This window comes from Heterodontus francisci, chromosome 33 (genome assembly GCF_036365525.1).
Source record: "Heterodontus francisci isolate sHetFra1 chromosome 33, sHetFra1.hap1, whole genome shotgun sequence".
NCBI lineage: Eukaryota > Metazoa > Chordata > Chondrichthyes > Heterodontiformes > Heterodontidae > Heterodontus > Heterodontus francisci.
Window position 1 is genome coordinate 40,213,147 of NC_090403.1, and position 64,223 is coordinate 40,277,369.

Below are 64,223 nucleotides of genomic sequence, written 5' to 3' on the forward strand. Positions count from 1 at the left end.
GAATTGTCCTCAATAAAGGACTTAGGTACATACCAAGGTACATACCAAGGTACATACACTGCCAGGATATACGAATATACATATGAAAATACAAATTAGGAGCAGGAATAGGCCACTCAGCCCCTCGAGCCTGCTCTACTGAAGTGATTTATGACTTTAACCACTTCATTCAGTATACCCAGTCTTCTCTTCAGTTTGGAGAGAAAGTACAATCTGATGTTTTAACCAAAGGGAAATGGCTACAAACTGCGCACGCTTAGCAATCATTGAAGGAAAAGTGGCTGGTGGAGAATTTGTTTTATTTATAGCACTGGCAAGATTAGATTTGTGTGCGAGAGACTTTGAGTAGGAGATGCAATTAGCATAGGTTATAATAGATTGAAATACGGCTGATTACAGCATTACATTCCTCAGTATTGTGTAATTAGGTTACATTGATACAATGGCACCTAAAGATAATAAAAGGAGACCAGTAGAAGGAGTAGATGAAAGGGAGTCAAGTTTCTTCATAGCTGTTACCACCTGCTGGGGTTGGGGGTGGGAGAGAGAGAGAAAAAGAGGTCACACTGATTTGTGTTTCCATCAGATAGTAAGGAGATTATTATCTCCAATGATAAAGGTTTATTTGAAAGACACATCTTATTTTAAGTCCTCAGCCTGTAGTTAGGTATTTGTGTGCTTAATCTATTAAAACATGGACCGTAATTTTACAGTGGGTAGTCGGGACCCATCCACTGGCCGAAAAGTCAGTGGTTATCCCACCTCCGCCGAGCCTGGAGATCCAGACTGGATTTTACGGTCCCCGGGCCCTTAATTGGTCTTGGGTGGGACTTGCACCTCACTGAGGCAGGAAGTCCCACCTAATGGAGCTGCCGGCCAATCAGCAGGACTGGTGGCCACAACTGGGACTACACCTAGCTGCAGGAGGAAGATGACAGATGCCCCTGGAAAAGAGGTAGGTTTTTAGGGCCTCGCCAGGGCCAATTGGACAGGCCCCGGCAAGGCAAGGTGGGGGGGGTTTCAGTTAGGAGGATGGGGGGCATATTGTGCATTGGAGGCAGTTGGAGCTTCGAGGGTGGCCCTCCGTGGGGCACGGGTGCCCTTTCAGGAGGCCACCCCCCCCAGCCCGCAAGAAGGCCACCTAGTTTTATCAGGTGGGTTTTCTGAGGCCTCAGCCGTCCATCAGCCAAATGTAAAATTCCCATTGCGGTGGGCGGAGGCCCTTGAGTGGCAGATAATTGACCACTTACGGGCCTTGATTGGCCTGGGGCGGGCAGGCCGTTTCTCGTCACCACTGCTCCAAGTAAATGGGCAGCAGAGGCGGTAACGGTTTGGGAAGGCCCCCCCAAAGCCATTATACGGCCACCCCCCACCCCACCCCCTGCAACCAGCCTGCTCTATTGGGGGTGTAAAATTCCGGTCATGTTTTGATATAGTGACTATATCTGCACATCAGTTCTGAAAATACCCAAAAGATCACCACTTGGTTTCTAAGCATTCCTGGTTTGCAACATTATTTCCTAACGATTGACAGTCTACTTCATATGGTGAGATTCACTTAGAAATGGAATAGATTTGAGTTTCCAGTTATTATTAATGAAATAAAGGGCAAAGCCCAATGTTGTTAGTGGGTTATTCTGCTTGTTCTTGGATTTTAGTAAGCATCAGTGTTGTGTAATTTAGTTCATAAGTGCCAATAAAGCTATAAAGGATCACTAATACTGAAGAAGCAGAAATAATAATGTGCATTGTATTGGATGTTACATATTGAACACTCCTGTCCGCACGTTGCATGACCATAGAATGACCCTTTGCAATAAGGGCTGAGTTTATCAGGTTTTTAATAGAGATTATGTGTGGCGAAAATTACTAGTGAGGTACTCTGACTACCCATTGATGCCATACCACAGACTGATTCCTAAGGAGATCAGTCAGTCTGGTTAACATCCTTTTATCCCCTAGCAAAAGTGTGACATTAGAGCTGGGGTTGTAGCTTGAATTCCTGCACATATTCCTGCTGTAGATTAGCACTTGTTCTTCTAATACTGTTTATTTAATGGGAGTGATCAGATAAAGGGGAACATTTTGGCCGCCAACGTGATTACATTGTGTTTGAATTCAAAGGAGATTATACGATAATATTTTATGAATGATATGTCTGAAATAAACAAGATATTCAAATAGCATGTTGAATTCGCACACCGTGTACTGGTCCCAAACCCTTCAACCTCCTACTGGCTTGATGGTTTCTTTCCTGAGGGCATTCCTATATTTCCTGGATATTGCACTTTTGTTTTATTGGTCATGTTGGTATAGCACCAGCTTTAATTGTGCATAATGCCAAGGGTGTGGCTGGATATACTGACCATTCACTGACTTATAGCAGGAGGGACAGTAACAGAGACTTCAGGATGTGTGAAATGAGATTGACCAAACTTATACCAACAAAATATATTGATCTCCTTGAAAACAAAGAATGCAACCATTTTCAGTCAGAAGAAAACTAAGTGGCACTACAGAAGGCTACCTTTTTTCCCCCCAAAAAATGGCTGTTGTTAATTTGCAGCCAGCTCATAGAAAAAGCAACACTAAAAACTCTCTAAGTGATGTGAACATAGTACTGGCAGTGTTTTTTCACATTTCAAACCAACTTAAAAGAAAAACATGGCACGGCCTCCTCATTACAATAGTTTTCTGTTTATTCCCTTTGGGTCAGAAGGTTGTGGGTTCAAGCTGCACTAGAGACTGGAGCAGTAGCTAGCATATATTTGCACCAAGCCTACCTACTTTCACCATTGTTAACATCGCCCAACTTCACCCTTGCTTCAGCTCATCTGCTGTTGAAACCTTCATCCATACCTTTTTGTTACCTCTAGATCTGATTATTCCAATGCTTTTTTGGCCAGCCTCCCATCTCTATAAACTTGAGCTCATCCAAAACTTGGCTGCATATATCCTAACTCACACCAAGTCCCATTTACCGATCACCACTGTACACGCTGACCTATACTGGCACCCAGTCCAGCCACACCTCAATATAAATATAGTCATCCTTGTTTTCAATTCCCTCCGTGGCCTCAACCACTTACTCCCAATCTCTGTAGCTGCCACTCTCTGTGATCTCTGTACTCCTCCAATTCTGATCCCTTGCACTTCCCCTATTTTAATTGCTCCACCATTGGCGGCTGTGCTTTCAGCTGCCTCGGCCCCAAGCTTGAATTCTGTCTCTAAACCTGTCCACCTCTGTACCTCTCTCTCCTCCTTCAAGCCACTCCTTAAATCTAGCTGTTTGATCATCTGCCCTAATCTGGTCTGCTCCTTATGTGGCTCGGTGTCAAATTTTGTTTGATAATGGCCCTGCGAAGTGCCTTGGGATGTTTTACTATGTTAAAGGCACTATATAAATGCAAGTTGTTGACACTTCGGTGCAGTACTACAGGAGCACTGTACTATCGGAGGTGCTGTTTTTCAGGTAAGATGTTACACCTCTCCAAGTTAGATACAGAAATTCCATTGCACTTTTTGAAGACAAGCAGTGGAGTTCTCCAGATGTCCTGACCCTTAATTATTCCTCAACTAATATCATTTTTAAAAAAATCATCTGAGTAGTATAATGTACATAAGCTGTTGCTTGGTAGATTAGGTATATAGACCTTAAGTACCATCACAGTCTGAGCCTCATGTTGCTCAGTGTTCATGTAGATACCTTAGAGACAAGACCCCTGTAAATAAACTCCTGTTACTTTGACCCAAAGTCTACTATCCTCATTTAATACCAACAGCACACAGATCAGTATAGTACAATCTGGTCATGTCATTATCGCTATTTGTAGGATCACACAGTTGGCTGCCACCTTTCTCGACCTTAAAACAGTGATTACATTTCAAAAAAAAAAGTACATCACTGGCTGTAAAGTGCTTTACGATATCCTGAGGTGATGAAATTCATTACATAAATATATGTACGTTTTTGTTTCTTTAAGATGTGCCAGCTCAGCACGACGAATAACGAAAGCTGGAATTTTTCCATTCTGATTAGTGCAACACACAGTTCTATTTATCCATTGAAGAAAAATCCAAATGTGATAATTGGATTATTAGGGATTGACTATAAACATAGTTCTTACTGGAATAGATACAGCCTGAACCACAGAGGGCATGAGGGCAACATAGACAACCTTATTACACTTGATTTGGATGGATTATAGTGGTAATTTTATGAGATTGCATTTGGGGTAGGAAGCCGTGTTTGCTTATGTAAGGAAAGGATTAATTAGACTGCCCTGAAGTCTCATGTTAGAATGCAATTGATTTCTCTCTATATTGTGGTATTATTAACCTTTAGCCTTTGCTAGTTAAGCATGGAAATATAAGTCAATTTAAATTATCCACGAGCTAAAGGGTCAGGGCTGACCCTGCAGCAACTGTATGGAACAAGAGTGAAACTATTGATAAGATAACAAAGCATGGGAGTTGTACTTGTTAACCCAATGAAGAAAGAGTTTGTTAAGTAAGGAAAACTACAGTGATTGATAAGTCAATTAAATTCTCCTTACGTCGAGTTGTATTTTAACTTGTATACAATTATGTAACATGGAATTGTGTGGATTATCATGTAGAGGGAATAAGGAAAGTGTCTGAAAACTGTTAGTCTGTAATGAGTATTTGGATTCGCAAAGGACTTAGCTACTGTAACATATTTGAATCCCCAAGCAGCCATGGTCAGTTGCAGTTGTGTAAGTATGTTTAGATCCTTTTGCATGTATGGTGTGCTTACCAGACATCCGCGTTCAATCAGCCTTATTGAAAACCTAACACTAGGGGCTGGATTCTATGAGCTCGCTGCCGATCTCGGCGATAAGCTAAAAAAATGGCGGCACACTCGTGCGGGCCACACGCCAAAGACCCGCAGTGGCGGCTCATTTAAATAGTCGGGGCGGCCCACCCCCCCAAACCACATGGAGGTGGCGGGCTGTCCATCCCCAGCAATGCTGTCAGCTGCCTGTGCACAGGCACTGGCGCCATTTTTGAAGGGCAGATAGCCCTGCTGGGGTATTTAAATTTTTAAAGAGCTATCCCCCCCCCCAGAATTAAATAAAGTTCCAATGCCCCTTTCCCATGCACCCAATAACAATTCATTAATTATTTTCTCTTCCCTCCCCAAAACCCTTACATTTAACATCTGAATTCCCCCTCCCAAACTGCACAAGTTTAAAGTACAACCCTTCCCACCATCCCCTACACCCATGACGTTTATTTGACCCTGTTCCCCGTCCCTCCGCACTGATAAATTTACCTCCTCCCCCCTCCCCACCAGTGTCGTGCCTTGTTTCTCCGGACGGGGTTCCGAAGACACGGAAATGCCACCACGCCGATGATCATGATGGGCCCTCAAAATCACGGGTGAGTATATTTTAATTAATTTTATTGATTTAAATATTCAAATTGTGGTCCCGTTGCTCAGCGGCAGGGGTGGGGTCTGCCACGGAGCCTCACCACCGCCGGGAGAATCGGGCCGGGCCCTGCTGTCATCGAAGGTCCATGGCGGACCTCATCCAGAGCCATCTTCAGGCACCTCCACCCCCCCCCACCCCAGAGCATGACATCAAGGGGTGCTTAAAATTCAGCCCTCAGAGAGCAAATTTGTGGAATTACCCCTCAAATTTCAATTCTTGATTGGTCAGTGGCACCCATCTTCTTCAATTTCGCTCAACCTCTTACCAGATTAGAATATTTTGGCAAACATCCAAGAACTGATTTTATGAATGTGTACTTCTAATGGAGAGTCTCACTCCCCAGGGCTGCCTATTGGGAAATCACTGGCATGAGATGGGAAATCTTGGGCAGTATGCCTGTGATTTTCCAATTTGCACTCCTGCTGGGTGAGGCTATCCACCTGGTGTCCATTCATAAAATTGGTACTTCTAAATCCTAGGATAAGGAAGAGAAATAAGGAAGCATGCAAGAGAAAGAGGCCTTGTATTTATATAGCAGATTTCACAACTGCAAGATGTCCCAAAGCACTTCACAGCAAATTAAACACATTTTGAAGTGTAGTCACAACCATCAATCGGCACACAGCAAGCTCCCACAAACAGCAATGTGATAATGACCAGATAACCTGTTTTAGTGATGTTGGATGAGGGATAAACATTGGCCAGGACACCAGGGAGGACTCCCCTGCTCTTCTTTGAAATAGTGCCAGGGGATCTATTATATCCAGCTGAAAGAGCAGACACAGCTCACACTAATAGCAAGAAAGAAATAACCAAAATGCAGAAGAATTGAAAATAATGAAACAAAGAAAAATCCAAACAAGTAACATAAAATACTAAATGTGGGGAAGATCAAAGACAAAGAAAAATGATATCTTCCTCTGCTTTATCACCATCATCATCATCTTCCACTACTGTTCACCTTCTGTTACTCTATTAATTATTTTGCCTCCTAATTTTGTTTTGATATATTACCTGGAAACATTAGGAATTGTAGATTCCCTAACCCCATATGCCCCCAAAGCAATGCGATTATAATATAACCTGATAAATGTGTAACTAGCTTACCAAGAAACATTACAGTTGGATCAAAGATTTCCATAAATCACATGAAAAAGAGTCACTTTGTAAACCCTTGTGCCACAGTCCATGAAATTATTCATCCAGTAACTTAATCCACAGCAAATATTTCATGATTTTTTTTTTAAAATTGAGAAATGTAAGTGAGGAGTCATGTTATCATTGTACAACAGCACAAAGGTTGAAAGGAGTTAGCGGAGAAGATGAGATATCTCAGGAATAAAAGCAAAATACTGCGGATGCTGGAAATCTGAAACAAAAACAAGAAATGCTGGATTCACTCAGCAGGTCTGGCAGCATCTGAGTGACCTGCTGAGTGAATCCAGCATTTCTTGTTTTTATCTCAGGAATGTGGTTAGCCAATACAAAGTTTGTATATTTAAAGTCTACACACTGTAGGAGGAAAGGGTGAGGTTGGGATGTGAACAGTTCATAGTTACGAGATACTGTACTGGGTAAGGATGAGTAAGAGGTGGTGCAATTTTCAGTACAGTGGGAACGAAGGTATATCTTACATAAAAGCAAGTGGAACTTTAAAATGTGTGTCTGTTTGTCGGCTAAACAATAAGGGGACTCTATTCAGTTAGCTGCCACTGAGATTGAATAGACAAATAATTCAGCAATTTTAAACCCTGAATCAGGAGTTTGTAATACTTGGATTAGTGATTCGAAATGATTGGATAAATAGGCCATGGTGAGTTGCATTGGAAATCTATAATTGAATCAGGAATTCTCTACAGCAGATGACTTGGTTGTGCTGGGCTGCATTGAAAATCAGAGTTGGATCAGATGCCTGTTTATCTGGAATTGCCAATTGCTTATGTTGCAGACCTCCACTGCTGTTTTTGCCAGAGAAAATTAAGTACTTCAGTGAGATTTTCAGAAATCTCTTGATTTCCACTATAAAATATGAAGTTGATGCACAAAATCTTTGCTATTAAGTATTGTTGGCTTTTTCTGTATATTATCCATTCATGCAGAATGCTCTCAACATGTGCTAAAGGCATCTGGTAAATAATTAGTAGTTAATATGTTAATGTTTTAGTCAAGCGGCTGTGTGACTAGATTGCTGATGTCTTGGAGGTAGGATTCAGTGTGAGTTGATTAATAAATTGCTGCAGTGTAGCAAGGAGGGAATGCACTTTCAGTTTGGCACTAACACAGCATGAAACCATTATACGGCAATCACTTTTAACCTGTATTTTCCCAGTGTTTTTCCACATTCATTTTCCTTTGTACATAAGACTGGATGAACCAGCAAAGGAAGTATGGGAACTATGAATCTATTTCCAGAGTTTATTTGTTTTTTGTGCGTGTGGAACATTTTCAAAATCTCAGATTATTTGAAACATTTATAATTTGCTGTTTATTTTCACACAGCTTCTTTGCTTTTTGCTGTGGTTTTCTATGGCTATTATTTTTGCAGTTCTTGTTTGCTTCTCTTTCTCTTGTGCTCCTTAATTTCTCTAATTTTCCTTCTCTTCTATTGCTTTCCTTTATTGCATCTCTCACTCCCCTTCCCTGGCCTCCTTCACCTCAGCTTAATCCAAGAGTCCTTTCTGCCTGGATACTGAGAGAAGCACCACATAGTAAAATGGTTACTGAGATTCTTGGACAAAATGCATACAGTCACTTCTGACCTTTGCTAAAGGATTGCAGGTCCTATTTGTACAGTTTCCCAGCTCATTGGAAATTCAATATGGCCTGATCTGGAAATTCCATACCTGTATCCAGTTTTCTACTGAGAATCTGTTGACATAGAACCACTATGAAAAGAGGAAGTTTTACTATTAGGACCACTTTTAAAAAAGATTCTAGTTACTGACAGGGCTTCTGATAACTATATTTTTTCTGGTATTTTCCCTGTCTATTTTGGTCGATCTTATTACTTTTAAAAAGTTCTGAATGCTGATGATAGCAATGTAGAATCTAGACCGGGCAAGTAATGAGCGCAATGCCTTGAGGAAGAATCAATAAACACTGTTAAATGATGCAATAATTAACCCAAAGCACTCAATCATTTTATCTCTGCCGATACTAATTCAATTCTTTAGAGTCAATACCTTAAACGTGACAATTTTTTTAAACAATTACGTTATTAGCAGTCACAATTATATGGAAACAAATGGACATAAAAGGCTCAAATTCCTTTGATGGTTTAGTGGGTTTACATGCACTGATCAGCATCGTACTGAGCCCCTCAGAGCAGAATGGATTCCAATTTGATCCCAGGAGCATTCTGCATAAACTCATCTCAGCCAAGGTAGTGGTTGGGCCATTAAAATTGGACCTGGTGAACTTGAACTTGGGATGGAGGAGGAATTAAAGAATAAGCCAGGGTTTCCACTCTGATCACTGTCCGTCAACCACTGAGTAAGTTCACTTGTGAGGCCATAAACAAACATGGGGCAAACCAAAATGGAACAGCCTACCAACATTCACTGTCTAAACTCATGCATAAATATTGGTCACTTGGACAAGGTATGGAAACCTCTGGTGGCCTGGCAGGGTGCCCTAGCTTGGGTCAATACTTTCTGAAAAAAAGGTGACAAAACTAGTAGAAAAATCCAGGAGTAAGATGAATTTGATTCTTTTGACTGGATTCTGCTAACTAAATTCTTGAATGAATATCAATGTATCATTACTGTTCAGAAGGAGGAAGCAGGATCAATGGGCCTGAAATTGCTATGAAGTCGCACCATAAGAATGACGCATTAGCGGCGCTCACCATTATTAATTTGTAAAAATTTCAGCAACTGAGATATGCCGTGAATTCCAAACCACTGCAAATTGACTAACCATTTGTGCCGCTGTGCCATTAGTCTTGTCAAAGGCAATAAAAGTCCATTCCCACCTCTTAGCTCTCCATTGTAGTTACTGGAGATTTGCTGGATTAATGCCACAGCCTATTAGACTGAAAAATAATGGTATGGGTGACCTGGTAATGAAGTGATTTATGGCCAACACATGATTCTCAGCCTGGTATGGTAACAAAGGGGCCATTACAGTTTTGGAGCCTCACCCTAGCAGCCTGGAAATTGTTCCAAGTCTTTTTATTCCCTAAATCTCTCATTTTTGACAGTTTACCCTTGCTAGCTTTTCCATCCAGGGAAGTGCTAGTATCTGAGGCAGTTACTTTCAGGGCCCCAACCTATTTCTACATGTAAGGAAGGTGAATGCATTGTAATGGCCTGCCCACTGGGCAGTCTCCTGATTATTATGGATGACCTGGATGAGGGACAGATGGAGCAGGACTGCTACTGAGGCACCAAGGCTCGAGATGGAACCAATCTCTCCGCACAAAGAGTATGCAGGGAACACATGCCATTTTATCAGTGCCAACGGAGGTGACGATGGCCCTTAATTTCTATGGCACTGGTCTCTTCCACTGAAACACTAGAGACCTCTGCAAGATCAGCCAAAGAGCTGTGAGGACCTGCATTTGACTGGTGACAGATACTAAGCCATCTAACTTCAGGAAGACAGGCCCATCAACTTCCACAGGATTGCTGGCTTCCCTTGGGGTTAGGAGGCTACTAATGGGACCCACATGCCTTTGAAAGCTCCATTTGAGGAACCCGTCATTTTTATCACCAGGCAGGGGTTATCACTCGCTAAATGTGCTAATTGTCAGCCATGCCCAATTGAGGATTGTGCGTGCAAACATATAAGGGTAAGCATTGCCGATGGAAGTGTGCAGCCACTAGAGGTTATTTCTCACTGCCTTTTAAAATGATTTTTTTAAACTGTCATTAACTTTTTAAAAGTTGATTTGGGTTGATTTCCGAGGTTGCAAATTGCTTGTCTCAGTGCCACACCTCAATCTGCCTGGACATCCTTTCTCAGCTTTCTATAGTTCCATGGTCTGTGAGAAAAGCCACTGGGGACCCAGTCCATGAGGTCCCTGATTTATCATTGACCTCACCATACAGTTAATGGACTAGCAATCCAGCAGTTTGCAGTGCAAACTTAGTGAGAGTTTAATAGAGTGCTCAAAAGTCGAATTAATGGTGTTCACTGCCTAATACCCCATTATAGCAATTCCAGACATTTAATACAGGTGCTATATATAGATATAAAATGACTAGTTATAGTGTGGTATATTTTACAATCATCATTGTTCTGGCCAAAAATTAACATGCTGTGTTAACAGAGTGTAGAGGGATTTAGTATGAGCGGATCAAGACTTTGTATGGGAATAGAAACTAGTTTGGAAACATTCCCCAGTGTGTCAAAGCATAATCCCTTCTGGTTATTCAAGCCCATACAGTTACAATAGAAACAAGAGTAGTAGGTTAGTAAAGATTAATAATAGCCAATTTATGGTTTTTGCATGAGAAGTTGCATCTGGTCAAACTGAAGAATAACTTGTAATTTTGCCTGGAGGAAGAAAATTATTTTCTGAGTATATGTTTCTAAATGTTGGGTTAAAAAAGGATAAAGAAAAATCTCCAAATGATTCCAATCAGAACAGATATTTTCAGATCATGCTCCTAATGCTTAGGGTTGGCACCTTTTGTCGAGTTTAAAACAGGACAGCGAGCTTTAGTTATAGAGTCAGCATCAGCACAGACACAAGGGACGAATAGGCTATTCTGTGCTGTAATTCAATGATTTAATGGCATGGGCAGGGCAGCAGTGAGATCAGGACTAGAGTTCTGATATTTGTTTTGCTGATGAATATTCACTTAAGTCCTTAAAAATCTTATTAACTAATATGTCCATATCACAAAGCATAGAAAAAGGTGGAAAATTAAATCTTCTGTATTCAAAACAGAATGTCCAGACAGGTGTCAACATTACTATGGATCAGTGCAGAGTGGGATCCCAGGCTGTTCACCACTGTGCGTCTATATTAGTGTTCTAACATATTACCTCATTCAGCTGTGCAATCTAACCTATAGGTCTCACCAACAAAAAGTGATCCCCTCTTATATGGGAGTGAGTGACAGCATGGGTTTATTGTTCCAGCATCTGCAGTATTTTGCTTTTATTTTAGCATGGGATTAATATTCCTTATATCCCTTCCTCCCAGCCATATCATGAGTTTAACCCAGGACCCCATGCTGAACTTCAAATATTAATCTACACCCTGACACCGATGTTAAATTTTAGACAGTATAATCATCCTGAATGTAGCTTCAGTTGTTAACTGGAGGGATTGACCAAGTAATACATTTCAAAAGCAACATGCCTATTTCAGTCAACAGAAAAATTAAAAAACAAAACTTTTATGTACAGGCTGTAAAGTGATTTATTTGATGTGTACTCTATTGTGTACTTGCTTTGTTAAGGGCATATTTTACCTTGGGCTTTTGTAATTAATCTTGCCTGAAACATTTAGAGGGCGGTTCATCGGATCACAAGCATACTTTGTGTTTACTGGAGAGCTAATTCTATCCTGTAATATGTTGTTCAACGTGAACGTGAATAAATTCAAGATCCCATTTAAGGCAGAGGTGAGATGAGAGAAATTCTTTTATGCAGTGAATTGCCATCATCTGGGATGCACTGCCTGAAAGAGTGGAAGCAATTGTAACTTTCAAAAGCAAATTGGAAATATACTTGAAGCGGAAAAATTTGCAGGGCTATGGGACTATAATTGGATAGTTCTTTCAAAAATCTGGCACAGGTACGATGGGCTGAACTTAACTTTGTTTTTTGTAGTTTGACTGAGGGTTTCAAGATACTGAAGCTTTAAAAAAAAAATTTAATTGGGTTTGGAAAAGAGTTGGTAAATTTTATTGAGGTCTAATAAAAATTACAGATGAAACTTACCTAAACTGTGGCTTCATGCCAACCCAAAACTGTTCTATTCAAACTTTTATTTAGATGCCAAGAGTTATTTTGGAAAAGACAAAGCTCTGAGACATACTGCTTTCTTCTTAGGCCATGCTTATAATCATAGAATAGTACAGAGAGAAGGAGGCCAATCTCTCTTTCCACTATCACTCCCCATTTGATAGTCTTTGTTGTCCAGCTCCTGGTGTGATGGAGTGGCTGGTTTTGTACTCAGGTTACCTTCAAATGTCTCTGTCCTCAACGGGCTGCCAGAATCCAAGCAAATGAGTAGGATGAAGACTCCTATCAGATATTTTCATTCCCCCATTCCACCCCTGACCTCCAATTGCTGCTTCCCTGCAACATTAATGAGATCTGACACTCACAGGAGGATCAAGCCCACTTTCTACCTCTCTTTAACACAGGCGTCAACATGTTGGTGTTCTAAAATTACAGTAAATCTCACATTGGTACTTCATAAAAGCACATAAAATAGTTAACCCTGTAGAAAAGGTAAATCTAGAATATTAGTTCAAATGGCCCGATGATTCCATTGCAACAAAAATGCTAGCAAGTCACAGCACTGGAGAGCAGCAGCCCCAAGTTCTCCATTAGGATAGCCTTAATGGATCAGATTGGGTAGAGGGGGCTGAAGTGGAGGTGCAGCAAGTACCCCCACCCTGCAAGAATTCGTAAATAGGCTTTGGATGTGCCTACATGTCATTTTGAGTTGCCAGTTTATTTTGAGCATTATTTTTGCTAATTTTCCAGGTTGATATGTGTGGAAAGGTAAATTGAGTACTAAGGAAATACAGTAACCAACTCGAGCAGTGGACTATCAGTAGGATAGCTGAGGAGGAAGTCATGGAATTATTTAAGGTACAAATAAATATTGTAAATGGGGGCAGGGAAACTGTATGTTCTTTCCATCTGGGCAATTTCTCTCAATGCATATCTACCTTGTAATCTAAAGAACACCAGCTTATTACACCAAACATTTGTTATATGTGGATGTTCAACACAAGGTTGATTGCCTTTTCAGGGTTTGTTTTCTGCACTGTTGCTGATCCCGCTAACTGTCACACAGTTTTTAAAACAGGGACGGGAGTGGTGGGGGTGGGGGGGAGGAATTTTTTATGACTCTTTATTTCATTTATCATCAGTCTATCACTAATAAATATAAATCTAAAACTGCTTTAAACTAATGGCACCATTTTTAGGGAACTAGCCAGGGGCAGGTAAGGAAGTGGGTTCCACCATGTTATTCCTTTTTTTGTAAATTAGCAGATAAAGAGATATAGTTGACCACACCATTCTCCTCCAACGCCTCTCCTCTGTTGTCCAGCTGGATGGGACTGCTCTCACCTGGTTCCATTCTTATCTATCTAATCGTAGCCAGTTATCACTTGCAATGGCTCCTTTTCCTGCTCCGGCACAGTTACCTCTGGTTTTCCCTAAGGATCTATCCTTGGCCCCCTCCCATTTTTCATCTACATGCTGCCCTCAGCAATATCATCCAAAAGCACAGGTTTACATGAATGCTGATGACTCCAAGCTCTACCTCACCACCACCTCTCTCGACTCCTCCACTATTGCTAAATTATCAGACTACTTATCCAAATCCAGTACTGGATGAACAGAAATTTCCTCCAATTAAATATTGGGAAGATTGAAGCCATTGTTTTTGGCCTCCGCTCCAAACTCCATTCCCTAGCTACCGACTCCATCCCTCTCCCTGGCAACAGTCTGAGACTAAACCAGCCTGTTTGCAACCTCTGTGTCATATTTGATGCTGAGATGAGCATCCAACCATGCATCTGTGCCATCACTAAGACTTCCTATTTCCACCTGCTTGACATCTTCTGAATTTGCCCCATCTCAGCTCATCTGCTGCTGAAAACCTCAATCATGCCTTTGTTACCTCTAGACTTGATGATTCCAACGCACTCCTGGCTGGTCTCCCACATTCTACCGTCCATAAACTTGAGGTCATCTAAAACTCTGCTGCCCATGTCTTAACTCGCACCAAGTCCCATTCACCTATTCCCCATCTTGCTCGCTGACCCACATTGGCCCCTGGTCAGGCCTATTTGGTTGGTCTGTTTGAGGACACCAACCTGTGTGCTATCCATGCCAAAAGAGTGACCATTTTGCCCAAAGACATCCAGCTGGCACGACGGATCAGAGGGGAGCGTGCTTAAAACTCTCCATTTAATGACATTTTCTCCAGACTATTTTGAAGTGACACACAAACTATTTCTAAAACATTATTGGACTGCAAACTTGGCTTCTTGTGGAGGCTGGGCCTTTATTTTGTATTTTAAAATACAAAACAGATTTAAAAATACTCATCCTTGTTTTCAAATCCCTTCATGGCCTCGCCCCTCCCCATCTCTGTAATTTCCTCCAGCCACGCAACTGTCTGAGATATCTGCACTTACTTCTTCTAACCTCTTGATCATCCTTGATTTTAATCGCTCCACCATTGGTTAGGCCCTAAGCTCTGGAATACCCTCCCTAAACCTCTCCGCCTCACCACCTTTAAGACACTTCTTAAAACCTACCTCTTTGACCAAGCTTTTGGTCATCTGACTTAATATCTCATGTGACTCGGTGTCAGGTTTTTTAAAATAATGCTTCTGTGAAACGCCTTGGGACATCTTGCTCTGCTCCTTCACTTTACTTCAAAACAGCCATTATCCTGAGCAGGAGGAGTTGGGTCAGGATTGTTGGAAGGGGTTTTAAATGTGTTACATGTAATACTGTTCACAAACAACATTGCCAATGGGTAATGTTTTCTTTGCACTGGAGCAGCATTAGAATAGAGTTACACTGGATTCAAATCAGGACATTTCAAACTGCTTGCTGTAAATGGGGACTAGTTACAACTGATCGATAATAAACAGCGACCTCTATACTAGAAAATAGTGCTTCACAAATTATTACTGTATTTGCAATGAGTTAAACTGTTTGTGTTTTCTAATTTTTGCAGGCTACTCTTCGACTCTAGTCCTAGCTTGTCTTTGAGGTGCCATTTAAACAGCCCATGACTGGAGGTGATGAAAATGCCAATACTACTGATCTTTGTAAAATCTCTAAAGAGTCATCTGGCACCATAAGCATCTTGAACGTGCTTCTTCCTATACTGATGGGTTTATAAACTTGCATGTCATAGGATTTACTATGGAACTAATGACAGAAAAGAGTAGTGTTACGGCCAGGTGAGGAGGGGGTCACAGGCTGCCCTCTTGCCCTTCTTGCTTACCACCTCAGTGAAGGTTTTACCTTTAATGTGATCATGAAAGAACTAGTCTGACCGGTTTTCTTGAGTTTAAACAAGTAAGAGGTGAGTTTATTATACTTAATCTAAACCCGATCTAAAAAAATAATAAAATTATACTACACATTCACACAAGAATCACCCACACACAAAAGATTACAGAGTTAGGAAGGTACTGGCCTCGAATGTGCACGTCAATATTCCAGCAGTGAAAACCACAAGAAAGCCTGTTTTTAAATTTTTCAATAGGGATCAATTTGGTTTCCCATTTCTAATTTGTCATTGGGTTACAATCACAGACTACATCCCCCAAATTTCTGTTATGGCCAGGTGACGAGGAGGTCACAGGCTCTCCTCTTGCCCTTCCTCTTATTTGACCTCAATAAGGTTTATTCCTTTTTTTAAACCATGGTTGTGCTTACCACCTCAGTGAGTGTTTTAACTTTTACCTTTAATGTGATCATGAAAGAACCAATTAGACAGGTTTTCTAGAGTTTAAACAAGAAAGGGGTGAGTTTATTATACTTAATCTAAACCCGATCTAAAAAAAAGCTACGCTTTCACGCACACATTCAAATGGAGAATCACACACGCAAATAGATTACAGAGCGAAAAGTAGATTCTGTGATTGGATTAGAGTCCAGGATAATAAAAATTAAATACAGAGTCTGTGAGGTTGGATGATTCGGTGGTTTTCCAGCTGAAGTTGTATTCTTGAAGTCTTTGGTTGGTCAAAGTGCACTTTGTGGCTAGCCCACTTGGCTCAGGATTTTCTTGGAGGCAGACTTGTAGGTGGCTCTCTTCCCTTGGTCTCTGTCTGTAGCAATCTATAGGCTTGGAGAGAGAGAGAGAGAGAGAGAGACGGAGAGAGGCACACAGCTTTCCTGCTGCTGCACAGTCTGAGTTACTGGCTTGGCTCTGTTCAAGGAAACTTCCAGCTTTCACAGAGCTGGACTGATGGTCACATGACTGCCTCAGGGTATTTTCTGGAACCTTCTAATGAGATTCAAGGTTCAGAATTGGTTCCCCAGGCTGATAAAATTTTCACTTTGTGCGGTTTGCTCTTTCAAAGTCAAGCTGTTAGGATTGCCTTGAAAGCCATGCTAATGAAGCAATCTTAGGTAATTCAATCACTTAGAGCGAGACATTATTCTGGGTCCATGCTCCTCAGACCTCTGTCTCGGGTTGGGGCCTTGGAATGTGAAAAGGTGTTTCAGATGCAAATTGTGGTGTCCCTCTTAGCTTTCTGTTTTAAAAAAAGTTAACTACAGGATTTTATTTCCATTAAAAGCTAAATTGTGGCGAGTCGAAGAGACTTAGTAGTTGGCAGGAAAAAAGACAGAGGCGCAAGGGGAGAGCCAACTGTGCAACAGCCCCAACAAACAAATTTCTCTGCAGCACCTGTGGAAGAGCCTGTCACTCCAGAATTGGCCTTTATAGCCACTCCAGGCGCTGCTTCACAAACCACTGACCACCTCCAGGCGCGTATCCATTGTCTCTCGAGATAAGGAGGCCCAAAAGAAAAGAAAAGAAGAAAAGTTTAATGTAAGTTTCCATCCGATGAGTTAATATTCCTCATTTGGCATATCGTGTTTTCTTTCCAGTAGAAAACTGGAAAATAAGGTTTACAGGAACCAACACTAATGCATATATTATGTGGAAAGCAGACAATACAATAGACTATAACTGTATCAATATATTGTATAGAGAACATGTACTGATGAAAGTCTCAGGTATGGTATGTATGAATGTACAGTATATATTGCTTATAGATTATACAGAATTATGTACCATGCTATAGTGTACTGTTTGATAGTGGAGAATAAATGGAAAAGGGATTTATATTGTGCTTTTCATGGTCTCAGGACTTCCCAAAGCACTTTACAGCCAATGATGGCACTGTTGTAATGTGGGAAACACAGCAAGCTCCCGCAAACAGCAATGCTCAGATAATCCGTGATGTTGATTGAGGGGTTAATATTGGCCAGGACACCGGGCATTAATCCCCTTCACTTTCTCAAAATAGTGCCATGAAATCTTTTAAGCCCACTTGAGGGGGCAGGCAAGGCCACGGTTTAACATCTCATCTGAAAGACGACACCTCCAACAGTGCGGCACTCCCTCAGTACTGCACTGGAGTGTCAGCCTTGATTTTTGTGCTGAAGCCCTGCAGTGTGCCTTGAACCCACAACGCTCTCACTCAGAGGTGAGAGTACTACCAAGTGATTCTGTGAGCCGTGGCTGACACTATATGTGATTATATACCTTCAGCTCCTATACTGTTAATTTGTACTACTACTATGTCATGACAATGCTCACATTCAGACTTATCACTGTGTAAATGTCTGAAAAACAAGTTAAACTCGCATCCAAGTCTTAATATAGAACAGAAATAGTTGGCAATGAGTTTATTGCTCTAATTCAATCATGAGAATCTGAACACTTTCACAGAATATGACAGTTTCATTCTATAGTTTATGAGGCCAGAACCACTTTGATGGAGTGAAGAAGCCAAGAAAGCATGAAATGAAGTGTTCAGCCAATCAAACCCCTTATCAGATCATGTACAATCTACCCCAGTTCAATGTAACCCATTGCCTTCCAGCTATTGTTCACGCTGTGAATCATTACTCAAAGGACCAGTGGCTCCAAAAAAAAAATGCTAACCATGAGTGAAGCACTGATTCACCAAGCTCGTGTTTTGAATCTGCTTGCTAATGTTTCTGGAAACACAAAAAATCTCATCTCTCTCAGTCGACAAAAATATAAATTATTTACAGTCTGTCCTAGTCAGGTCAGAATTATTATTTAAACACTGCCTAATGTACAAAGAAGTTCTCTTTTATTCACTATTACATACAGCTCTGATGTTGTAGTATAACCATAGGGTACATATGGTCAAAATATTGCTGACAAAATATTACGAGGAGTGGTTTCACCAACAGGAAGGTACCATGCAGCTTTTAATTTGCTTATTAGCATGTCCTTGCCTCCCCTATCAGGTCGCCAAACTGCTTTGCAACACTACCAAGGCAGAGTACCAGCAAACACAGGAAAACCTACAGCGCCACACATGACACAATGAGCCAAAGGCATTGGGTTGGTAGCAAACATTTGGTTTGATTATCACTGTTTAAAGTGGTGAGGAAGCCATGTCTGTGCATGCATAAATGTTGTCTTGACTTGTGTCATTTAGTGACAAGCTAGCACATTTGCGCAGCTCTGGTTTTGTTGGTATAAAAAGGGTATTAGTTACACAGACAGAACATTTCTCCCCCTCTGTCAATTTATTCTTCTCTTTTAAATTCATTCTTGGGATGCAAGGTCACTAGCAAAGTCAGCAGTTACTGCACACCCCTAATTGCCCTTGAGAAGTTGGTGGTGAGCCACCTTCTTGAACCGCTGCAGTCCATCTGGTGTAGATACACCCACAGTGCTGCTAGGGAGGAAGTTCCATGATTTTGACCCAGTGATAGTGAATGAACGGCAATATAGTTCCAAGTCAGGATGGCTTGGAGGAGAACCTGCAGGTGGTGGTGTTCCCATGCATCCGCTGCCCTTGTCTTCTAGGTGGTACAGGTCATGGGTTTGGAAGGTGCTGTCAAAGGAGCCTTGGCGAGTTGCTGCAGTGCATCTTGTAGATAGTACACACTGCTGCCACTGTGCGCTGGTGGTGAAGGAAGTGAATGTTTAAGCTGGTGGATGAGGTGCCGAGCAAGCGGACTGCCATGTCAAGCTTCTCGAGCGTTGTTGGAGCTGAACCCATCCAGGCAGGTGCAGAGTATTCCATCACACTCCTGACTTGTGCCTTGTAGATGATAGACAAAGTTTGGGGCATTGGAGGTGGGGGTGGTCAGGAGGTGAGTTATTTATTGCAGAATTCTCAGCCTCTAACCTGCTCTTGTAGTCACAGTATTTATATGGCTGGTCCAGTTAAGTTTCTGGTCAATGGTAACCCACAGGATGTTGATAGTGGGGATTCAGCAATTGTAAATTTAAAAAATGGTACAGAGAAGGTATTAGATAGACTGGGGTTGATAAGCCACCAGGACCACATGAGATGCATCCAAGGATACCGAGGGAAGTAAGGGTGGAAATAACAGATGCACTGGCCATAATCTTCCACTCCTTAGCTACAGCGGTGGTGCAAGAGGACTGGAGAACCACAAATGTTACACTCTTGTTCAGGCCAGTCAGTTTAACCTCGGTGTAATAAAAGCAAAATACTGCAGATGCTGGAAATCTGAAATAAAAACAGAAAGTGCTGGAAATACTCAGCAGGTCTGGCAGCCTCTGTGGAGAGAGAAGCAGAGTTAACGTTTCAGGTCTGTGACAAATTTGGATGTGCATCACCTTAGAAAATGATAAAACTTTAAGAATATGTCAGAATGCAGCTGAATTTCTGATTTATTTGGTGATGGGCTAGGTTTCCGGTAAAACATGGATTCGAAATGATCTTTTGCATGTTACAGATTGACCAACTGTCAGCAATTTAGTTGGAAATGAGCTTCTATTGGAAAAGAAACTTAGAATGTAGTTGAAAAAGGTAAAGAAAATAAAAGACTTGCATTTATATAGTGCCTTTCATGACCACCGGATGCCTCAAAACGTTTACAGTCAATGAAGTACTTTTTGAACTGTAGTCACTGTTGTAATGCAACACTGTTGTAAAGCAGCCAATTTGCACCCAGCAAACTTTCACAAACAGCAATGTGATAAAGACCAGATAATCTGTTTTTTGAGGGATAAACATTTCCCAGAACACTGGGGTTAACTCCCCTGTTCTTTTTCTAAGTAGTGCCATGGGATCTTTTATATCCGCCCAAGCAAGAAGATGGAGACTTGGTTTAATGTCATCTCCGACAGATGGCACCTCCGACAGTGCCGTCAGTACTGCACGGGAGTGTCAGCCTTGATTTTTATGCTCAATCCCTGGAATGGGACTTAAACTCAGAACCTTGTGATGCAAGAGGTGAGAGTGCTACTAACTGAGCTATAGCTGACATGGACACAGCTGATCCTTTAAATTTTCTTTTAACACAATGGCCAGAACTTTACACCACCACCCACCCCTCCCCCACCCCCAAAGAGTGGGATGGTGGCAGGGGGGGGGGGGGTGCGTAAAATGGAGTGGGAGGCTCGGGGGGGGGGCCCTTCCCGACCCGCTCCTGCCTCCGTCAATTTACATGGGGCAGCAGCAGCAAACGGCCCGCTCGCCCCAGGCCAATCAAGGCCCTTAACTGGCCAGTTAACTGGGAATTTACACTTGGCTGGTTTGAGGCCCAGGCCCGAGAAAAGTCATGTTAAAAGTAGGAAGCTTTCGGACGTCCTGGGGCGAGGACGGGGCCCACCCGATCAGGCCCTGTGCCTGATGGAGGGCCATGCCTTAGGCTCCAACCACCCTCAACGCCCAACACCCCCCTGTCCCCCATAATCAACCACTCTTGCCGCGCCGGGGCCCAACTGATCACCCCTGGCTAGGCCCCAAAAACTTACCTTTTCCCAGGGACGTCCTTCCTCTTTTTCTCGAAGCTGGATAGCAGGCCTAGCAGTGGCCACTGCTCCTGGTGGCGCTGCTGGGACTGAGAGCTGCCAGCCCGCTGATTGGCCAGCAGCTCCATTAGGCAGGACTTCCTGCCTCAATGAGGTGGAAGTCCCGCCTCAGACCAATTAAAGGCCTGGGGACCGTAAAATGTGGTCTGGATCCCCAGGCCAGGTGGAGGCAGGATTGCCACCGACTTTTTGGTTAGTAGATGGCTCCTGTCCGACGTGGGCAAAATTCTGGCCAATGAATCTGAATCAGATATTGTCCAAGTCCCTGTACCATGGAATCTGCAAATTTATATTATGGGACTGATTCCACAATGGCAAGCAGAACAACTATCTTGTGAGAACTTTTTAAACGATGATCAACGCTTGACCACTGCAGATGGCAATCAAAATTGACTTTGATGGCATGCACGGGAGGCTGAGCTACTCAAACCAACCACCCCCTTCCAACCCTCACAACAGCCAAGGGGAACATGGCTGCCTGCACTTTGGCCAGCAATGCTCACATCTCTTCTGGACCTTCCACATGGATCCTGATGACACTGAACTCAACGTCTGCCACCTCTGCTAACCCCTTCATTGCCTCTGAGCTTGTCCAGCATTTAATCCTGGATTATCCACAATTTCCCACAAAATTTGGAAATCATCTTTAACCCCCAGCAAACTCCATACTGTTACCACTGACTCCATCTCCACCCTCTCCTCTTCCAGTCACAGTCTCAGACTGAATCCGACCATTAGCAACCCCAGGATTCTATTCCATCCCATATCCTCTTCATTAGTAATGCTATCGACCTCCAATCCCACCTCTACCTCAAGTCCATCTGCCGCTGAAACCCTCATCCATGCCTTTGTCAGCTCTTCAAAAACTCCGCAGTTTATAATCCTAACTCACACCAGGTCCTGCTTTTTCATCACTCCTGGTTTCCTCACCTGCATTGATGTCTATCTGTGAGCCAACGCCTCAAGTTCAAAATGTTCGTCCTTGTGTTTAAATCCCTTCATAGCCTTGCCTCTTCCTATTTCTATTTCTGCAAGCTTCTTCAGCTCTATAAGCCCCCACCCTCCTCTGCTACCCCCTCCTCCCAAACTCGACCTTCTTCTGATTGTAGGATCTCCTGCAGTCCTTTTCTGCCTCCACCGTAGGCATTCAGCCGCCTCGACCCTCTTTAAAATATCTCAGATCAAGCTTTTGGTCACTCCCTATTACCATTTGCTAATTTGGCTCAGTGTCAATTTTATTTGGCCTTATGCGCTTGTAAAGGAACTTGGGAGGTTTCTCCATGTTAAAAATATTATATAAATACAAGTTGTTGCAAATTTCTAAAGCCATTTTTGTTCATGGAGAAGGATTTTACTATGAAATATCATCACAATGAACCTAACCCTATCCCACAAAACAAAACTGTAGGAAATGTTTGACTAAATCAGAACAAACAAAATGGTAATTAATTACTCATTAATGAGACATGATATGCAAAGCAAGTGCCAATCCCCCTCCACAAACCAACAGAATTTATAGAACATTCTCAAATAACAGTAAACAGCACATTTTTTGGAAAACAGACAAGTTACTCACTGCATTCTGGATTTGGTTTTATCTGAGTAACTTTAAAAAGAAGGGAATAAATCCAAAACACAAAGACTATTCGGGCTCCAACTACAATTCAGTTTGCTGTTTTCACCTTTGCTGGATAATCTTTAACTACTGATTGCTTTGTCCTGCCAGGGATTAGTATAAAACAAAGAAACGCAGGTGTTCTTTATCTTAAACTGATTTACCTTAAACTGATAAGGGATCTCTATTTGATTTTGACCTGTTACCAGAGGCCCATAAAGGTCAAGTTCATTTTATTGTCAATGTCTCTTTTTCAATATATTAGGAGTCAGGGTTCAGCTGTATCAAAATGTAGCATCTTCAGTTTCAAACCATACCAATAGGTATTACAAATTTTTAAAATGTTATATTTATTCTTACCAGTGTTTACCAATGTTAGTTGTCATCTTTAGACCAACCCCATTCAGACAGTTATAATAGACATTTTGTGCCAAGATCGAATCCTTTGAATATTGCATTGCTTGTAGTGTTTTTCAGTTACGAAGTCATTCAAAATTGATTTAACTCAGTGGTGTGAATTCAGTTTCAGAAGGTCACCTGTCTCCACTTAACTTCACGCTCGGTACAGTTGAAATTTATTAATTTAGCAAATGCAAATCACCAGAGCCAAGCAATAGCCTCCTCATTTGCTAAATTTAAGGTGATTAGTTCATCACTTAGTCTGTAGAGGGGATACTCCTCGGTAATGTGCAGCATTGTTTGTATCTCTCCACAAGTACATAAGGGGTTTGTACTGCGGCCCCAGCGGTGGAGTTTGGCTGCGCAGGGGTCCTGGCTTGTCCTGAGTCTGTTTAGCAAGGACCACTCTCACTGTGGTAGTTCAAAGCCTGCCATTCGACAGATGGGGTTTGTCACAAGGACCTTCTTCGTGAATTCCTGTGTTTCCCATTCCTTGATCCAAAGGATATCCTCTGGTAGATCTTGCTCAGGAAGGTTGCTCCATACGGGGCGCTGAGATGGAAAGCGGGCAGTAGGTGGATTGAACATGTCATTATGGAGTGGTAGGTGAGGTGCAGCATGAATGGTTTCAACCAGCTTGTGGGTTTTCATCAGTCGGTGGATGTGTGGGGGAGTGATGTTTGCGAGGACAGGAAGCCAGGGGAGGGGTGTTGAGGGGACGGTTCCAGTTATGATGTGCATTGTTGCATTCAGTTGAGTATCAACAAGATGTGTGTGTGATGACTTATGCCAGATGGGTACACAGTACTCTGCTGCTGAGTATGATGGGGCAAGTGCTGAGGACAGAGTGTTGTGGCAGCAGTGCCCCACGTAGATCCAGCAAGTTTGGTTAACAGGTTGTTTCTGGTTTTGATCTTTGCTGCTGTTTTCTTCAGGTACTTCTGGAATGACAAAATCTATCCAGAGTCACTCCCATTATATAAGGTTGGGATCATGCTTTAGTCTTTGGCCATCCATGTAAATATGCAATTCTTTTTTAGCACCGGTATTGTGGAGGTGGAATACACTGGGCATGGTTTTAGAAGGATTCTCTGTGAGGCGCCATATGCTGCAGTAGTCCATCAACTTTGTAACGTCTTCATTAAGGATCTGGTCCAGGATGCAGAAGGATGGAGCTTGGGTGGCACAAATGTCATCAGAATAGATTAACTTGTGAGAATGTATTTGCTGGCAGAACATATGTATATATGTTGAACATCGTTGGGGCTAGCACTGAGCCCTGTGGTAGTCTGTTGGCCAGTCTTCTCTATGCACTTCTCCCTTGTCCAAGGTGGACTCTAAATCGTCTGTTGTGAAGGAGTGTTTCAACAACTGTCCCGACCCAGGTTGGAAGCACTCTGCTTTAGGAGCAGGCAATGTGCCACACTGTATCATAGGCAGCTGTGAGGTCCAGTAGCACTGTGCCTGTCTTCAGCTTCTTTTGGAAGCCATTTTCGATGTAGGTGGTGAGTGCCAGAACTTGATTACATGTGCTGCACCCCTTACGAAAACCAGCTTGGTCGACATTAGGATGGTCTTTACTTCCAGGAGATGTGCATTTAAATACAACTAGTGCAAAGCAAACCTTTATAAAGTCCTTAGGTTTTTTTGAACTTAATTTCTGATCTTCTGAATCTTAGCAAAGAACTCATTTTCATGTTGGTTCTTTGTAAACTTTAAAATTAAAATGGTATTCAGATTCTAGTGTGTGATGCTGGCACAATCAAGCACTACACATCCAGGTCAAAGACTGCTGTGGAATCTCAGTGAGTCCCAACTTGTAGTATAATGTGGTTTACTGGGCATTGGGTTGTTATTGGATTAAATGTGCTAATCATATGCTATACCTCATCACAGGAAGTGATGTAACACCATGTGTGTGGCTGCCTCCTATATAGGCTTGGAAGATGTAAACCATAGTAGTAAGACATGTTTAATAAAGCTCTTGTTTCTCTTAACCATCTGACTCTTCAGATACACTGTACTAGTCTAACAGAAAGCAGAATAATACACAACTCTCAAACTAATAGTAGAACAATACACTTAAAGTAGATCCTGGTGTGATTCCAACCATTATCCTATTTTGGTTGGACAAGGTAATAAAGTAAATGGCTGTCAGCCACACAAACAGAAAATTCTGAGTGGTTGGGGCTAATTCTTCTACCATTCGTGTGTCTCATGTCAGTTATACCTAGGAGTGGCATAGAAGACATCCATTGTCGCAGTATGTGGGCCAGCAACCCCCCCGCCCCCCACCCACCCCAAGAGGGTATGTCATGGATTCAGAGGAAGAAAGATAAATTAAAGAAATGGTATAAAAACAAGAAATGCTGGAAATACTCAGCAGGTCTGGCAGCATCTGTAGAGAGAGAAGCAGAGTTAATGTTTCAGGTCAGTGACCTTTCATCAGAACTGGTCAGGAGTTATCAGAAATAAAGAAATGGTGTTTGGTTGTGATGCTACGATATGATCATGAATTAATATAAAGTGCGCAATGCCACAGACATTGTACAAATATTAAGCCAAAAGTCCTTGAAAAATGACAAATGAGTATGACTTATTAAATAAAGGATATGCAGTTTTCCTTGTGAAATGATTATTATTTCAACCAGTGAGGAGATGGGATCATTTAGTGATCAGTCAGTGTGATGAATTGAAATCAGAATTTAATATTTATCCAGTAACTAATTAGGCACACACGCTGTGCTTCTCAGTTTTTGGTCCTTGTAAGAGTGTTTTTAAATCTAGAAAAAGCATAGAAGGATTATCACAATGTGTGGAGCAGGCTCGAGGGGTCAAATGGCCTATTCCTGCACCTATTTATTATGTTCTTATGTTTGGCCATTTTGCTAAGTGATTGTGGCATAGGCACTGGGGAAATATTTTGCCAGCCCACACATGGTGAATGGAATGTTTTCTGTACTGATTCATTCATGACTATTGAAACAGATGTGAATGATGCAGTGACTTAGCACATTAGAGCACTCAACCCATTGGTTGAACGTTCGTGACTGCATTTTCTCACATGATAAGTTACTAATCTCAGTATGCTGTGGTGTGGAGGTTTGGCAACTCATTAAAGGGGAGGGGAAGTTAGAGGCAGGGTATCCCTTGACTGCTCGAGTGCCTCTCTTGTGGGCAATTATCAAGAAGCAGAGACGGCAGCTAGTTATGTGATCCTCTTCCCTCTCAACTGGGCTTGGCACATGGCACAGAGGAATCGATAAGAGTATATGACTTTATTTTATTTTGGCGCAAGACATCATGGCACTGACATCAAGCATATGGTAGAAATACAGCAATAGGTTTTCTTCCCTCAAGAGTATTTTAACAGACAATCATCTTCATTCAAGTACAGGTGAGAAAGTAAATTTAAGGTACAATTCTTCCCTGTGATACTACCTTCTTTCATGGAAAGAAAACCAAAAATATCAAATAAATTTACCAACACAATTAAATCACAAACCATGAAGTTGGTTATTTTAGCAAGGTGTAAATAAAGACATTTGTAAGTTATTATCATGCCTGTGTCCTGGCCAACATTTATCCCTCAACCAATAACATAAACAGATTATTTGGTCATTATCTTATCACTGTTTGTGTGCAAATTGGCTACCATGTTTCCCTACATTACAACAACAATTCCATTTCAAAAGTGCCTAATTGGCTAGAAAGTGCTTTGGAAGATCCTTAAGTCGTGAAAAGTGCTTTATAAATGCAAGTTCTTTCGTTTTGCATTTTATAACTGATGCAATATTAAATATTATCTGACAGACTTTTTTTTTTATTTCCAAAATATACTTTATTCATAAAAATCTGTAAAGATTACATTGCCAAACAGTTTGCAAACCACACCAAAAAATACAAACATTGCAAAAGAGATCAGTTTCTTTCAATACTGTCATGAGTTTCTTCCCAACCCTTCTGTTTCACAACTGTCATGTCAATTACAGTTTTACATTTACAGCAATTGAGAATATTAACGATACAGTTCGAGGGGTTTCCCATGGATCCAGCCCCTCAGTCCAGCTTGGTGGGGGAACCCTACACTGTGGTCTTTTCCCCATTGAGCCTTTGCTGCGGCTGCCCCAAGCTTTAGTGCGTCCCTCAGCACGTAGTCCTGGACCTTGGAATGTGCCAGTCTGCAACATTCGGTGGTGGACAACTCTTTGCGCTGGAAGACCAGCAAGTTTCGGGCAGACCAAAGGGCGTCTTTCACCGAATTGATAGCCCTCCAGCAGCAGTTGATGTTTGTCTCGGTGTGCGTCCCTGGGAACAGCCCGTAGAGCACAGACTCCTGTGTTACAGAGCTGCTTGGGATGAACCTTGACAAAAACCACTGCATCTCTTTCCACACCTGCTTTGCAAAGGCACATTCCAGGAGGAGGTGGGCGACCGTCTCTTCCCCACCACAGCCAACGCGGGGGCACTGTGCGGAGGGGGCGAGACTTCGGGTGTGCATGAAGGATCTGACGGGGAGGGCCCTTCTCACCACCAGCCAAGCTACGTCTTGGTGCTTGTTTGAAAGTTCTGGTGATGAGGCATTCCGCCAAATGACTTTGACGGTCTGCTCGGGGAACCATCCGACAGGATCCACCGTTTCCTTTTCCCGTAGGGCCTTGAGGACATTCCGTGCAGACCACTGCCTGATGGACCGGTGGTCAAAGGTGTTTTTCCGCAGAAACTGCTCCACGAAGGATAGGTGGTACGGCGCCGCCCAACTGCACGGTGCGTTCCGTGGCAATGTGACCAGGCCCATCCTTCGCAACACCGGGGACAGATAGAACCTCAGCACGTAGTGACACTTGGAGTTTGCGTACTGGGGATCTACACATAGCTTGATGCAGCCGCACACGAAGGTGGTCATCAGGATGAGGGCCACGTTGGGTACATTTTTCCCGCCCATGTCCAGAGATTTGAACATCGTGTCCCTCCGGACCCGGTCCATTTTAGATCCCCAGACGAAGCGGAAAATGGCTCGGGTGACTGCCACGGCGCAGGAGTGGGGTATGGGCCAGACCTGCGCCACGTAGAGCAACAACGTGAGCGCCTCGCACCTGATGACCAGGTTCTTACCCACAATGGAGAGAGATCGCTGCCCCCACATGCCCAGCTTTTGTCGTACCTTGGCTACTCGCTCCTCCCATGTTTTGGTGCACGCCCCGGCACTTCCGAACCATATCCCCAGCACCTTCAGGTAATCTGACCTGACGGTGAAGGGGACAAAGGATCGGTCAGCCCAGTTCCCAAAGAACATGGCCTCGCTCTTGCCGTGGTTAACTTTGGCTCCCGAGGCCAGTTCGAACTGGTCGCAGATGCTCATCAGTCTGCGCACGGACAGCGGATCCGAGCAGCAGACGGCGACGTCATCCATGTACAGGGAGGTTTTGACCTGAGTGCCTCCGCTGCCTGGGATTGTCACCCCTCTTATGCTCGCATCCTTCCTAATAGACTCAGCAAAGGGTTCAATACAGCAAACAAACAAGACCGGGGACAGAGGACAGCCCTGTCTGACTCCAGATTTGATCGGGAAACTTTCAGATTCCCACCCGTTGATTGACACTGCGCTACTGATGTTTGTGTAGAGCAGTTGGATCCAATTGCAGATTCCCTCCCCAAACCCCATTTTGGAAAGCACGTCCATCATGTAGGTGTGCGATATCCTGTCAAAAGCCTTCTCCTGGTCCAGGCTGATGAGGCAGGTGTCCACCCTCCTGTCCCGTACGTAGGCGATCGTATCCCTGAGTAGCGCGAGACTATCAGAGATCTTCCTGCCGGGTACAGTACAGGTCTGATCGGGATGAATCACCAACTCCAGAGCAGAGTTGACTCGACTGGCTATGACTTTGGACAGAATCTTGTAATCAACATTAAGCAGTGAGATGGGCCGCCAATTTCTGATTTCTGCCCTCTCCCCCTTCTGCTTGTAAATGAGGGTGATGATGCCTTTTCTCATGGATTCTGACATGCTGCCGGCCAGGAGCATACTCTCGTATACTTCCAGCAGGTCTGGGCCGACCCAGTCCCACAGGGCCGAGTACAACTCGACCGGTAAGCCGTCGCTCCCGGGAGTTTTACTCGTCTCGAAGGACTCGACGGCCTTTGTCAGCTCGTCCAGAGTTAGCGGCTTGTCCAGTCCCTCCCTCCTGCTGTCATCTAAGACCTCTGTGATAGATGACAGGAAGGACTGGGAGGCTCTGCTGTCTGTGGGCTTCGCGTCATACAGCCCAGCATAAAAGGATTTGCTGATCCTGAGTATGTCGGGCTGCGAAGACGTTACCGAGCCATCTTCTTCCTTCAGGCTGCTGATAACAGAGCTCTCTCTGTGTACCTTTTGGAAGAAGTAACGCGAGCACGTCTCATCCTGCTCGATGGAGCGGACTCTGGACCGGAAGATGATCTTGGAGGCCTCCTTGGCAAAGAGCGAGGCCTGCTGGCTCTTCACCTCTTGGAGGTCCTCCTTGACCTCGACCCCCATTGACTGCAACCGGAGTAGATTTTGCATAATTTTCTGGAGTCGGGACAGTTCCCTCTGCCGCTCGGGTGACATCGGGGGGGTCTTGTAGGCAGAGAGCATTGGGTTGTCCTCAGCTGCTTCCATCTGTTCCTCCTCGAAAACATCACAGCTCCCGGTCTCCCGGAGCTCAGGTGCGCCAGACGTGTCTTTGCTCCCGGTGTCCCGGAGCTGAGATGCGTTGGCCACGTCGTTACATGTGGGGAATTGGGGTTGGGGCACGTCGGGCCCATCACAGCTTCCAGTGCCCGGGGGCTGGGATGCTTTATCATCCATCTCGGAGTTCTGCCGCCTCTTTTGAAGGGGCTGTCGTTCCAGCATTTCCCCGTCCAGTGAAGAGGAGTTGTTGCAGTCTGATTCAGAAGAGAGCCTCCTCTTGCCACTGGTTTGGGTGGTGGCTTTGGGATGTTTTTTCTTTGTGGTTTTCCTCTGGACCACTTGCCACTGACCTGTTTGTCCATCTGCTGCCTCCTCCTCCATTGATTCTGTCTGTGGAGGAGGGGTTTCCGGGCGCTGGGTAGGTGCTGGGTCGTTGGTTTCAGCCGCCTCCCCTTCCTTCTCAGGTTGAAGTTCCTCACTGCGGAGAAGGTTGCTGGTCTCCTTTCGAACAGCGGACGCCTTCGTCGAACCTTCGCCCGGCCATTCCTTGGACCTTGCCGCCTGAGCATAGCTGAGACAACGTTTGGGGCAGGTCTTGTAGAGATGGCCTGCCGCACCGCACAAGTTGCAACACTTAGTCTGCTTACAGTCCTTGGTCTGATGGCCTTCCTCCTTGCAGTTCTTGCAAACAACCGTGCTGCAGTTGGCTGCCATGTGACCAGATTTGCCACAGGTGCGGCAAACTCTGGGCTGCCCAGCGTAGACCAAGAAGCCTCGACTTCCCCCGATAGCGAAGCTGGAGGGAGGGTGGATGATGGCTCCACTGGGATCTACCTTCAAGGTCACCTTGACCTGCCGCTTGCTGGTCCAGATCCCAAAGGGGTCCTTGACATCAGTGCTGCTGCCGGCCACCTCGACGTACCTGGCGAGAAAGGTGAGTACATCCACCACCGGAACATGGGGGTTGTAGAGGTGAATCGTCACCACCCGGTCCCGTTGTGACGGAAGCGTGAAGAGCGGCTCCGCTGTGAGGATCGACAGTGGCGCCCGGTCCCCTTTCTCCTTGAACGCCTTCAGGAACTTGATGCATCCCGCCACGTTCTGGAACGTCACGTCGAAGTATCCACTGCTGGGGAAATCCTGCAGGCAGAAGACGTCCGTCGCTTGAAATCCGCAGCAATCGAAGAGAATTTTCTTGATGAAGAAGGTGCGATCGACCGGTGCATCTCCTTCCTTGTCCTTCACGACCACCCGAACGGTGTTGCGCATTCCCTGGCCCGAAGCTCGAAAATTGGTTATAGCCATTTTACTCAAAGCTTCCCCAGGATCAAAAGGCAATGATCATGGTCTCTTCTCAATCAAATAAGCACTGATAAGAACAGATACTACACTTGATCTTAGCCAAAAGGCCGAGAAGAGACTAGCACTTGTCACAATAAGAAGCCCATCATATGGCAGATTGTAAACTCTAAACAATATTTACTTCAAATCTCACAACAACGCCCTTACGGTAATGATGTTTTTACATATGAAATAGCCTTTAGTAGCAGGGAGAAGAAAATCCCAAAAAGTGTGGGTGCAAGAACACAGCCCTGTTTCACACCACTCAGGATAGGAAAGGGCTCTGATGAGGAGCCACCATGTTGAATTGTGCCTTTCATATTGTCATGGAATGAGGTGATGATACTTAGTAGCTTTGGTGGACATCCGATCTTTTCTAGTAGTCTGAAGAGACCACGTCTGCTGACGAGGTCAAAGGCTTTGGTGAGATCAATGAAAGCAATGTAGAGGGGCATCTGTTGTTCACGGCATTTCTCCTGTATCTGACGAAGGGAGAACAGCATGTCAATGGTCGATCTCTCTGCACGAAAGCCACACTGTGCCTCAGGGTAGACGCGCTCGGCCAGCTTCTGGAGCCTGTTCAGAGCGACTCGAGCAAAGACTTTCCCCACTATGCTGAGCAGGGAGATTCCACGGTAGTTGTTGCAGTCACCGCGGTCACCTTTGTTTTTATAGAGGGTGATGATGTTGGCATCGCGCATGTCCTGGGGTACTGCTCCCTCGTCCCAGCACAGGCATAGCAGTTCATGTAGTGCTGAGAGTATAGCAGGCTTGGCACTCTTGATTATTTCAGGGGTAATGCTGTCCTTCCCAGGGGCTTTTCCGCTGGCTAGAGAATCAATGGCATCACTGAGTTCCGATTTGGTTGGCTGTATGTCCAGCTCATCCATGACTGGTAGAGGCTGGGCTGCATTGAGGGCAGTCTCAGTGACAGCATTCTCCCTGGAGTACAGTTCTAGGTAGTGCTCAACCCAGCAGTCCATCTGTTTGCGTTGGTCATGAAATCGTGTGACATTGATCACAAGTCGTGGGAGTCAGTTGCCAGCATTCGCCAGAGCTGGCGGGCAGCCATGAAGACAGGGCTAAATTGTGGCGAGTCGAAGAGACTTAGTAGTTGGCAGGAAAAAAGACAGAGGCGCAAGGGGAGAGCCAACTGTGCAACAGCCCCGACAAACAAATTTCTCTGCAGCACCTGTGGAAGAGCCTGTCACTCCAGAATTGGCCTTTATAGCCACTCCAGGCGCTGCTCCACAAACCACTGACCACCTCCAGGTGCATATCCATTGTCTCTCGAGATAAGGAGGCCCAAAAGAAAAAGAAAGGAAGCCTTTAGTGATTTTTACTTTATTTTGAATACATTAGGTCTTGTATTTTCAAGAACCTAATAAAATCTTGAAATCAAATCCAAAGTGGCTGAGATTGTAAAAGACTGAGTTTCAATTAAACTGAAATGAAAGACTCAGCTAGAAATAATTCATTAAACTGGGATGAACTGCTTTGATATTCCCATTTACACTGATCACTTTATGCTTCCTTAATCCCACAAAATATTTGGAGGCATGTTAACAATTGTAAAACGCGCCGAACTTTTTTGTCCAGAGTAGTTGTTGGGTGGGCGGTGGGGTGGAAGGGATGATGGTTTAATGAAGAACCTATTTTCTCTACCATTCCCTCTCGAAGCTCTGCTGTTTGCACCTCATAGTTGCATTGGTAACCCTTTCTAATGGCATGATCTGGGCTGTGACAGTCTTCACAAAACTATTACCAAAGGTGCTCTTTCCTGATCTGATAAGAATTGCAACAACCCATTCCCTTCCCACATCATAGTTTAATTGACCCCTTGCACACTGAGTGAAACTGCCCCAGAGCAAAAATATCTGTGTGAATTAGAAAAGGCTCATCTTTCCGAATCCGTTCCAATCCTCGAGCATTTTAGCTATCCTTGGTTTTATTTTGAAGCAGTAGCTTCCCCAGTGGCACAATGAGTTAGTTCAGTGAATAGCTGAGCCATGCAGACCAGAAAAGTCCCAAGTTAAATCCCTAATACGGAGTCAGCCAAGGCTGCAATAAAGATGCCACAGTTGGCCTCAGTATCATTGTATTAGGGAGTGGGAAACTGACTACAGTTCCTGTTCCTGATCACTATCCACTGACCCCTTCATTTGCCTGAATTCCAAATGAGAGCAAGGATTTAGTTCAGCTGTAATAGCGTTATTGGTTACCTGATGAAAGGTCATAGACTCAAAATGTTAACTTTGTTTCTCTTTCTGCCTGACCTGCTGAGTATTTCCAGCATTATATGTTTTTAATTTCAGATTTCCAACAACTGCAGTATTTTGCTTTTGCTTGGTTCATTTGTGATCCCTCTATGTCAAATAGTCTATTGACATACACTGTTAGGGACCCAGTTGAATGGTGAGCTATCATGGGCAGCCAGCACCAGTGGAGCAAGAAGACTCTACTTTAGACGAGGAAATGTTGGCGTAAAAATGAAGATTAAAATAAAGGTCGGAACAGTTGAAACCCATGACGTAGCTATAGTTAACAGAAACAAATTTTACCTTGATGACATTTTAATCTTTCAAAACCAAGCAGGTGGAAGAGACACAATGTGCTTGTACTGAACCACACTGCACATATACTGTAGGCTTGGTTCAACTTAATATCACTTCCAATTCAAACAGCGGAGGGAATTTCTAAAAAGAACTGAATGTAAAGTGAAAAATCAATGCATTTGAAACTTTTACCAAAAACAAATGACAAAACATTCTGGCAGTGGCAGGCTGTGACTAGTGGGGTACTGCAAGGATCAGTAGTTGGGCCTCTGCTGTTCACAATATATATATATCAATGATTTGGATGTGGGGACCAAGTGTAATATTTCCAAGCTCGCGGATGACACAAAACTAGGCGGGAATGTGTGTTGTGAGGAAGTTGCAAAGCGGCTTCAAGGGGATTTGGACAGACTTAGTGAATGGGCAAGAATGTGGCAGATGGAATATAATGTGGAAAAATGTGAGGTTATCCATTTTGGTAGGAGGAACAGAGGTGCAAAGTACTTAAATGGTAAGAGATTAGAAAGTGTAGATGTACAAAGGGATCTGGTGTCCTTATCAATAAGTCAATGAAAGCTAACATACAGGTGCAGCAAGCAATTAAGAAGGCTAATGGTATGTTAGCCTTTATCACAAGAGGATTTGAGTACGGGAGTAGTGAAGTCTTGCTTCAATTGTATAGAACCTTGTTTAGACCGCACCTGGAATACTGTGTGCAGTTTTGGTCCCCTTACCTTAGGAAGAATATTATTGCCATAGAGGGAGTACAACAAAGGTTCAGCAGACTTGTTCCCAGGATGGCGGGACTGTCCTATGAAGAGAGATTTGGGAAATTGGGCTTGTATTCTCTAGAGTTTCGAAGAATGAGAGCTGATCTCATTGAAACCTACAAAATACCTAAAGGGATAGATAGGTTGGATGCAGCTAAGATGTTTCCCCTGGTTGGGGAGACTAGAACTGGGGGACACAATTTCAAAATAAGGGGGAAGCCATTTAGGACCAAGATGAGGAGAAATTTCTTTACTCACAGGGTTGTGAATCTTTGGAATTCTCTACCCCAGAGGTCTGTAGAAGCTCAGTCATGAGTATGTTTAAAGTAGAGATTGACAGATTTCTAAATACCAATGACATAAAGGGATATGGGGATAGTGTGGGAAAAAGGCATTGAAGTGGATGATCAGCCATAATTGTATTGAATGGCAGAGCAGACTCGATGGGCTGAATGGCCTACTCCTGCTCCTATGTAAACCCACTACTCAAAGTACCTAATTAGTACACACCTTTTAAGTGCTAATGGAGAGCCAGTATCAATAGTAACATTATTGCAGTTAGTCCTTTTGGAGTCAGGAAGTAACTTCTTGGGAAACTTATCTGTCACTATTGAGAGGATCAATGCAGTTTTCTGCATGTTTTTGCTATTTTTCTGATAATAGGAAAGGCAATAACAAACCTTGGTTTAAAACATATGTTTCTGAATAATATTTTTGGCTAAAATATACTTGCATTTATATAATACGTTTTCAATTTGAAACATTCAGAAGGGCGAGCAGTGAACCACAGCTGGGTTATTTACGTCGGCAAATGTAGTAACATATGCACCAACAATCTACCACACAGAGGTGAATGGTAGAACGAGCTGGCTTTTTGGGGTGATACTGGCTCAGGCAGGGAACCCACTGCTCCTTTACAGATAATGCCATGGGGTCTGCAATGCTGATTAGAACAGGTTGACAGGACCTCACTTTCACCTCCCATTCAAAGCAGCATTCCCAACTGCACTGGATAGTAAACCACCTGTTATAGTAAAAGCAAAATACTGCGGATGCTGGAAATCTGAAATAAAAACAAGAAATGCTGGAACCACTCAGCAGGTCTGGCAGCATCTGTGGAAAGAGAAGCAGAGTTAACATTTCGGGTCAGTGACCCTTCTTCGGAACTGTTATAGTAATGTTGATTGAGGGATAACTCTTCTATCTTTTACATCCACCTAAGAGGGCTCATGGGGCCTCGTTTAACTTCTCGTCCAAACAATAGCTGCATCTGGCAGTGCAGTGCTCCCTTAGAAATGCACTGGAGCATCAACTTTGATGTTTTGTGCTCAAGTCTCTGGAGTGAGGCATTCTGATTCAGAGGCAAGAGTGCTATCAAGTGAGCAAAGCCTAGATCCTGTGACAATTCTGCTAACAAAGTTTTTTTGTGGATGAGAGGGAGGAAGTGATTAAATACTGAATGTTCCTTCCCATTCAAAAATAAGCTGAGCTGTTTACTTTGTCCAGTGACAACATTTCTAGCTCCACAGCAGCACCCAGTGGCTGGAGTTAATATGGAGTAAGGCAAGAAAGCAATTTCATCAAGAAATGGATTAACAAAACTTTCTGAAAGATCATCTGCAGGCTACCATCTTAGTCCGCTTAGGAAATGAATCATTCAGACATCAATCTGAATCAAGAAACCAAATGTTTACAACTCCGGGTTGAAGGTGATTGTTATAGATGATGCAGATTAGGTCAATTGGCAACAGCTACGAGCATATTTCACAAGGGCCAGGGTCTGGTCTGCAACAAATCCCTCTTCCAACCCCACCCTGCCTCAACTGATGTATGTTGCCCGTCCAATGGCAGCCCCAGAGGCAGAGCTTGCTCAAACTTAATTGGGCATGGGGGCGTCCAAAGCATTTTAGAGTTGCCATGGTTCATCATCCAGAACAATTATGTGGTAAGGTAGGCTATGACCGGGGAGAAAAATTTATGAATATGCAGCAGAAAAATTATAGCTTTTTCTTTTGAAACATTATTAAAAAGATAGAGTAAAGCTAACCTGTACTCCTTTCTGCAGATGTTTTTGAAGAATACTGTAATGGTTGGTTAGAATCTGTCTTTACATCTTTCTATTAGCTCAGTTACAGTAAAGATATTATGGATCATATAGTCTGCATGTCAGAAGAATGGCCAACACACAACTGAAGCAGAAGCAAGATTGAAGCAGATTTCCATGGTCCTAGATTAAGATTGAGCTGGGTTGTTTATGGGGTCAGACTAGGTTCTTTGATATGTCACTTAGCCAGGAGACAGCAGCTTTGTTACACATGGTCAAACCATTCATTGATATACAAGGTCTGCATCAGCTGTTGCATCAAGTAATTCCATGCACTGGGTGCTTCAGTGGATATTTGAACTGCATTGAAAGCTCTTTGTTCAGAAACTGAGATAAATACTTGAGTCCTATGTATTTAGTTTCGGCAGTCTCTTAAATTAGAAACAGAGAGATTGACCTAGGAAGCTTGTTGCCCATATCATTAATTTGGGAAATCTACAAAAGTCCGCTTCAAATCTTGCAGATCACCAGACTCTCAATTTTCTGAAGTTATCTTAATCCTTTGTCCATTGTATTGTTTCAAGTATTTTATACCCTAAGCAACATGATTTATGATGTTAGTATACTACCTCGTAAATAAATCTGACCTTATGGCTGAAGGGAGCTGCAGAAGTAGAAACTATTAGAACAAAGAACAAAGAAAATTACAGCACAGGAACAAGCCCTTCGGCCCTCCAAGCCTGCGCCAATCCAGATCCTCTATCTAAACATGTCGCCTATTTTCTAAGGGTCTGTATCTCCTTGCTTCCTGCCCATTCATGTATCTGTCTAGATACATCTTAAAAGACGCTATCGTGCCCGCGTCTACCACCTCCACTGGCAACGCGTTCCAGGCACCCACCACCCTCTGCGTAAAGAACTTTCCACGCATATCCCCCCTAAACTTTTCCCCTCTCACTTTGAACTCGTGACCCCTAGTAATTGAATCCCCCACTCTGGGAAAAAGCTTCTTGCTATCCAGCCTGTCTATACCTCTCATGATTTTGTACACCTCAATCAGGTCCCCCCTCAACCTCCGCCTTTCTAATGAAAATAATCCTAATCTACTCAACCTCTCTTCATAGCTAGCGCCCTCCATACCAGGCAACATCCTGGTGAACCTCCTCTGCACCCTCTCCAAAGCATCTCCATCCTTTTGGTAATGTGGCGACCAGAACTGCACGCAGTATTCCAAATATGGCCGAACCAAAGTCCTGTACAACTGTAACATGACCTGCCAACTCTTGTGCTCAATACCCCGTCCGATGAAGGAAAGCATGCCGTATGCCTTCTTGACCACTCTATTGACCTGCGTTGCCACCTTCAGGGAACAATGGATCTGAACACCCAAATCTCTCTGTACATCAATTTTCCCCAGGACTTTTCCATTTACTGTATAGTTCACTCTTGAATTGGATCTTCCAAAATGCATCACCTCGCATTTACCCTGATTGAACTCCATCTGCCATTTCTCTGCCCAACTGTCCAATCTATCTATATTCTGCTGTATTCTCTGACAGTCTCCTTCACTATCTGCTACTCCACCAATCTTAGTATCGTCTGCAAACTTGCTAATCAGACCACCTATACTTTCCTCCAAATCATTTATGTATATCACAAACAACAGTGGTCCCAGCATGGATCCCTGTGGAACACCACTGGTCACACGTCTCCATTTTGAGAAACTCCCTTCCACTACTACTCTCTGTCTCCTGTTGCCCAGCCAGTTCTTTATCCATCTAGCTAGTACACCCTGGACCCCATGCGACTTCACTTTCTCCATCAGCCTACCATGGGGAACCTTATCAAACGCCTTACTGAAGTCCATGTATATGACATCTACAGCCCTTCCCTCATCAATCAACTTTGTCACTTCCTCAAAGAATTCTATTAAGTTGGTAAGACATGACCTTCCCTGCACAAAACCATGTTGCCTATCACTGATAAGCTCATTTTCTTCCAAATGGGAATAGATCCTATCCCTCAGTGTCTTCTCCAGCAGCTTCCCTACCACTGACGTCAGGCTCACCGGTCTATAATTACCTGGATTTTCCCTGCTACCCTTCTTAAACAAGGGGACAACATTAGCAATTCTCCAGTCCTCCGGGACCTCACCCGTGTTTAAGGATGCTGCAAAGATATCTGTTAAGGCCCCAGCTATTTCCTCTCTCGCTTCCCTCAGTAACCTGGGATAGATCCCATCCGGACCTGGGGACTTGTCCACCTTAATGCCTTTTAGAATTCCCAACACTTCCTCCCTCCTTATGCCGACTTGACCTAGAGTAATCAAACATCTGTCCCTAACCTCAACATCCGTCATGTCCCTCTCCTCGGTGAATACCGATGCAAAGTACTCGTTTAAAATCTCACCCATTTTCTCTGACTCCACTTAGGGATGGGAGAACCTATATTTTTTTTAAAAATAAAACTTACCTTTCCCCTCATAGCTGCCATCCCAAAAAACAAGGTAATGCCACAAATGACAGGGTATGTATGCAATGAGGCTCAAAGGTGGCTTCAGTCTCAACTTTAAATAGGTGACACGAAATGGCTGTTGGATAAACTGCATTTGGGAAAAGGATGAAGGGACGAAAGGTTATTTAAAAAATTTTTTTTCATCTCTGCCAAGAGCATCTCTCTCATCTGAAGGGTTCTTTTCTTTCTTTGCATCAAATCATTAAGACACTATAGATCAGCGACAGCAAACATGGGAAATGTGAATCAGCTGAGAGCAAAATCTTTCCCCATCTGCAGTGTTCACCACCCAAATGGGTGACAGATATGCTGCAGAAAGCAAAACTAAGTGAAGGCTATGTCTCTCACCTATAGAGTCTTAATGCACTGATCCAAAGAAAGAACCCTTCGAGAGATTCTGGGCTGGATTTTATTTGTGCGCCGCAACTCAAGCCTTCCGAAATGGAAAGGCCGCTGCACAGCCCCCACGATATTAGGCGCGGGGGCTGATTTTAAATAGAGGGGGCGGGGCGGCCGCCCCCGATGACGCAGAGAGGGCAACTGCCGCATCCTTGGCGTCGGTGCCATTTTTAAAGGGCTTTAAGCCCTTCAGTAATATTTCAATATTTAAAGCTGCCTGTAGGTAAGTTTATTTGCATACCATTTAGCTTCATTTTAATATGCAGATGAAGGGCCCGCCACTAGGAGGTTTTATTTTGGGGGGTGGTGGGGAAAGGGGCAGGCTGCACCAAGATCCCCCGCCGCCGGTAATATGTGGCAGGCCCTTCTTGCGTCTCCCTGCAGAATTTTACCGGCACCCGCCACAATCACAACCCGGCGTCGAGGGGCTGGTAAAATTCAACCCACTATTGCCAGAGGTGGAATAATAATTTTAGATAACCTTTCTCGTCAACATTAAAACTCAGGGTGAGTTTACCCCTGCCCCATATGTGGCTTACAGCATGAACCAACCAGAAAAAGCACCTGAAGTAGTAATGGCAACTAAGCCACTAAATTAGTAGGCAGCAGTTCCAGCCTGAGTTGTGAGGCACAGCCTACATCATCACTGTGGCAAGCTTTGTATGAATAAGTTCCATAGGGGCACAATACAAATACCAATTTTCTTCCCTTCTCTCAACTGTTTTGTCCCAATATCCTGTCAAGACAAAGGGCAACAAATCTAAATACAATACTCAATGATAAGCCATTGAGCAAAGAAAGAGAATTTATCCCACTTGTTAGTAGAACACATACTCACAAACTGAAGTCTTCTGAAAAGTTTATTTTTATTTATTTAGAGATACAGCACTGAAACCGGCCCATCGAGTCTGTGCCGACCAACAACCACCCATTTATAATAAAGATAAGAAATGCTGGAACCACTCAGCAGGTCTGGCAGCATCTGTGGAAAGAGAACCCGAAACGTTAACTCTGCTTCTCTTTCCACAGATGCTGCCAGACCGGCTGAGTGGTTCCAGCATTTGTTTTTATTTCAGATTTCCAGCATCTGCAGTATTTTGCTTTTAACCACCCATTTATACTAACCCTACAGTAATCCCATATTCCCTACCACCTGCCTACACTAGGGGCAATTTACAACGGCCAATTTACCTATCACCTGCAAGTCTTTGGCTGTGGGTGGAAACCGGAGCACCCGGCGAAAACCCACATAGTCACAGGGAGAACTTGCAAACTCCACACAGGCAGTACCCAGAATCGAACCCGGGTCCCTGGAGCTGTGAGGCTGCGGTGCTAACCACTGCGCCGCCCAAAGTTATACAATTAAAATGTTAAACTGTTTACAGATGTTGACTGATTTGCTGGAAATGTTCAGCACAACTCATGCTTGTGTCTTATTTGATCTTCCACCTCACCCAAGTGATAAATTCGATGGCTTAATACAGACTACCCTTAACTTGTAATTATGCAAAAACAGTTTCTATAACCCTTATATTAAATCATCACACCTTGCTCTTACAATGAAGAAAATGTACAATATATAAAATCTGGAGTAGTGTGACAACTATTAATAAAATGTTATAAAACAGAATTTTTAATGTAATTTTTAAAAAAAAGCAGTTGACAATAAAATGAGGCTTCTTGTTCACTTGCAGTCCACAATTGTAAGAAATGTGTTTGGAGTCTTTATTTTCCAAACACAACTTACACATTAGGTTTGTTTGCATTGTGTCTATGTGATACCTTATCCATTGATCTCTCAAAAGACGTCCACTCAGTACGTTGCCAGGTCCGCCCGTGTTCGGGTACAACTGTGCAATCAGAAGTCAGAGTTGTGGAACTATAAAGTGGGTGAGTGGCATAATGAGCTGAGTTTGCACTTACTGTTTAAGGGATTTCCATTTAATTTAAAAATTGTATACACACAGCAAACATGATTATTAACAAAAAGGTCAGAATATCCAATGTTTGAGCACTGCACTTCAAAATAAAATAAAATCAAGTGTTAGGTTGGCAGGAACATTTTATTGATGTCAGAAATGGTGTACCACACACACTAAGTTGACGTTAATAAAGTTCACATGAAATAGTTCATGATCTATACAAAAGAAAAAAAATTAAGGTAAAAGTCATAATCCATTACATAATTTGGATCAAGTGTGAAGAAAATAAGGATACGCTGCTCAATTATAACAGAACGGTCCTTACATAATACAAATATATTTCACATAATGCGTGGAAGTAAACAGTTTCCTTACAAACTTGTAAAAAAAACAATTAAACACTTTCTAAGAAAACTGCTATTGTGAGGTAAATGTGGTATGTTAATATATAAGGCTAACGGTTTAAATAGAGAGATAACAGACTTTCCTAGTTCACAGAATATTGCATTTGTTTTTGGTGTTTTAATAATAGCTGGAAGTGTTGTTTTAAGTCTCCATACTTGCTTTCTAACTACAGCATTACTGCAGAACCCTTTCCTCTTCTGCCCCCTTCACATGTTCATGATGCAATCGTAAATTTCACTTCTACACAGGTTGAGAACTAGTCATGTGCAAAAAACAAAAAGCAGACTCCCTTTAACTGCATTACATAGGAAAGAACAGGAGTTCTTTTGGAAATCTAAACATAAATTTACACACTTATCGTGTCTTTTCCTAAGCTTGTAATTAACAGATTTGATATAGCATACTATAAAGGGCACTCAGCCAGCTCTTGGGTTAGTGAACAAAAGAAAAATGCAATGATATCATTTTAAGCTACATGTACAACTATAAGCTTTAATCAAAAAGTACTGGAAAAGTTTGACAGTGGCACCAGTGCGATGGCTCTGCAATTCTCAGAGCAGGCTGGAAGGTAATAGCCAAATGTAAATCAGTACCTCAACTAAGATATTTAAAAAAAGTTGCCCTGCATATATGTATTGCTGGTTCAAAGAATTCAAGTGGGTTAAAGTCCTGTTTTACATGCAATTTTACTGTGGAACGGTTTCAGCTCTTCAACAAAAATCCTTGTGTCAGTGTACCAAATGAACGGACGTCAGCCTGTTCACACCTCATGAGAATAGCAGGATAAGTAGTCAATAAATTTGATAATTGTGGTTTAAACAGACATGAAAAAATGACCTTTGAACATTCACATATCTGAATTCTGGTGAAAGTATTATTTAAATATAAATGTATATTATTTACAAGGCATACACTGTAATGGCTTTTCATGATAAACATGGAACATCTGCAGCTCTAAAAGAGATCAGAATAGTTCTCAACATTTTTTAATATATTCAGTTGCTTAAAGATCTACCAAGGTCCTGTTAATGCAGTCTCAAGAGTTGCAAGTTGAGAAATATGTTCAGTAGGAGGGAAGCTTTTACATTTGTGAAATAAAATTTGCATAGATCACCACCTGGATTAATTATCTACAATATCCTGTACGGTTTTCACATTGCCAAGGGTTTTCCTGACCTGAGGAGTATGACAATTAGCCTTAGAGTGTCAAGATTGAGATGGGTCAGGGTTGCCAACCCTCCAGGATTATCCTGGAGTCTCCAAGAATTAAAGATTAATCTGCTGTGAGCAACCTGGAAGAAAAATCAGAGGAGCATTTTTCATTTTCTTTTAGTTATAAGGATATTGAATATGGGGAAAAGGCTGTTGGGACTGGGCAGAGTAGTTGGAGGCAAGAGGTCATGTGATGAAACCTCCTTGAATATGTCCAAAGTTGGCAACCTTAGATATGATACAAATAAGGCTTTTCCAATGTCAGTTTGTAGTTGGTACTAATGTGAAGAGGTGATTAAGAGTAACTCCAGGGTTCCTTTATAAGTAGTGTTCCAACACCTTTACTTACAAATCTCTATTCACACCTCTTTTGTTTGTGTGCAAGTACGTGTGTGTGCGTCTGAGGGGGGGAGAAAAAAAAAAAGGGATTGCCAACCTTTCTCTTCCCACCCCCCCAAAAATGAAATGGTACGACTCCATACAATTGCAATCTGTTTCTTTATTGTAAAATTAAAACTACTAAACTTTCTAGACATAAATGCAACTAGATAAGGAAAAGGTTACAAACTACAGACTTAGTTCTGAATATTTAAAGGTGGAATCTCTTGTTGAACTACTCAGCACTACAAAGATAACCCATAATTGAAGATTTCCAATGCGATGCTATGATACAAAGTTACACAGGAAGTGATGAATCATCTGGATTTCCTACTAGAATTTAAACTTAAAATAGTAGGGCTTTTTTCCCCTTAGCAATAAAAACTTGAAACAAATTCCTATATTCAAAGTTCCTGCTCCATATGATGGTCACAAGACTAGAAAGGTGTTAATGAACATAAAAGAAAGCAGAAAAGAATACACAGCCCATGCTGAATGCCTTCACTTAAATTCATGGTCCGGATGTCAGCAACAAGCCCCGACTTGATAATGTAAGCTTATTTTAAAACTTTGAGCCAGTCTCCGATAGCTCTTCCAAGAGGTTCAGTTGTCTACAACTTCTGATTTAAGAATTAATCGACCTTGTAACCCAGGGGGCCAATTCTGATCAGTGCTTCACATAGTACCATTCCCTTTTCCTCTTAATTGGCACATGGGGATAGACATTTAAAGATTAATAGACATTAATAGACATCCATATCCTGACACTCCATTACACCTTGAATTAGAATTAAAGGTACAAAGCTTGATTTCACTATGGCGTATTAACCACTGGCTTTTTAAGGTCTCAGACAAGCATACAGTTCACTTCCCATATAACTCAATTACTTAGAAATCTATTCATGCAGAGTACATTCTGTGACCTTGTGGTACAAACCACGATGTTATTTGAAGCTACATTGTGCTACAATTCTTCCTAATCAGAAATAATTTCCTTGGGACAAAATCAAAAATTATAAAAGCATTTTTAATTGAAAAGGTAATTCACATTGTATTCAGTATATTGAGCAAGATTAGTTAATTAATTGTGTTCACATTGTGATCATTTCTAGGCAACCAGGTCAGTATTTTACAAGCAGGCTTAAAAATCAAATACTGTGGAAGAAACAGATTTACATTTATCTGTATTGATTCCTCTTTCCAAACCCTGCTTTCTAACTTGGGAGCAGTTTGTGAAAGAGATTTCCTTTGAGTCAGTGTCAGTAAGCTACATTTAAAAGTATTTGCCAGATTTGGCTAGTTTGCAAAGTCACAAATTCATCCATATTATTTTGAAATGAGTTAATGAAGATGCTCATAGTATTATTGAACTAAAAGTATTAAAGAGCTACAAAACCTCACTGCAGAAGCAAAATTCAATTACTGAAGTTGGTTCTAAGAATCTAAACCTTGATGTCTATGTTCAAATAAGCTCAGACAAGTTGGTCAAATGAGTTTAAAATGAGGGGTAAATTCTTAGCTAGCAGTGTTGGAATATACATTTCAATCTACATATATGTGGATAAATTTGTTCTTTCTATTGTACACAATGCTATGCTCAGCATTTCAGTTATATCTAGAAATATGCCAACACTTGGTTGTTGATAATCAATAATTACATGTGATAGGACACAGATAACTATAGGAGATATGATCTCATAACCCCTCAAGATAGCCCTACGGCCTGATCTAAGTTACTAGCAGCAAATAACACTGTTCTATGTCTTCAGATTGAACAGAATGCACAAGGCCTTGCCATATAAAATGCATTATAGCACTGGAAGAGTTATCAGGGCAATAGATTTGAAAAAACCACAACTAAAATTTTACACCTTTAGTTGCACAAGTCTGATTATTCCTACCGCTATTATATATAAACTTTTATTCTACCCTGATCTATTAAAGCAGGAAACAGGAATCCACTATATAACATTCATTATTGCTATGAGGTCATAGGAGGCCTTTACTCCATGTTGCTAATTAAATGTCACAACAGCTCCATTTTTGCTTGAAGGTGTAATGACATAATGCAATAAAACCAAATTATACCAAGTGTGCGACTACAATTTGAATGTTCCTGAAATCCAAACTCAATTTTTCTTTTATCAGTTGAACATTTCACAAAATTTCAATGGGAAATATTACAGTGACTACAGATCACTACTACCAACACAGTGATACACATACACACAGGGGAGCAGTTTAGTAGCTTGTTTCATGGCGCTTAATAATTTGATTTAGTGAGAACCAGTTATGGCTTTAAAAATATAATCTATCAAGTAAAGGTGCATGTGGAAAGATGCATTTGATGCAGAGTGACCTCTGCCAGAAGTTTTAAATTACCAGCAAATTATTACCTCATCTAATCTACTGAAAGTACGCAATTAGTATCAACAAATATCTCTGAATACACAATCCAGACATACCCGACAAGTAATTTACAGAAAATAAGTTGATAAAAGGGTAGTTATATACAATATCTGATTTAGTCCATAATGTTCTGACAAAAGTAGTCTAATATAGATGGAGTGCATTAGATTTTAATATCCTAGTCACCTTGTTTTAAGAGATTCATCAGAAGGTATTTCAGAGCTGTCTATTCACTATGGCATTGTGGTGACACCTACATATTTGTGAAAACGGGATTCAATAACTGACCAGGTCAATCAATGCATGAGACAAAATTGCAAATCTAAGTTTTCAACCACACAATAATCGAGAGTGGGATGGAAGTGAAAAGGGGCTAGCAAGTGGCCTTTATGATTTCAAGCAGCAAATGGAAACCTGATGTATCTGGAGACTGAAAATAGAAAGCAATGAAGTGTGCAATAATAAAGGCAATAGCAGAAGTCAAAATAAAATGAATGCAGCAAAAAAAATTGCATTGGTATACTATGACATAATATACCTTAAACAAGTGTCAATTCCTCTGTCCGCTTACAGATATAAGTAAGCAAAATGGTCATAAAAATGGCTTGAAGGCATATTCTATTTGGTATAAAATTCGAAGTGTAACTTTGCAAAAACCTTAATTGTGAGTAATAATCACAATAACAAGAAGAATGGTTCTGTATCTAAAAGGCATAACCATTCTGATGCATTGGGATATTGTATTTTTTTGTCGTTGAAAGAATCAAAATTGCCCTCAAAACAGTTGTGAAAAAGAATGATGGAAATCGGTACAAGCCATTTTGGGAATCACTTGGTGGTTCCTTGTAACAAAAAACTATTTAGTGGAGACAATCATTTCTCTTCAATATTGCTCCATTTGCACCAAGGTGGGTAAGGATAAACTGACTTGAATTAATGCAATTTCATTAGGGTTTGGCTAAACATCTCTAAATGCTTACCACTAATAGGCAAATTTGTCATTGGAGAAAATTCTTCGAACAAGATACCCTCAAGAATATAGGGCATGCACAATTGGAAAAGTAAATTGATTTTTTCTCATTATTAGTATCACTCATTGTACAATTTCTCCCACAATATGGCCTGTTCACTACTGCCATCGTGAAGCAAGGGCAAGGGCTTTAGTCTTTCCCAGTCCACACCCAACACCCCCAATTTATATGATTGCTGCTTCATTCAGCAATGACTCCACACTTGTATGTGAAAAAAAACTCAGCGTAGGATGGGATTCTGACTTGGCATGGAATCCAACTTGAAGTGAGGTAAAGCTGATCAATAACTAAGAGACAATTTTTGTTCAAGCTTGAAACATTTGCTTTTGTTTTTAAAAACTGTAAAAAAGTGTTTCTTATCCAACCAATCAACACAGGAAATATTGGAGTGCACGCCTACAGGTCCCTGAAGGTGGTAGGACAGGTAGATAAAGCGGTAAGGAAGGCATATGGAATGCTTTTCTTTATTGGCTGAGGTACAGAATACAAAAGCAGGGATGTAATGCTGAAACTGTATAAAATGCTGTTTAGGTCACAGCTGGAGTATTGTGTGCAGTTCTGGTTCTGGTCACCACATTACAGGAAGGACATAATTGCTCTGGAGAGAGGAGATTTACAAGAATGTTGCCAGGGATTGAAAATTGCAACTATGAGGAAAGATTGGATAGGCTAGGGCTGTTTTACTGAGAACAGAGGAGGCTGAGGGGTGACAATTGAGGTGCACAAAATTATGAGGAGCCTAGATAGACAGGAACGGTTTCCCCGAGCGCAGAGGTTAATTTCCAGGGGGCACAGAATTAAGGTGATTAGTACAAGGATTAGAGGGAACATGAGGAAAAACTTTTTCACCCAGAGGGTGGTGGGTGTGTGGAATTGGCAGTGGAGGCAGAAACCCTCATTTAGAAGGTACCTGGACCTGCAGCTGAAGTGTTGTAACCTGCAAGGCTACGGATCAGGTGCTGGAAGGTGGGATTAGAATGGGCGGCTAATCTTTCCAGCCGGCGCAGACATGATGAGCCGAATGACCTCTTTCTGTGCTGTAACTTTTCTATGGTTCTATAAATCTTCATTATAGCCCTTAAGTCACTCATGGGTTTTACCTATAAAGAAAAAAATCAACTGAAATGCGTGACAAGCATCTAAAACAATTTTCAGAGCATTTTATAGTTATGCTTTACTGCAAGGTGACAAACACTTCTACACTTAGGACAAGTTTGACGTTCAGTTGAACAGGGCATACCATCCCATAAGCAGGAAAATATTGTTCAATTTCTGCCAATTTTAATAGGCATTAAACATACCTGGACTTTCGCAGCATTCATCTACAGGTTATATGCAAACACCATCAGAATTGGGCTCTTCTTTCAATAATTGGGCCCGTTTCCTTTTAGAGTAATTTAGTTTCACATAATTACAATATTGGCAGTTTTGGTTTCTTATTCTCATAGGCAGCAAAATGAAATGAATCAAAATGCGAATAATTTTGTTGGTTTTAAAAAGTATTAGAAGATTGTAGAATAGTCTACAACTCCCTACCACATCCCACCACCCAACAAGGAATTTTTTTTTTATATTTCACTTAAAGTACAACATAGCTATGCTTAACAATTGAAGGACATGGTGGCAATGGACCAACACAGTCAAAACAGGGTCAACTTCCTAGAGAGACTTCTTGGCAAAATATCATGAAGAAAAGAAACCATATTAAGGCATATTTTTCTTTGCTTAGACAGACTAAAACACTCCAATACAGCAACCACATTTGAGTATGTTCAAGTTTAGTTTTCTGTTTTTAGAAATTTCAGGGTCTGCCAGTCAGGAATTACTGACAGCTGCTGCAGGGCGGGAAACAATTCTTTTGAGAAAGAACATGCTTCATAATATTATAAAAAGCTATAATTTGGAGCCAATTACCTCTCCAAAACAAGGCAGCTAATGCCTCAAAATGGAGAGCATTTACCTGAGTTTTCCCCAAATGCTGCCATAGGAAATTGCTACGAGGAACAAGGTGATAAGACGGGACTCCTTAGCCTCAAAGAGACATCTCAGAAGTGACCAGAAATCAGAGCAAAAAAACTCAAAGCAATCATTTCAGATAATTCAGGGTAGCAGGATAAAAGGATTCAAAGTTGCAAAGGGCAAATTTAGGACAAATGAAATGGGTTATCAGGAAGAGTGTTCTAGCCGAGGTCACTGGATTAATTTAAGAAGGAGCTGGCTGATGTAATGGGAAGATAACAGATTTTGCATTTTGGAAAGAACAGCCCAATTGGGATAAGGGTCTTCTTCATCTGAACCTATCAGGTCATGTAAATTTCAAGCCTACACTATTATAATTTTATCCGTTAAAAAGAATCTCTTCATGAAACTGGGCAAAGAGTAGAGTTATTTTTCCTCCATGGACTTGTTCCATTGGAAACTGAATCAAAATGCGAGATTAATCTGACAACAAAAAATAGGCAGTGTAATGACTAGGTGGACATATAGCCATTGGCCAGCCTATCTACTGTTTAGTTTACACTGGTTGTGAAGACCTGGTTTGCTTAATGACGAACTGATGATGTCGAGTTAAGCTCGTTCAGCAATATGAACACTGCTAGTACGGTTTGAAAGCAGATCCAACACCTACCTTAATCATAATCAAGACAGTTAAGGAAAGGAAGCCCAGGATCATGATTACTATTGTTTAGACAATTTCTGATCACTGCACCACTAGATATATTGGGTGAAAAAACTCTAGGAGACATCCTTGACTCTAGACTTACAAACCACAACCAGAGTATACCTAGTATTCCATCTGCTTTTCCCCAGATAAGGGAGATTTTCTAACTGACCCTTGAAATAATTCAAGTCAAATACAACTTTTTCAAACATACAATATAATTGTTAGCAATCTTACAGACAACTTTCTGAAACTACACAAACTATGAATTATAAATAACAAAGCTTATGCACTGTAATCACGAGTCCTCAGGCATTTGGGATGGAATACAGAATCAAAGTAAAATTACTTTGAATATATACAACTAGGCCAACCAGGCATGTGTTGGTTTAACTAGATTTGTTACTTTTGACCATTTCTGATTTCTCAACTTCTTTAAACTCAAACAAAGCAGCAAATTTCACACACTTTTAATGGCTATTATATTAGCAGGTTGTCACCAAACTGATGGGTAAATCTGAATTATAACACTATGCTTTTGCAACACTATGAAATGCATAAAAAGACTTTATGATGTAGCATACTGAACTTTTCAATATACTTTGCACCCATAGTTTTCACTGTACAGAACTGCGGTTTCATCCTTTCACCCTGTACTTTGCAGTTTTCTGAAACAAAGGTCTTTTCATCCTGTAAACATTGCTAACATTAACAATGGGAATTATTACATTTACGCAATGTTGATTCATGCTACTTTTACTATTGATACTTGCATTGGTACCTGCCTATTCACGGCTTTCAAAATGTAGAATGAGGTAAATAAAGTCTTGCCTACCTAATTTTTTTAAAGTTTATTTTTTTTAACTTTTTTTTTTATTACTACACTGAAATGAAATTGGTCAAGTCATTAGTTTCTTTTGACTCAATGAGGCTACTGCTTTGCAGTTTCAAAGCTGTTTTCAGGGACCAAATGCTTCAATGCACACATGTGCATAGCAAAATTTCCATCAAAGTTCTGCTCCCCTTTCAAGTCAGTGCTCGTGGAATTTGTTTCAATAGAAATCTCCCCTTACTGCATCAAATGTTTCCTGAGTCATACTACAAACTAGAGCCATAGCTCAATATTAATGATGTCTCTATTAATGAAAACTGAACTTTGAGCATTTCCCTGATGCTTCGACAGTTAATTTTTTTCCCCAATAGTACATTTGAATTTTAAAAAAACACAACCCATAAAAACATTTAATCCCATCCAAGTCATGCTATTTTGCTCAAACATTTCCCAATCCACTGAGAAAAAAATTCCAGACTTATTTAATTTTCTGCCTATCCACCGTGTTTAAAATTTATTCCTAATACAAACTGTTCTAACATGATTACAGACTGAATGCACCAAACAAAATGGTAAAATGTTGCATTGGAAGGGCTTCATACATTTTTTTCTCAGAACCTGATATATAAACATTTGGACTGGCAATGTGCTTACACATGGTTAGAAACATGGTATCAAGCACTCAAGGCCCTCCAGCCTGGCCATACTTATGACCTTACCTGTAACTTTGGCTGGTTGGAGTCTTGGCTCCCGTACTAATTGGCTCATTAGCATCAGACAACAAATTAGTGTACCCTGAGAATTCAGAAACTGTAGTCCTTATTCTGTGGCCTGCCTCGTCGCTGGTGCCGCTGCTGAAGGTCATTGGCACTCTACCACCTGACTTAAACTGAGATCCAAAGGCCTGGGCAAAATTCTCAATCTGATAGACCTGATGGTTCAGGCCAGCCTCCATGTTCTTTTGTTGTTCCAACTGCCCCACCAACTCCTGAGATGGCGTCAGCCTTTGATGAGCAGCCTCTGCACCAGGAAAGTGAATGCCAGGTTGGGAACCTCCAACCAACAAACCAAAATGCGCCTTTGGTGAGGTGGTTGGCAATACTGAGGTAATAGATGGACTGAAACCACACTCGAGTGCAGGTGTGGTGTAGGCCTGTTTATCAGGGAATAAATTATGGCTGGGGAGACTTGATGGAAGACTAGTGGGACAAAACTGCATCCCCGGGTTTAGTGAAAAAGCATCACTTTGACTTGTTCTCTCTAAAGCTTGCTGCAGGTACTTAGAATATTCTTGGAGCATTCCTGTTTTATCACCACGAGATGCATGTGGTTCTGGGCAAACAGATTCCTCATGTATCTCTGGATTCTCTCCCGAAGAATGGATTGAGATATGTTGGTCAGTAATATCAAAAGGAACATCATGCTGGCCTTCATGTTTGTGGGAGTATTGGTCCAGAAGGCTTTGAAGGACCTCATCCGGAATTCCAGACTTTTCGTGACAGACTTTCACATCCACATTCATTGGAGAAGAGTCCAGCAGTGTAAGCGAGGCTTCATTCTCCATCACACTGGCAACTGCTGCCTGAATTACAGACTGCTGGGATGCCATCTGTCCTATACTTACTGCATAGTCATTGTTACTGGAAGCAGCTTGCAAATATCTTTTTTTCTTAAAAAACTGCATAGCGTCATCATAGTTGCAGTTACTAGCCTGTTCTGTCTTATTTCCTGTGTTCTGCAGCAAGACAATATTATCCATGCTGGTGTTACTGTTCAATTCCAAAGTCCCTTGCTTATTAGCCATCAGCTTTTGCCTCACCAGCTCCGTGGCAGGTATAACAAGAGGTGTTACATTGTTTAGACCTGTCCTTTGAGGGCTTTTCCGATTCACTTTTTTGATTACCAATTTAGGTGCTCTTGCCTGCAATTCCTCTTCATTTGTACTTCCCAACTTCATACTAGAGGATACCATCGGCATCTCAACAGCATATTCATGCATGTTGTATACAGACAATTTATCTTTGCAGCTGGTTAAGCTACTTGGAAGTTCAGATATGTTGGATTTATTCTTTTTGCGGGCTGCCTTGTCCTTAGTCTCCTGAGATGTAGCTTTTGATTTTGCTTTTTTGCGTGCACCTGTAGTTCCCTGAGATGATGTGAAACAACCATTTCCCATTTGATTGGATGGTCCAGGTTCCATTCCATTTTCACTTTTACCAAGTACTTCACCGCATGTTCGTCTGTGCTTTAACAACCTGTCGGTTCTGGAAAAATACTGAGGAAAAAATGAAAAGCACAATTAAAGATCTTAGACAATAATAAACATACATCTATCATATTTTACTCCCCAAAATAAACACAAATATTTCATGATACATCTGTGGTCAAAGGGCAATAATTACTCCCAATGAAAAATAGGATATGTAATTTAATTAAATGTAAATTCCACATAAATACAAGCCATATAAATTGGTGGGGTGGGGGGAGGGGGAGCAGGTATAGAGAAAATAGGTGCTGAGGTCTTGCTGCGAGCTGCCAAACTTTACCAACATGTGGTCATCCTCATCCTTGCTACCAAATCTCATACTAATGAACTGATGTCAAGAGATGTAAACAGGAAAGCAATCTGCAAGACATGTGACTTGGTAGCTTAACATTAAATTTATATTGGCTGCAAATGGCTCAATGAGCTTACTCTAGTGAATAGCTAAAGCAGATCAGGATCATCCATGTAAGATTCTTGGCCTGTGATCAGTTAAATAATCTTAGATGGAGACACGCCTCAGCATACCTAGGCTTTGAGAAAAGGAAAGGCAAAAAGTAACCAAGATTTCTCTCTCCTAGTCTGTGCATGTGGAAGCTGGGGAATACAGACTGGGCTAACCTGTGATGCCCCCGTGGGTATATAGCCTGCCAATTTTGCTGCCAAACCTCACACACCAGTAACTGCACTTTGTTAAGTATCAAAGGATGCTGACACCCATAGAATCACCCCAGCAATGAGCCAGCAACTTTGAGAGCAGGGAAGTGGAGAAAATTTGTGGCAAGATGGAAACTTCCATAATGAACCAACACATCACTGCAACATGCTGCAAAGTTGTCACAGGCTTACCCATTAAAATGTTTCACATTCTTTTACAAGTTTACAATCTAAGGGGTTAAATTTAGAAAAATATCTACTAATATGTTGTTGGAATGACCATGGTCGTGTCCAACATTTTCACAAAGACTATTTTCTATCCACCACAAACAGAATTTAAAAAAAGTAACAATTCATTTTGTTTATAGAAACATGGAAATTTCAGCATAAGTTAACATTTGGCTTATTGTTTGATTACATATTTAATTCTCTACAATCTCCTTTCTGAAAGTCTCAGCAGCTAGAGAGAGAATGACCATACATTGCCACCTCCACATATTTTATTTCTGTTTTGGTCAGGCTACATGGACAGTACACTGAATCAGCTGTTTGGTCTGAGAACAGTGAACAAGTTCACTGGTAAAACCTATTGGTCAGATTTGATTTATGACTTCGCATCAACTACTCCTCCTCCCAAAATAAACAATTTCCCTTTTTACCACGTATCTATTATAAAAGCTGTTCAATTAAAGCAACACAATATATTACTTATGGTTCCAGCTACACAGCTGGACCATACAGCATACAAATCCATATACCTCCCCCCTCCCCCACAAAACGTTAAGACAACAGTACTTTGCTATTTACATTTTAAATTTTTTCCATTCACAAGATCTGCTTTCAAAAGCTATCAGTTCCTCAATACCTGTTGACAAGTGTGGCACTGATAAGGCTTTTCTCCACTGTGTGTCCGTTTGTGTCTCTCCATGTGATATTTCTGGATGAATCTCATATTACACTGATCACAACAGAATGGCTTTTCTCCTTGAAGGAACACATATATATTTTAGATTTTAAACTTCAAAATATATATAAATCATCATTGTTTGTACGCAGCCACATCACATATACAATAGGTATATAATTAAAACAAAAGTTTTAAGTTAAAAAGTACTGAAGTTAGCTGAAATAGGTGCAATATAACTGCTGTGTGCATACCACTGTGGATCTTCTCATGCCTTTGAAGCAGATACTTCTGAATGAAGCACATGTTGCACTGGCTACACTGGAAAGGTCGTTCACCTACACCAAAAACAATTTTACAATTATCCCACCAATAGAGTCAGGTCAAACTTAATTGTCTCAAACAGGAACTGCAGCAACAAATACTATATAATATCAAAGCTTCAGTAAAAAGCATAAAAACTGCATGGAAATTATTGGGAAAATTCATAGCTTACTTCCAGTGCTATCAATACTTTTTATTCCTTACCAGTGTGAATGAGCACGTGGCGACGAAGGTGGTAAGAACTACGGAAGGAGGCACAGCAATGTTCACATATATGAACCTTTGGACCATGTAAAAGATTGGTACCATCTCCACCTGTTGAAGACTATGAAGAAAAACAATTCCTTGTTAAAGCCCAAGAACTAATTTGATTAAAACACTATCAAGCTCGATATTGTGGTGTGATAGTTAGAAGCCTATTTAGATGCAGAAGCGTAAATTTCATAATTTTAACGAATTACCTTCTAAGGTCAAGCCATAATGGTAATACTAGTCATTCTCTGAATGGGATAATGAGAAAAGTTGGCAGATGTGTGCGCAGATGTAATATTACTAGTCAATCTCCTGTGGCATCACACGAGAAGTCAATATTATCAGTGTCATCAGGTGAGGTGAGGGCAGAGAATAATTGGACCAGTATGCGCAGACATAATTCATTCTCTATTTTGAAGTCATAAATACTGTCCTTATCTCTGCATTTTCATTTAAAATTCCTATGTCCACATTTATAATGGAAACTGCTCACGTTGACTTGCCATGCTGTAATTACATCTCCCAGTGTGGACATAAGAATGTTTAATTGAAAAGTTTGATGCTAAGTGTACACAGCTTTAAATTAAATACATTTATATACAAATAAATCGAATTGTCAACAGGTGCAAAAGAATCATTGAATGTCCAGGAGATTTCAAATATAATAGTTTGTAAATAAACCTCAAACTTGTTATACCAAAAAATAGCATGATTCTGGTGGACTGATGCTGAACTTATACTTTGTTTCATTTTCCAGTCACCGTGCACCTCCCCCCACCCCACCTGTTTTCTGTGCAAGTACATACAGCGCTTTTTAATAGAATACTTTTGTCAAGTTTTAACATTGCTTATACAATGACATTCAAGCATTGCTCTGCTTTACTCAATTGGAGATTTATTGTATTCAATCAGGAGCTTTTTGCTTGCTTGCAAATTGTAAGTTTTTTTTGGAATCTGCTGTCATAAGATTAGTAAAAATAAAGATACATTTTTCCCTACATGCCCGCATGAATACAAAAAAGGTGGTTTAATCTAGAATAGTGAACCTAAATATCCTATTTGGAGAGAAATTCTTACAATGGATGCATGCCATTGATTTTTAAGGAGTCACACATACATCATTTGTTAGCTCGTGCTTTAGTCCAGTGTTAAGGAACCCAGAATTGCAACTATCTGACCCCCATAAAATGACCTATTTAGTTTCTTATATGCAATGTTGAGCATATTATGGCCATCATTATAACTGGAGAAACTATTTTTGCCACAACTTCCACTGATTTAAAAAAAAATTTATATTTTAATGGCAACTTGCAGCAATAAATTGCCCCTAGTATAGGTAGGTGGTAGGGAAATATAGGGATAGGTGGGGATGTGGTAGGAATATGGGATTAGTGTAGGATTAGTATAAATGGGGGGTTGATGGTCGGCACAGACTCGGTGGGCCGAAGGGCCTGTTTCAGTGCTGTATCTCTAAACTAAACTAAACAGGTCGGAAAGGTTACCAGGAGCATAAGCTAAAAGAGTATTAACATGCCTATTACTGAAAATAGAGACATGTCAAAGCTTTTCGTCTTGCACTCATCAGGACAATACGCAAGAATACCAATGCAAGGGAAAACAACAACTTTATACTGTATGAGGAGAGCGCTGATCGGTTGGCAAGTGAACTCTGATTGGTAGAGGCATTGCCATGGAGAATGCACCAGTTTACGGTGACTGACAATTAAGTGCCAAGCTGTGTTTGAAATTTAAAATCAGGCAGCTTGACTCTTGATTGGTCAAGGCATTGCCCTGAGGAATGAACCAGTGAATGGCCATCACTTATTTGTTTAGCTGAAACAGGCGCCATGTTTGTACATTTCCTTTCTGTTTATGAAAAACAGGACCCTGTGTATTAACATATGTAGCTTCCAATACACGCAAATGCGCCCACACTGCGAGCCCTACTGACAATCTTAAATTGGTTGTCAGCGTAATTCTTTGCACACTGAGGATTATTTAGCAAATGTTGTCCAATCGCAAAATCATATCTAAATGTCGGACACGGTGTTTTGAGTTTTCCAAGCACGGACTGGTTGAGTACTTGCCCACTGCGAACAGCGGAAGGGACAGGTTATTTGATACGATCCGCCAGTCTTTGGGACATACGGCCTATATACCTAGCATCACACTGGCATTGAAATTCATATATCACGTTACTCATTTGTCTGTACTCATTTACCAACCACTCGGCACTCTCTTCTCATACAAAATAAAGTTGTCGTTTTCCCTTACATTGGTATTCCTGTGGATTGTCCCAAGGAGTGCAAGACAAAAAGCTTCGACAACATGTCTCTATTTTCAGCAATACTCAAGTTCTGTACTACCAAAAAACATGCATATGTTAATTCAGCTCAGTAGCCAGGTGAGAGTCAATTCCTCCAAGTGGTGCATATGATTTTGTCAGCATTCACCACTCAGATTAAAAATGCTTTACTTCCTTGAATTTGTAGTCTGTTATATTCTCAATACCATTGCAAATGATGCAGAACACTGCATTAGCTTGAATTATAAGGTAATGAATTTTGTTGCAGCAACTCTGATTATACATTTTAGTAGAATCGCCAACTAGTACTTTGAGTATTTTTTGCAATTTAATTTTAGAACTAAACTGGGCAGCTATTAACAAAAACTGTGGCTTCAGTAAATAGTTGGCTCTCCAAGCTACCTTCCAGCGTAATCAAGGCACAGGAAAAAGATCCTTACCTTGGACGTTTCACTTCGTTTGCGCTTGGGTTTTGCATCCTGAGATTGGGAGTTCTGTTTCTTTGCCCTCTTAACATTCCCTTGTTTTGGAACAGTGAGGTAATCTTTTTCATATCTGACTTGTGACTGGAGGAAAACAAATTAAGAAAATGTTAACATCTGTGTGAACTTGTAACTGGTATGCTGGGTCCTAAAATATCATTTCCCCCAATTTTTCAACAAAACTTGTTTAAAAATTCAGAACAGTTCAACAATCATGTCAGTTAGTTACCAATTCATTCCACCACCTTGAGAAATGGCAGATGCAAATTTAATTTTCAGCCACTTTCTTTTTAAGGGTGTTTCTTCCCTCCCTTCATACGCATGCCTGGCTGAAAAAGTGAGCAGGTAACCCACCACCAAAACTCTGCCCAATTCACTCTGCAGGTCGCAGTTAACTGGTGGGAGAGTGATACAGGATGACTGGCCTTACCCGACTGGGTAAAGGTAACTGGCGTTCTGTGAATTTCTTCTTTGAGAGCCATAGCAAAAATTGGAATTTACTGCAGGAGAAAATTGCAGATGTGAACCTGGTTTCTATTTATCTGTGATGAGCTACACTGGTAAACTCAGTCAGCTGCTGTCAAAGCATTACTATTTTGGAACAGTTCCATTACATTGATGTACTGTAGTTTATTAGACAGCAAAATATGATATTCAGGTAATAAACTGTTATATTGATTTTATTTGATGAAAGTATTGCCCGAATATTGATAACAGAAAAAACATTTTCACTGACAAATATTTTCAGTCACTCAAAATATGTTAATGGAGTTCTAATTTAAATAAAAACACAATGTACTATATGTACGTATTGTAACTTTGATAGCACACAACAGATCATCCTGGCCCCAAAATATAATCGAAGCATTGTAAAGCAGCAAAGAGCATTTACATTTAGCAAATAAATCTTTTAATGAGCCGAACCTTTGTTGTTAACATGCACTACATTACCAATTCAGAAATAGCACAGGCATTGATAAACATGCAGCTTAAGTTTCCAAAGCAGCTTCAGGTAGCATGCCCGGCAAGTGTAGAACTATAGGACTAGACTTTGAAACCCAGTGTGGTGAATAGTTTGAGTGGCAACCCTCAAGTATAAGTCAATTATTACTCATTAAGAATCTGATCCAGAGAATTAAGATAAAACATAATGTGAACTTTTCTCACTTGCCAATGGCAAAATGTACCTTTAACTGAAATTATCCACTTAATACCAATCGCTCCAAATCCTGATTGTAATTCAATGACCACTGCCGGCAAGTATACATACAGGGTACAAGTGGAGACAGGATCTGGCTGTGATAGCTTCATCCACTGCCTAGGTTCACACATTAAGAATGACCATTTAGACAAGCCACTGAAGAGAGCTTCCAGCTGCTGTGGAACTATACCCCAACATGAGCAAGGACCTTGCGGGCAGGTTGGGAAGAGAAACTGGGGAAAATCCACAACAAAAGTAATGCACCTAATAGCAATAGTCACCACATTAGCAATTCTACTTGGGGGGGGAAAGAATGGTAGGAGGAGGGAAGAATACCGTAAAACGATTTTCACAATTAAATAGATTAATCATGAAATCATCTTCAGCCATTGAAGTAGAACATCTCAACAATCAAATGTAGTTCAGCAAACTTTGTGGATAAGTTAGGGAACAAGAAAAATATGTTGTACTTTCAAAAAAGGTTTTTGGGATGATGGAAGGAATAATTTTAAAAAGTTTGTACAGTAGCTTGCACGTAATATTCTCACCTCCAGCACCTCAGTTCTATTCCAGTCAAGACTGTGTTACGACCAGGTGAGAAAGGTGTATAGGGGTACCGTAACAGGGTTTAATTTAAAACACATTGTGTTTTTAGCTCCCCCTTGGTGAATCCTTGTTCATTGCTTTCCAATTATAAGGCAAAGAAACCTAGACAAACAGGCTTTCGTAGGTTTAAAGAAGAAAAGTTGAAATTTATTAAACTTGAACTCTAATTCATTTGATGCCTATGGATACACGACGTGCCCACGCTAGCATGCATACGTGATACACACATGCAAATAGAAACAGAAAAGAGAAGAAAAATAAAGTGGAAAAGTTTGAGTTAATATCTGAAGAGTTGTTGTAACAGTTCTTCGAGCTCACTGTAGAGTCCTTGATTGTAGGTAGATCTAGCTTTTCGTTGGGGCCCAGTATTCTTCTGAAACCTTGTTTGCTGTAGGAGACCTTTTTCTCTCAGGATTCATGTGCCTTCAGTGGATTCAGAGACTTGAGAGAAAGAGATGGGAGCAGACAGGAGAGATCTTCTCAGTCCAGCAGCAAAAACTTTGAGTTCAAACTGTTGGTACAATTCAGAAAACCCCAGGTTGCCAAGCAGGTTAGTCATGTGACTAACTTGTTTGACCACGTCTTGGATTGTATCACCTTAGCAGTCTCTGGAATGCTCCTCTTACACACAATATCTGGCAATCAAGGTCCATTGTGGGTTGAATGTGTCAGGGAATGGCCCTTTGTCCTTCCAATCACCGTCTGTTAATATGCAAATGTCTCTTCCAGCCACAGCTGATCTGTTCAACAAGTCCTTTCTTTACCCCAGTAACAGCTTAAAATCAATGTTCATGACAAAATTAATGTGTCTCATTCTTGGCAGGTGGGGGCCTAGCATGACAATTGTTATAATGAAAGTCACTCCTTTCTCCCTCCATCTCTGAAAAAAATACTCAGCGAGGTCTTCTTCATTCCTTGAATGATATGCAATCCCCACATATCATGGTATAGTACAGCTGGATAGATTTTGATGACTCTGGGACTATGCTATAGTGAGCATGTACATAAAAAGAGTCAGAGGCTGTGCTGCTTATAACCTCTAACTACAGTCCTCTATAAAATTCAGGAATTGCAACTTATCTCCTGTTCATTTTGATAATAAGCCAAACTTAAATTATCCACTTAATACCAATCCCTCCAAAACCAATCTTGACGGGTAGGACAATACTTGGAGGGTATATAGAAGGTTCAAAGAATGAAGACTACACCACAAGGTTACTGAATCGTTTAGAGTTGGCTTTATATGAACTGATCAAACATCATTGAAGACTGAAATAACCATATAACCTACTAAGCAGAACCAACATAAACCAATGACAACCTCATCACTAAACAGATCATCTGGTCATTTACTTAATTGCTATTTGTGGAACCTTGCCATGCACATATTGGCTGCTGTGTTTCCCCACAGTAAAAGAGTGACCGACTTCAAGAGTACAACATTTATGAATTGCTTTGGATCTTTTGAAGGCAGCGAAAGGTGCTATATAACTGCAAGATCTTCCTTATGTCAAATAGATGCGATGGAGACACTCAAGAATCTGTGGTCATCATGAGATTATAGCTAACTTATTTAGCAGACCCCATCACAAAACTTTTCCATTTTGAGTTTAAGATTATTATTGGATGCTCAGCAGGAACTAAGCAAGGCATCTGCAATTGCAGATTTGCAGGGCTACAGGGAAAACAGCAAGGGAATAGAACCAACTAGATAGCTATTTTAAAGAGCTGCTACGATGGGCTGAATGGACTCTGTGTTGGAAAACCCCATTTAAACTAGAAAATTTACAGAATATTTGATATTTTAATATTTGACCCATCTCACTACTCCTGGAAACTAACTGTTTGACTGTTCTAAACTTTTTAATGATAAGAGATCAAGCACAAGGAGCAAAGAACCTTAGGATGGGAGAATAGGAAACCACATGTATCACAACCTGTAGCACTGTGTTCTCACCAAATGATCCTTCCTGGAATCTATTAAGCTATGTTACATAGTTCCACAATATGCTTTCTTCAATTGCATTTGTCCTTGAGATGTGGGTGACTGGGCAAAGCAGCATACATCCTGAGTTGATCTAAGGGCATTAAGTGTCAACCACTACCCAGTCTGGCTAACACACAAGTCCAGACCCACACAACGTGGTTGATTCATAGCCCTCAGCAAAAGTGGAGATGGACAATAAATGTTAATTCGCCAATGTTGCTCACATCTCAAGAACAAATAAAAAGAAACACAGGATTTTAACAGATTCCAGGAGAAACCATAGTTGGGGGACACGAGTTATGTGTAGTGGGTAGTAGGCACCCTTCCCTCAAAGACATTACAACATTAGCCATGCTAGGATTTGAACGCATAACCTCTATTAGCTCAGCACCATAACTATTTATGCTATTGTATCCAATAGATGTGGAAGATACAGAATTAGCAAGAACCATCAACCTCTCTAAGACAGGATGCGACTGATTATTCTTCACTCTGTATCTTCCATATGTGAGAAATAGCAAAATTCATACTAGTCTGGTAAAGACAGTTCTTCAGAGATTGGGGTTATAGAATATTGCTGAATCAAAACATCTAACAATATCGGACCTGGAAATGCTAAACGCTGACACTGGGATTTCAAAATGGAAAATAACCGTTTCACCCTTCAGCTCCAACAGTAATAAGCAAACTCGCAGAACTTTTCCAAAATAGGTGGAAGTGGAGTAAGAGAAAAGAACAAAGAGCAAAAATAAATTAAAGGGCTTCCCGATAGTTCAATGGAAAAATGCAGCATAATATTGAGCCGCAGGCTTGATCCAAAGTGTGTGCTGAGCTAGCTGGGGGCATTATAATTAGCTTCAACATCCCTGTGCTAGGAACAGGAAGAAAGAAAACATGACACCCAACATTGCTGTTGCATGGCTCCCTACTGGAAAGTATATGCTTAAGACATTGGAAGAGCATAGGATCAGGCTCAGCTTAAACCCCCGCCACCTGCCACCACCCACCCACCCCCCCCAACATGGAAAAACGAGCTACACTATTTGTCTTCTGAACTCAAACATGAAGAATAATCGCTTGGAATCAAACTCAAATTATCTGCTCCATAGATTAAATTGCAGCAATAAAATGTCAGTCTGGTACCAGTAACATCCAGGCCAATGACAGTTTGTTTATTGATATATTGGAAATGAAATAAACTTGCTATTGAGCAGTGTAAGGGATGTAATGGTAATGTAATACTTACTACACTGGTATGATTCAGGTTGTGGGTCAAGATGCTCTGTCCCCTGCCCATCTCCTCTTCCTCGAGAAGTTTATTCTTAAAAAATACAAATCCATCATGCGCGGAGAACTTTTTCTCTTTAACATCAGAGATGGGCTGCATATACTCTGAAGGGTATTTCTCTGCTGGAGCGTCGGGATCCTTTTTGAGGATTAAATCCTGAGGTACAGTTGGTGTGACAGAATGGGCAGCAAGACTGGAAAAATTTGTGATTGGTGGGAGGTGACTGAACATGATCATACCGGAAGAGAAGTTTGGTTCCATCCCACCGTTCCTGAGGAATTCGTTAGTTAACTTGTCGTGAACAATGCTCATGATGTAAAATCTAAAATTATTCAAAGCCAGATCGGCAGCACACTCCTGAAGTAATGAAAGGAGAAAAGTATTAGACATATGAAATGGCAAAGTGTACAACGTTAGTGGGTTACAAACAAGTTTACAATGCAATTTATAGTCGCAGCATAACTCCTTTATGTTGCACTGAAAATATTGCATTAATATGCAGGCACAAAAGGACGCCTATGTTGCAGTCAGTAACTGGATCTTAGAACCTTTTACCTATAAAAGAAAATTACGAAGACACAACCTAGGTAGAGAGGGTATAGTTGTGGGATTAAGTTCCGTTCATAAGCCACTCAAAACTTTGCTATTGATGCTTATGACATCATAATCAGTCAGTTGTATAGTTGCCTAGTAACAGATTCTTATCCATTGTTTTACTGAAGGTACAAAAAAAAATATTGGTAGGGCTCAACTTTGATACTTAGTTTTTGGAACTGTACTCTCATGATGGCCAAATTACTTGGTCACAAAACAGAAAGCGCACCTCTTCATCAGGAAACTGTGCCCCGGACAAAGTACTAAAGTAAAAAGAATTACACATAAACCCAGTTATATTAAAATTAAGCAAAATAGATTCAAGTGATGGTTAACAGAAATGTTTTTCTTTTTCAAAAAAAGCAACTTTCTTCGTTCAATTTCAGCACAAGCCAACCTGCCTTTGCCATTCCCCAAGTTACTTCTTAGCTTATGAGAAACAGTTATGTTAAGAAGACTAATGTTCTGTTTAAGACAGCACCATTGCTTTCTCTTAGCTGGACAACACAGTGTGGGCTTCAGTCTTCACTACTGCTGTTCTTGAATGGTGAAGCAATAGATATAGAACACTGATTACATCACCATACAAGGACAAAGACAAAACACTGAACATCGCAACAGATGCCGCAAAGTTAACTTGGGGTTCCAACTAGTAATGGTTGAAAACAAAATAAATCACTAAAAAAGTGTCAACTACCTACTTGGATACTAAATTTACATATAATGTTAGGGTTATATAATTAAGGGTCATTTTAATGAAGTGAATTTCCTCAAAGGAAAGTTTCTGTAGAATATTGGTTTTATATTATTTCTCCCCCCACCCCACACAACCTCCTGGGTTACACAGCATTTGCCTCAGCTGAAAGAGAGGGGTTTGGGTTGGCAGTCACAAACATCTTTGCAGACTGGAGTAATGATTCTCTGCTATCAGGGAATAAGTGGGCCCGAATGGTGACAAGTTGGACGCCCTGACAATTTGTTCTAACCTCCTCACTTCATCCATCACAACATATCATTTGTGAAGCCCATAC

At 41.5% G+C, this 64,223-nt stretch overlaps 1 protein-coding gene, 1 long non-coding RNA gene and 1 pseudogene across 3 annotated transcripts in view; 1 reads left to right on the forward strand and 2 right to left on the reverse strand.

Annotated features, from left to right (window-relative positions):
• The first annotated feature begins 12,120 nt into the window (after positions 1–12,120).
• LOC137347930 (uncharacterized) lies at positions 12,121–16,502 on the forward strand. Its single transcript, XR_010969043.1, has 3 exons — positions 12,121–12,207; positions 13,128–13,235; positions 15,349–16,502. It is a non-coding gene; the product is annotated as an uncharacterized lncRNA (long non-coding RNA).
• Positions 16,503–31,167: 14,665 nt separating this feature from the next.
• Positions 31,168–31,276, reverse strand: LOC137348279 (U2 spliceosomal RNA; annotated as a pseudogene).
• Positions 31,277–41,532: 10,256 nt separating this feature from the next.
• znf281b (zinc finger protein 281b) overlaps positions 41,533–64,223 on the reverse strand; it is a 57,789-nt gene continuing 35,098 nt past the window's right edge. For both annotated transcript variants that reach the window (XM_068013350.1, XM_068013351.1), the window contains 6 exons: positions 62,557–62,955; positions 57,475–57,600; positions 54,682–54,802; positions 54,408–54,491; positions 54,115–54,233; positions 41,533–52,604 (listed from right to left, as the gene is read on the reverse strand). In XM_068013350.1, the coding sequence (XP_067869451.1) occupies positions 51,045–52,604; positions 54,115–54,233; positions 54,408–54,491; positions 54,682–54,802; positions 57,475–57,600; positions 62,557–62,910 (2,364 nt within the window). In that variant the 5' untranslated portion in view covers positions 62,911–62,955 and the 3' untranslated portion in view covers positions 41,533–51,044. The remainder of the gene's footprint in view (positions 52,605–54,114; positions 54,234–54,407; positions 54,492–54,681; positions 54,803–57,474; positions 57,601–62,556; positions 62,956–64,223) is intronic.